Source organism: Carcharodon carcharias, chromosome 11 (genome assembly GCF_017639515.1).
Source record: "Carcharodon carcharias isolate sCarCar2 chromosome 11, sCarCar2.pri, whole genome shotgun sequence".
NCBI lineage: Eukaryota > Metazoa > Chordata > Chondrichthyes > Lamniformes > Lamnidae > Carcharodon > Carcharodon carcharias.
The window spans coordinates 7,440,843-7,512,931 of NC_054477.1; the positions used below are offsets into that span (position 1 = coordinate 7,440,843).

Genomic DNA, 72,089 nt, shown 5'->3' on the forward strand with positions numbered 1-72,089 from the left:
GCCTGATTGAGTGCAGCTCCCACAGCATTCAAGAAGCTTGACACCATCCAGGACAAAGCAGCCTGTTTGACTGGCACCACATCTGCAAACATTCACTCCCTCCACCACCAACACACAATAGCAGCAATGTGTGCAATCTACAAGATGCACTGCAGAAACTCACCAAGATTCCTTAGATAGCACCTTCCAAACCTACAAACTCTACCATCCAGAAGGACAAGGGCAGCTGATAGATGGGAACACCACTGCCTGGAAGTTCCTCTCCAGGTCACTCACCATCCTGACTTCATTGTTGTTGGGTCAAAATCCTGAAATCCCTCCCTAACAGCACTGTGCGTGTACCTACAGCACATGGACTACAGCGGTTCAAGTAGGCAGCTCACCACCACCTTCTCAAGGGCAACTAAGGATGGGCAACAAATGCTGGCCCAGTCAGCTAAACCCACATCCCAGGAATTAGGAAAAAAAAAGGCCAGACAGGCTGAGTGAGCCAGAAGCTTTGGAGCGATTGCTGTGTTCCCCCGCCTCCATTGAATGCAATATGTGGCCATCAAGGTGCCTGCGGGTCAGCCTGGTGCCTTCATCAACAGGAAGGGATTCCCTTCCATGAACGTGCAGATAGTGTGTGACCACAGGATGCATATTCTGCAAGTCTGTGCAAGGTACCCTGGCAGCTCCCGTGACGCTTACAAGCTGAGACACTCCAGGTGCTGAGGCTATTCAGTGCTCCAGCATGGCTGGATGGATGGCTGCTGGGTGACAAGGGCTATCCGTTGAAGAGGTGGGTCATGACACCTCTCTGCCACCCAAGAACAGAGGCAGAGCAGCTTTACAATATGAATTATGCCTCCATAAGGGCAGTGGTAGAGAGAACCATCGTCTTCTGAAGGTGCACTTCTGATGCCTGGACCGTTCAGAGGGTGCACTACAATACCCCTTGGAGTGGATGTCACTGATAGTGGTTACATGCTGCGCTCTCCACAATCTGGCACTGGCAAGGGGGGACCCACTGGAGGAAGAGGATCTTGACGCAGCTGCACAGGCCACAGATGTGAAGTCCAGTAGTAAGTATGACGAGGAGCACGGTGAGGAGAACATTGTGAGCGTGGATGCAGACCTTGGTAACCTCTAGGGAGGCAGGGACACCAGGCATGCCTTGATCCAACGACCCTTCAGCTAAGTTTTCGCCACATGTCAGGGCAGTCCCCTCTATCCTAGATGTCTGAAAGGACCCTTTCATTTGAACACAAAGAACACTCAGTGCCTGTACAATAAAGTTCAGAGTCACTTACGTCCAGCTTTACATACTGGCATTCCCTGCACCAATAAAATAAAAAGGTGAAGCAGGTCAGCCCATGATGACAAAAACAAAATTTATCTCATTTTGTCAATTCAAAACTATCTACATAAACTTCTCTGGTCTTCATTCCCAGACCAGTATAGATAAAGTAAACATAAATTAGCATAAAATCATCAAGAACTGTCCCTCTTGTGCTCATGGTGTCTTTAACTTATGTTTGCGAGTGCTATGTCTTGTTGCCCCCACCTCGCTGGCACCGGCATTGGAGACACCCTGCTGACTCTGCAGTCTTGTTGGCCTTGATTACCTTGGCGGTTGTCCTCTGGCCAGTGGAGCCTGTGCTGGGCCCACATGGGAGGGAGCAGCCAGTGCCACGGCTGGCCTCTCCCCAATCATCGCAGCTTCATCAGATGCGATGGTCACTGGCAGAGGTGTGGAGGAGCTGCTGCCATTATCCAGGGCACCCTGAGAGGAGCCTGCAGAAACGACAAGCAGCTTGTGCACCAACATGAGGTTGTTCTGGACTTCCCTGCTTACCACTGATGGACTAGCTGGGATACTGGGTGCCTCATCCAGCTCCCACACTGACACTGACCACCTGAGGTCAGTGCCTGTGTGAGAGCTTGCAGTTTGAGCTCAACCCCAAGAACCCCTGATTTTGTTTCTGGAGCTGCCTTTCCATGTGAGTCACCACTCTCTCAACGGAGGGGACAGTACGCTCGGCCATGAAGGTCAATGCAGTGCTAATGCTCTGCATGGACACCACCATAATGGAGACCATGGCACTCATACCCTCATGGATCTCCGCCAGATCCCCCTTCATACCTCACTCGGCATCCAGCATCTGCCGCCTAATGGACGACTCCAGAAGCTTATCATCAGCCTTTGACTGACCACCGTCCTGGTCTCCAGCAGTCCTCCGATTGCCAACGTCCTGGTCACTCTGCCTCTGCCTGCACTTCAAGCGAGTGTGAAGTGAATGTGCACATTCTAGCCGCCAATCTAATGCCCATCAAGATGCTGGTATCTGCACTGGTGCCTGCTTCAGAGAACGGCTGTAATGCAGGTACAACAGAAGCTTGGTGGTCCTCTGGCATCAGGGGTGGTCCTCTGGGGTCCAAAGAGCACACGCCTGCTGGCAAACCTAAAAGGTGAACAAGGACATGTCATTAGTCAAAGTCATCACACTGTCACTGGGCATGCCATGGACCCTGGTGAGACCATGGAGATCTGCATCATGGTGCCATCGTCTTTCAATGATCATTGGGGACTCCAGGTTTGAGGCTCACATCAGTGAAGAGACTTTACTAGAACGGTTGTACAAGCTGAAAGTCTCACCTCCGTGCACTGCACTCTTATCTTCATCTGGCACTCCCGCCTCTCCTTGTCCGGTTGAACGTGTCAGCTCAAGCTCCAGGGCATCTTGCTTGAACCGGCTGGGCAGCAGGAGGTTGGGCTGCTCTTCACCTGTACGTGCCCTCTCGACAAGAAACTTATAAATTGATTATGAAAACTGTCTTGTCTGGTTATGACTTGTCTTCTCCTGAAACAACAGAGGAGCATTAATTAGTCCACTCTCTACCTGCAGCGCCACTGCAGCCTGGCCAACCCCACCTGAGGAATAGCTTGCAGGGCACACCTGAGTCTTGGCCCTCGAACTGCAATGCACTAAGTTCAAGCAGCTAGGGCTCACCCCTTTAGCAAGCTCCAGTGTCACTGACAGTTGGCAGACTCTAGCTCCCTGAGATCTACGGCAGGATGGCACACTGACCCATGCTAACATGGTACTCACCCTTCCTGAGCGCAGCATGTCATTGAAGCGCTTTCGGCAATGCACCCATGTGTGCCGCACCACGTCAGCCGCACCATGTCATGGCTGCTCACCTTTGCAGCTACCTCCTCCCATGCTCTCTTGGTGAGGTGCAGTGGCCTCCTCTACCTCTCTTCCCTGGGGACAAGGGTGTCTTTCCTGGTAGCCACCTCCTCCAGGAGCATGGCGAGGCGCTCATCGGAAAAGAATGGGGCCGAGTGCCAACCAGACCTGCCCTCCTGCCTGCCTTGTCCAGCCACACTCAAGTCCATTCTGAAAGCTGAATCACGTCCTTCTGCAGCAGCCTTCCAGGGGCTGCCTGGGCCGTTTATAACCTGGCCGCCGGGCTGCCATTGGACCTGGTGACTAACAGACCCGTGTCCCTGCACGGCACTTCCCAGCCAGTGTGGAGCCGTGTTTCATGTTGGGGGTGCCTTAATTGGCCCGCCAGCATGAAATTGTGGTCGTGGCCTGATCGCGAGCAGCAGACCATTTCCTGACCATTTATGGGCCTGCCCACTGCACCCACCTAATGACCTCAACATCCTGCCCCTGGTATCTGTCCTTTTATCTTTTTTTCCAATTATTGTTATTCCACATCCAATCACTCGCTATCCATGTTTCAAGTCCAGGGCAAGCCTGTAATCTATGTTATGATTAGGATGGGAGGAATGCACAGTTGATCTAGCCCCACTACTTCACAGTTTGCAACATTAGTTTAAACGTTCAATTCACTCACAAAATGGCCAACTAATTACCTGCATTATTGTTACCCAGAATGAAAGAGACTTTAACAAGGCTTCTTTCAATAAACAAGAAACTTATAAATTGATTATGATAACTGTATTTTCGAATAGTGAGAGAAAGCTTCTCAACATACAGCATGGGATATGAAATTATATGTTATATACTCTTTCGAGATGTCCTAAGTCTCACTCACACACATCACCAATGCAGAGACACACGTCTCAGAGGGACCTAGCTTTAGAAAGCCTCAGGATCACAACCTGGTGAGCACATCACATTGTCTGATCCACAGCAGGCGGCGGCAGGGACTTCCCTGGTGTCCGGTACTCGGAGGAACCGCTGTAAGTCAGAGATTTGCTGAGTCCAAGTCAAATGTTCGGCCTCTGGACTCAGTTATGTCACAGTTACTCAAGCTGCAAAGGCAAGCTGGGGAACCTCAGGAAGGGATGTCTGCTGCATTCCTCAGATTACAAGGCATGATGGAGGAGTCCGTCCACCTTCACTCCCATGCTGGCTGCAGAATGAGCAGTGGCGTGACCAACAAGGTTTGGGAGGTGGTGACAGCGGTGGTCTTTGCCAACGCCTTCAAAAGAGGACAGCCACCCAATCTGGAAGAGGACAAATGATCTCTCTGTTCTGTCAGGGTAAGTCACTCTTCTCATCACTTTCAACTCATACACTCACAAACCCATCACATCCACAGGGCCTTCACTCACTGCTGGTTCAAGGGACATCACCATTCACTCTCATACTCACCATCATTGTCCTCATCCCGTCCATGGAAGTACTCAGCCCCCACACAGGCCAGGCATATCATCTGGCCGGGCAAGCATCCTATGTACACTTTCTCCATCTCTATTCATGCAGAATAAGTTGGCAAACAACAGGGAGAGGTTGCAGACCAGTGGAAGAATGCCTGAAACCAAGGTCTTCATGGATTTTGAAAACAGAGTCATCCAACTGGCTGGCAACAATCTGGATCGGTCCTGTGCTGCCGGTGAGGTCAGTGGTGCTCTATGAAGTGAGGGTCCAGCAGTGCAACATACATCAGACAACCATGCATGAGTAATGTGTCCTGTTTCACAAGCCATTGCCATGCACTAATTATCACCTCCTGTTTCTGCAGGCACATCTGGGAAACAGCCAACAGGGTCCATGACACAGGACCTCCAATCAAGCCCTGAAGAAACCCTCCTTGAAGTCTCATCACAGCACTCACCCACACTCTCCGCCAGCACAGAGACACACGTCTCAGAGGGACCTAGCTTCAGAATAGCCTCGGAATCATAATCTGGTGAGCACATCGCACTGTCTGATCCACAGCAGGAGGTGGCAGGGGGCTTCCCTGGTGTCCGGTACTTGGAGGACTGCTGGAGGCCAGAAATTTGCCGAGTCCGAGTCAGATGTTGAGCCTCTGGACTCAGTCATGTCACAGTTGCTTGAGCTGTAAAGGCAAGCTCGGGAACCTCAGAAAGGGATGTCTGCTGCACTCCTCAGATTGCAAGGCACAAGGGAGGAGTCCATCCACCTTCACTCTGAGGTGATGGCACTGGCATGCCAACGGACCAAGGCAAGACTGGTAGGACGGCGGCTGCCATGGAGACCTAGGTCTAGGACGTCACTCCTGCACTGCTGCGCAGACTCAACTCCATTGCTGATGCCAGAGTTGGCCTCCAACAGTGTGTACGTGAGAGGGGTGTGGGGCAGCTCGATCTCACTTCAGCTACCCCTTCTCCTCAAGGAGTCAGCTGGGGCCCTAGGGCACCCTTAGGGAGGAGGTTCAGCAGATGAACACTCCGGGGGCCATCCATCCAGGTGAGCGTCCGGCCCATCCGAATCCCCTCTTCCTGTGACGTCAGCAGCTCAAGCCAAGGAGGGTGCCACTGCCACACAGCAGGATTCCAAAAGCAGGCCAGGGTCCTTCAAGTCTTGGCTCTCCAGAGGACACACGCCAAGGTCATCACAGACAGGCCGTTGCAGTCAGCAGACTGCCTCCACCTCCGCTGTGGTAGTCTGGGAAGCACCAAGACATAGTGCAGGGTTAGAAAAGTTAAGAAGAATTCGTTGCACAGCCTGGGCACTGGTGTTAATCACTTGCACATACAGTTCACTTTTGTTGATAAGCTCCCAAGAATGTTTCCCTGCCTATGGCTCCTTATCCTGATGAGCAGTGTTCTTGTCACTCAGATGTGAAACTTTTCTACACAAGATAAAGGCAGGTGTCTCAGGGCCTCTTCCCTGTGTTTTGTGCAGCCTTCAGATCAAAGTGATGGTCTGACCTCACACTTCCTGGACACATTACTGATGCCTGCTCCTCAATGGTGCTTGTCATTGTTGCCAGAATGTAGTGGGCAGGCACCACAGAGTTCTCTCATTCTCTCTGTGTGCTCACAACACCTTTAAGGTGGGGGTGGCCCCCATCTCTTCAGCATTTATGACCAATGATGCTGTGCTCCTGAAGGGCTGAAGGTGAACAAAGGATCAGATGCTTCTAAAGTTTCATGGCTGCGTCTCTATGGCATGACCCTGATTGCAGAGTACAAGCAAGCTGCCCTTGGCCAGGCAGGAGACAGACATTCTCAGAGGCTACGTGAAGGTCTATGGAGTGTCCTCACTGCATGTCATCATCATCCTCCTGCAATCGAGCGACTATTAGGGCCTCCACTGCGTCTCCATGTCAGGAGCATTCTCACAGAGGGTATTCGCGCTGACATAAGCCAGACTGGGTCCAAATGTTCACAGATGCAATGTGAGGATGTACAGGGTTACCTCACTGCATGTTGTCATCAATCCACAAATCTAGCAGTTATGAGGGTCTCCCAAGTGCACCTGCCTTGTCTGGCCAGTGCAAGGGCTTCATCCCCGTTATCATCGCCTTCGAGGACCTCCTCGTCTGTGCTGGGGCCTCAACTTTTTACGATTTACATCAATGACCTAAATGAGGGGAATGAAGACATGGTAGCTAAATTTGCAGATGACACGAAGATAGGTAGGAAAGTATATGGTGAAGAGGACATGAGGAGGTTGCAGATGGGTTTGGCAAATGGAGTTTAATGTGAGAAAGTGTGAAGTTGTTCACTTTGACAGGAAGAACAAAAAAACAGAATATTACTTAAATGGAGAACGGCTGCATAATTCTGAGATGCAAAGAGATCTAGATGTTCTACTACTACTCATAAAATTTTAGCAGGCAGGTACAGCAAGTAATTAAGAAGGCTAATGGAATGCTGTTCTTTATTACGAGAGGGATTGAACATAAAAGAAAGGATCCAAACAGAAAATGCTGGAAAAACTCAGCAGGTCTGACAGCATCTGTGGAGAGAGAAGCAGAGTTAACGTTTCGGGTCCATATGACTCTTCTTCGGAATGGGTCATAAGGGTCATATGAACTCGAAACGTTGACTCGGTTTCTCCCTCCACAGATGCTGTCAGACCTGCTGAGATTTTCCAACATTTTCTGTTTTTGTTTCTGATTTCCAGCATCCGCAGTATTCTGCTTTTATAAAAGAAAGGATGTGATGCTTCAGTTCTACAGGGTATTGGTGAGACCACGCCTTGAATGGTATGTGCAGTTTAGGTCTCCTTATTTAAGGAAGGATTTAAATGCATTGGAGACAGTTCAGAGGAGGTTTACTAGATTGATACTTGGAATGAGTGGATTGTCTTATAAGGAAAGTGAGGGGTGATTTGATTGAAGTATACAAGATCCTGAACGGCCTTGACAAGGTGGACGTCAAAAGGGTGTTTCCTCCTGTGAATGAGTTCAGAACTTTTAGTTTTAAAATTAGGAGTCGTCCTTTTGGGACAGAGATGAGGAGAATTTTTTTCTCTCAGAGGGATGAGCAACTTTGGAACTCTGCCACAGAAGGCAGTGGAGGCGGGGTCAATTAATATTTTTAAGGCAGAGGCAGATAGATTCTTGTTTGGCAACGGAATCAAAGGTTATTGGGGGTAGATGGGAATGTGGAAATCGAAACACAAGAAGATCAGCCATGATCTTATTGCATGGCAGAGCAGGCTCGAGGGGCCGAATGGTTTACTCCTGTTCCTATTTCTTATGTTCTCAACCTCATCCCAGTCGGCGTCCTCCTCATCGGAGGAGACCTCCAGCTCCTCCTTAGCCAGCTCGTCTCCCCATTGCAGAGCCAGATTGTAAAGGGCGTAGCAGACAACAACAATGCGTGACACCCTCTGCAGACTGTATTGCAGGGCTCCATCAGACTGGTCCAGGAACCAGAACCTCATCTTCAGTATTCCGATGGTCTGCACCACCAAGTTGTGAGCTGCAGAATGAGGCTCATTATACCAATGGTCTGCTGCAGTCTAAGACCACCGCACGTGTGTCATCAATCTCAGCCTCTGCTTGATTCTGAGGAACCATCCCTGCAGCTTCTCTGGATCCTGGAAGACCTCAGGGATCTGTAACCAACTGAGGATGTAGGATTCGTGCACAAAACTGAGAAACCTGCAGGATGCATTTCTGGTGGTCCCATTATAGTTGCACATTCAGTGAGTGGAACCCCTTGCAGTTGATGCAGTTCACCCCGTGTTGTGATGGAGATCTGAGTGCCATGTGAGTGCAATCGATCGCACCCTGCACCTGGGCGAATCCAATCGCTCTTGCATCCTGGCTGTCCTGGTCCCAGGCAAAATGCACAAAGTTGTGTGCCCTCGCAAAGAAAGTATCCATGACCTCATGGATGCAATTGTGGGTGGAGCCTTGTGATATCCCACAGAGGTCACTTGTGGAGCCCTGAAAGAAGTCACTGGTGGACAAATTCTGCACTACGGTCACTTTCACGGCCACTGGCAGTGGATGCCCTCCATGTCCCCATGGCACCAAATCCTGCATTGCTGGCAGATGTGACTGACCAGTTCCCTAGACATGCGCAGTCTTTGGCCACACTGGTTCTTGGTCATCTGCAGAGAAGAATGGCAGCATCTACAGACCCTGGGTGTCGCTAGGCGCCAACAAGCGATGGCTCACTGTGACTCTTGGGCGGTGTGTGCGGAAGTCCCAGCCACCCCCTTCTTCCTGAGGTTGCTGCTCCTGCATCTGCGCAGCCAGGAACCTTAGTCGCTCTCTCCTCTGTCATCTTCACTCTCTGTAGGTCATCAGGCATACAGCTAGTTCACCAGGTTCCATGAACCTGATGTACTCCTCCTGCAGGGTGAAAGAGAGAGACACATGGTTAGCATGGGTGTACCAAGAACCTGTCCTGGTTAAGTGTGAACACCCCTTAACACTTCCCGGAAAGTGCTGGCTACCACTTGGAGAGCCAGAGATTAGTGCAGTGCATGGCTGCCCGAAGCCCACCACCTCTGCCCTAGTTCACCCGACCAATTGGCAGCAGCTTTGCCCATTGCACTGCATGTTGTGCTCTCAGCTCAGACGCAGGCATTCTCCTAACCTACGCTGCAAGGCTGCACTGTTAGCTAAGACCATGGGGGAGACTGGTCCAAACCGGGATGCTGAGATTGCAAGGGGCTGTGAATGCCTCCATCAGTGACCGCTCCATGGCCAGCTTTAGCGAGGCGGTTGTAGAACATGTGCAGTCGTCCAACTGTTCTGCAGTCCAATAAAATGCTCATAACTATGCAGTCTATGCCGGGGGGGTGGGGGATAGTGAAAAGCTTTGGAGCACTTGGTGGCACTTTGATGCCTCTGCATTGCTTGAGTGGGCAGATAAGCTAGAAGCCCAACTCCAATCATATCAATGTAGCTATACATGAACTGTCTTATTTGCAGAGGAATGGTCACTTTATATAGATTTCCCTAATGCATGGCCACTTCCCTCGCCCACCCTACCCCTCATCCCGAATGTTGTGCGTTATATTCAATGGTAAGGCAGCCCTTGCACCCCCCACAAGTTGCCTCAACCACAAGGCAGCTTTTGCCACCACCCCCCACAAGTTGCCTCAACGGCAGGGTTGCCCTTAACTACTCCCACCAAAGCCCCTCAAGCTTGAAGTCCAATAAGCAGCCCTGGTGAGCACTGCATATCTGTGTACTCACCTCTGAGTTCCCCTTAAAGTGCAGCTCGCCTTGTGCACACCCTTCATGTGCTATTGTGAAACAGGTCGGCGTGCATTCTTGCCAACATGGATGGACGATCCAGCAGGGAGGAGGGGGACAATTCTGGCCGGCTGGCCTAAAATGATAGGCAGATGCATTATAATGAGGTTCCCGACGTCCAATAGCTGGAAACACAGCCTGCCATTGGAGGGCTGAGCAGACAGTCACAAACTGGTCTCACGCTGTTGTGAAACTGATCGCTCCATATTGTCCGCTCATGCCACCAAACACACCCAATGCCAGCAGGCATGGAAAACCATGGCCACAGTCTTCCATGTATGTTTCTTTTCAGAGCTGTAAAAACCATGTGACCCCCCTCTGCACACAGTCCACGAGGGTCAAGAGGTTTCCAGCTTTTTTTCTTCAACTGCTTAATTACCCTTTCTTGTAAAAGCATGCTTTATCCAGGAATAGTAATGAGTCCTGCATTAACCGTTTAAGGGATGGTGGCCAGGATTTTCCAGCCCTCTCACGGGCGGCACCCACCGCTGGCGAGGGGGCACCCAAGCCAGAAGTCCATTGACTTGCAGCGGGACCAGAAGATCGCAGCAGCAGGCGGGTGCGGAAAATCCCGCCAAGTGTCTTTTAAAACACAGTCTTCCAGAATGTCCTTAGTCCTTGAAGATGAACCATTTTCTGTGATTAAAGTGTTCATTAAATGACAGTGACTTACATCAAAGGTGTTTCAATGGATGTAAGATGCTTTGGGACTTCCAGTGGTTGTGAAAGGTGCTGCATGAATGCAAGTATTTCTTTTCAGTCTGAACATTTTGCAATCATCATTGAACATCTCCACTTCTGAATTCATGATGGATGGGAAGTCATTGAACAAACAGCTGAAGGTGGTTGGGCCTAGGACACTACCCTGAGAGATTCCTTAAGTAATGTCCTGAGATTGAGATGATTGGCCTCCAAAAACCACAACCATCTTCCTTTATGATAGAGTTTTGCTCTGATTTGCACTGTTTTCAATTTTAATTGGGGCTCTTGATGCCATAATCTGTGATGTAACCTCACCTCTGGAATTCCCCAGCTATTCACAATATTTATCAATGATTTGGATGAGGGAAACAAATGTAATATTTCCAAGTTTGCTGATGCTGCAAAACTTGGTGGGAATGTGAGTGGTGAGGAGGGTGTTAAAAGGCTTCAAGGTGATTTAGGCAAGCTGAGTGAGTGGGCAAATACATAGCAGATGCAGTACAATGTGGATCAGTATGAAATTATCCACTTCAATTGAAAAAAACAGAATGGCAGAGTATTATTTGAATGGTGATAGATTGATGTACAAAGGGACCTAGGTATCCTTGTACACCAATCACTGAAAGCAAGCATGAAGGTGCAGCAAGCAGTTAAGAAGGCAAATGGTATGTTGGCCTTCATTGCAAGAGGACTTGAGCACAGGAGCAAGGATTTTTTACTGCAGCTATACAGGGCCTTGGTGAGACCACACCTGGGGCAGAATTTTACGACCGTGGGATTTTACATTCCCGCTATCATCAATGAGATTTATTACAGCCCACCGCATTTTACGGTCCCGTCCCCGCCGAAACAGGGCGTAAAATTCTGCCCATGGAGTATTATGTGCAGTTTTGATCGCCTTACCTAAGAAACTTGCCATAAAGAGAGTGGAGCGATTGCTCACTAGACTGATTCCTGGGACAGCAGGATTATCATATGAGAAGAAATTGGGCTGACTAGGCTTGTATTCACTAGAGTTTAGAAGAATGAGAGGGGGTCTCATTGAAACATATATAATTCTGAAAGGGATGGACAGACTGGATGCAGAGATGATGTTTCCTCTGGCTGGGGGGGTGGGGGTGGGGGGGGTCTAGAAAAACGGCTCACAATCTCAGGATATGGGTAGGTAATTTAGGACTGAGGTGAGGAGAAACTTATTCACTCAGAGGATGGTGAACTTTTGGAATTCTCTATCACAGAGGCTGTGGAGGCCAAGTCACTGAATATATTTAAGAAGGAAATAGATTTCTATACTCTAAAAGCATCAAGAGGTATGGGGAGGGAGTGGGAGTATGGCATTGAGATAGAGGATCAGCCATGGTCATATTGAATGGTAGAGCAGGCTTGAAGGGCTGAATGACCTACTCCTGCTTTTATTTTTTTGTTGTTTTTTTCATTCAGCTCATTATCCGTGCTGGAACCAAGGCTGTAATGCAGTCATGTGGTACTAGTGGAACTTAAAATGAGAATTAATGAACAGATAATTGGTGAGGAAATGCCACTTGATCGCACTGTCAATGACACCTCCTTTCATTCTGCTGATGACTGAGAGGAGATGATGGAACTGTAATTGACCACATTGGAATTGTCCTGCTCTTTGTGGACAGGACATGCCTAGCTAGGTTTCCACATTCTCGGATAGATTCTGTGATGCTGGGAGCATCAGGAGAATGTTGACATGGATCATGCATTCAGTACTTTTAGTTAAAGATGTGTGCAAATGTTCAACCTTGTCTCTCACAATCAAGTGCTGCGTTCCACTATCACAGAGTTTGTGAAGAAAATGGAAAGCCTCCTGAAGAGTCTGGAACATTCTGAAAGGTAAGTGTAAAGTATTTCAACATCTTCTGATGTCACTATTAGGTATTGTATTGTAATGTAGATGTGCAATGCTTCATAATGCAGTGTTTCATTATCAGGACCTGTTCTTTAAAGGTAAGTTGACCCTTACATTGACCAGCTTTGTGTACTTGTAAACAGTGCTTTTCCAATAAACAGAGTGCCAAAATGCAGTAAAAAAATGTGACAAAATCTCATGTCAGCCTGTGCTATCACCTTTTTTACTGTGATTTAAATGGCTCTGGCTGACAAAAAAAAGCCTTGTTTTGATAGTTTAAAAATCTAACCGTCTGCTCCCATATGTTGACTGACATGCAATCTAAATTGAAATTGAAATGAACACCTTCTGTTCTTTCCATCTTGGAGAGTAGTCTATGTTTTGGACAGATATGGCCATTCTCAAGGTTTGGCTTTCAAGTTTTAATGGGTTTTAATGCAGTCGGTGTTCCATTAATCTGAGAAAGAATGACAGTCTAAAGAAGTTGCAATAACAGATTGTCCCTTTGATGTGATTTTTAAAAAATCATTCATGGGATGTGGCTTCGCTGGCTGGGCCAGCATTTATTGCCCATCCCTAGTTGCCCTTGAGAAGGTGGTGGTGAGCTGCCTTCTTGAAGCAGTCCATGTGGTGTAGGGACACCCACAGTGCTGTTACGAAGGGAGTTCCAGGATTCTGACTCAGCAACAGTGAAGGAACGGCGATATATTTCCAAGTCAGGATAGTGAGTGACTTGGAGGGGAACTTCTAGGTGTGGAGGTCCCATCTGTCTGCTGCCCTTGTCCTTCTAGATGGTAAAGGTCGTGGGTTTGGAAGGTGTTGTTGAAGAAGCCTTGGTGAATTCCTGCAGCGCGTCTTGTAGATGGTACATATTGCTGCAAATGTGCATCGGTGGTGGAGGGAGTGAATGTTTGTGGATGTGGTGCCAATCAAGTGGGCTGCTTTGTCCTGGGTGGTGTCAAGCTTCTCGAATGTTGTGGGAGCTGCACTCATCCAGGCAAGTGGGGAGTATTCCATCACACTCCTGACTTGTGCCTTGTAGATGTTGGACAGGCTTTGGGGAGTCAGGAGGTAGGTTACTCATCACACGATTCCTAGCCTCTGACCTGCTCTTGTAGCCACAGTGTTTATGTGGCTAGTCTAGTTCAGTTCCTGGTCAATGGTAACCCTTAGGATGATAGTGGGGGATTTAATAATGGTAATGCCATTGAACATCAAGGGGCAATGGTTGGATTCTCTCTTGTTGGAGATGGTCAGTGCCTGACACTTGTGTGGTGCAAATGTTACTTGCCGCTCGTCAGCCCAAGCCTGGATATTGTCCAGGTCTTGCTGCATTTGGACATGGACTGCTTCAGTATCTGAGGAGTCACGAACGGTGTTGAACATTGTGCAATCATCAGCGAACATTCCCACTTCTGATCTTATGATGGAAGGAAGGTCATTGATGAAGCAGCTGAAGATGGTTGGGCCGAGGACACTTCCCTGAGGAAGTCCTGCAGTGATGGCCTGGAGCTGAGATGACTGAACTCCAACAACCACAACCATCTTCCTTTGTGCTAGGTATCACTCCAACCAGCGGAAGTTTTCCCCCTGATTCCCAGGATGCCACACTCTGTCAAATGTGGCCTTGATGTCAAGGGCAGTCACTCACCTCACCCCGGGAGTTCAGACCTTTTATCCATCTTTGAACCAAGGCTGTAATGAGGTCAGGAGCTGAGTGGTCCTGGCGGATCCCAAACCGGGCGTTAGTGAGTAGATTATTGCTAAGCAAGTGCCGCTTGATAGCACTGATGATGACCCCTTCCATTACTTTTCTGATGGTGGAAAGTAGACTGATAGGGTGGTAATTGGCTGGGTTGGATTTATCCTGCTTTATGTGTACAGGACATACCTGGGCAGTTTTCCACATAGCTGGGTAGATGCCAGTGTTGTAGCTGTACTGGAACAGCTTGGCTAGGGGCATGGCAAGTCCTGGAGCACAAGTCTTCAGTGCTATTGCCGGAATATTGTCAGGGCCTGTAGCGTTTACAGTATCTAGTGCCTTCAGCCATTTCCTGATATCATGTGGAGTGAATCAAATTGGCTGAAGACTAGTATTTGTGATGCTAGGGACCTTCGGAGGAGGCTGAGATGAATTATCCACTCTGCACTTCTGGCTGAAGATTGTAGCAAATGTTTCAGCCTTATCTTTTACACTGATGTGCTGGACTCCTCCATCATTGAGGATGGTCAGTGCCTGACACTTGTGTGGTGCAAATGTTACTTGCCGCTCGTCAGCCCAAGCCTGGATATTGTCCAGGTCTTGCTGCATTTGGACATGGACTGCTTCAGTATCTGAGGAGTCACAAACAGTGTTGAACATTGTGCAATCATCAGCGAACATTCCCACTTCTGATCTTATGATGGAAGGAAAGTCCTTGATGAAGCAGCTGAAGATGGTTGGGCCGAGGACACTTCCCTGAGGAAGTCCTGCAGTGATGGCCTGGAGCTGAGATGACTGAACTCCAACAACCACAACCATCTTCCTTTGTGCTAGGTATCACTCCAACCAGCGGAGAGTTTTCCCCGATTCCCATCGATTCCAGTTTTATTAGGGCTCCTTGATGCCACACTCTGTCAAATGTGGCCTTGATGTGAAGGGCAGTCACTCTCACCTCACCCTTATGAAGCCTCCTCCTCCAGTGAGTTGTTTAATTGTCCACCACCATTCATGACTGGATGTGGCAGGACTGCAGAGCTTAGATCTGATCCGTTGGTCGTGGGATCGCTTAGCCTTGTCTATCATTTGCTGCTTATGCTGTTTGGCAAGCAGTCCTGTGTTGTAGCCTCACCAGGTTGACTCCTCATTATTAGGGCTGCCTGTTGCTGCTCCTGGCATGTTCTCCTGCACCCTTCATTCAACCAGGGTTGATCCCCTGGCTTGATGGTAATGGTAGAATGGGGGATATGCCGGGCCATGAGGTTACAGATTGAGTTTGAGTACAATTCTGCTGCTGCTAATGGCCCACAGCGCCTCATGATTGCCCAGTCTTGAATTGCTAGATCTGTTCAAAATCAGAGCTGAAGAAGGGTTATAAAGACTCAAAACATTAACTATTTCTCTCTCCACAGATGCTGCTAGACCTGCTGAGCTTTTCCAGCATTTTCTGCTTTTGTTTCAGATTTCCAGCATCTGCAGTATTTTGTTCTTGCTTGAAAAAATCTGTCTAACTCAGCCTTGAATACAATCAATAACCTAGGCTCCACCACTCGCTCAAGAAGAGAATTCCAAACAGTAACAACAATGTGAAAAAGAATTCTGCTCATCTCAGACTTAAATAGGAGATTCCTTATTTTGAAACTGTCCCACCTAGTTCTAGATACTACCATGAGAGGAAAGATCCTCTCAGCATCTATGCTGTCAAGCCCCCTCAGAATCTCGTATCAATAAGATCACATCTCATTCTTCTAAGCTCCAATGAGTATAGGTTCCACCTGCTTAACATTTCCTCATAGAGAAACTCATCTCAGAAATCAGCCTAATGAACCTTCTCTGAACTGCTTCCAATGCAAGTATGAAAGCAATCAGACCAAAACTGTACACAGTACTTTAGATATGGTCTCACCAATGTCCTGTACAGTTGTAGCAAGACTTCTCTATGTTTATTCTCCATCCCCCTTAAAATAAAGGTCAACATTCTATTTCCATCCTAATTACTTGCATACCTGTATGCTGACTCTTTGTGATTTAGGTACAAGGACACCCAAATCTCTCTAAACTAAAGCATTCTGTAGTCTTTCTCTATTTAAATAATATCCTGCTTTTCTATTCTTCCTGCCAAAATGGGCAACCTCACATTTTTCTACAGTATATTCCTTCTGCCAAATACTTGCCCACTCATTTAACCTATTATATCCTTTTGAAGACTCTTTGTACGGTCCTCACAACTTGCTTTCCTGCCTATCATTGTATCATCAGCAAATTTGGCCACGATGTAGCTGGTATCTTCATAGAATCATTACAGCACAGAAAGCCATTCAGCTCATTGCATCCATGCTGGCTGTCCTAAGGAGCAACTCACGCGCTGCCACTCCCCCACCCCCTCCCCACAACCCTGCACATTCCTCCCTTTCAGATGTTTAGAAAATTTAGAATATGGAGAAAAAATTATGGCACAGAAGGAGACCCCTCTGCCGGTCATTCTTGCGATGGCTGGAAAACGAGCCATCCAGCCTTATGTCATTTTTCAACAATTGGTTCATTGCTCTGGAGGTTACGGGACTTTAGGTGCATATCCAGACACCTTTTAAGTAAGTTGAGAATTTCTGCCTCTACTACACTTCAGGCAGTGAATTCCGGACCCTACCACCCTCTGGGGAATAATATTTTTCTTCATCACCCCTCTAATCCTGACCTCTCTGCTAGGGAAAATTGGTCCTTCCCATCCACTCTTTCCAGGCTCCTCACAACCTTGGACATCTCAATCAAATCTCCCCTCAGCCCCCTCTGTTCCAAGGAATCCAATCTATCCAATCTTTCTTCATAGCTGTAATTTTCCAGTCCTGGCAACATCCTTGTAAATCTCTTCAATTACATCCTTTCTGTAATGAGGTGACCAAAACTGCATGAAATTCTCAAGTAGTGGCCTAATTACTGTTTTATATAGCTCCAGCACAACCTCCCTGCTCTTATATTCTATGCCTGAGCTAATAAAGGAAAGGATTCCATTTTCCTTCTTAACCACCTTATCTACCTGTCCTGTTGCCTTCAGGGATCTGCAAACATGCAGTCCAAGGTCCCTCACTTCCTCTACATCCCTCAGTGTGCTCCCATTTATTTTGTATTCCTTTGCCTTGTTTGGCCTCCCTGAATGTAACACTCCACATTTCTCTGGGTTAAATTCCATTTGCCATTTTTCTTACTATCTGACCTGTCCATTGATACCTTCCTGCAGCCTACAACTTCCCTCCTCATTATCAATCACGTGCCCAATTCTTGTGTTGTCTGCAAACTTCTGGATCCCCTACATTTAAGTCCAAATCATTAATATCTACCATAAAAAAGTAGGGGACCTAGTATGAGCCCTGCAGAACACCACTGGAAACAACCTTCCAGTCGCAAGAATACCTGTCAACCATTACCCTTTGTTTCCTGCTACTGAGCTAATTTTGTATCCAGCTTGCTACAATCCCCTAGATGCAATGGGCTTTTATTTTTTTTAAACTAGTCTGCCATGTAGGCCCTTGTCCAAAGCCTTGCTAAAGTCCATGTAGACCACATGAACTGCAATATCCTCAACAATCCTCCTTACTACCTCCTCAAAAAATTCAATCAAGTTAGTTAGACACGACCTTCCCTTGACAAATCCATGCTAACTGTCCTTGATTTCTCTGCGCCTTTCTAAGAGGCAGCTTATCTTGTCCTTCAGAATTGATTCCAATAATTTACCCACTACCGAGTTTATACTGACCGCCCTGTAATTATTCAGGCTATCTCTCGCTCCATTTTTAAACAAAGATACAATGTTAGCAGTCCTCCAATCCTCCAGCAGTACACCTACATCCAGTGAGGATTGGAAAATGACAGTTAGAGCATCCGGTATTTCCTCCCTGGCTTCTTTTAGCCTGAGGTACATTTCATTTGGCCCTGGTGATTTATCCATTTGCAAGGATGTTCAGCTCCTTAATACTTCCTCTCTCCCTATGTTGATCATATCCAATACTTCACACTCCTCCTCCTTAGCTACATTGTCTGCATCATCCCCATCTTTTGTGAAGACAAACACAAAGTATTCATAAAGAACCGCATCCTTCTCAAGGGCAATTAGGGATGGGCAATACATGCTGGCCTAGCCAGCTCCACCCACATCCCATTAATGAATAAAAAAACCCCACAAATTCTGCCTTTGCACAAAGGTAACCTTTCTGGTCTTTTATGGGCACTCTCTTTCCTTAGTTATCCTCTTACTCTTAACGCATTGATAAAACATATTCGGGTTCTCCTTGATTTTACTTGCCAATACTCATTCATGCCCTCTCTTTGCTTTCCTAATTTCCTTTCTGATTTCACCCCTCTATTTTTTATAATCCTCTTGGTTTTCTTTAGCATTGAGCTCTGTGTCTGATGCATGCTCCCCTTTTCTGCCTTATTTTACCCTGTATGCTCCTTGACATCCAAGGAATGTGGCCATTCCACCCTTTTTCTTTATTTACTCTGAACCCCATTGAATCTCCCCTTTGAATACCTCCCACTCTCTGACAATGACTTACCTCAAGTAATTGTTTCCAGTCCAATTTTTGCTAAGTCACTCCTCAGCTTAGTAAAATTGGCCTTATCTCAATTTTGAACTTTAACTCCTGTTCTATCTTTGTCTTTTTCCATAATTATATTAAAACTAACTGAATTATGATCACAACCACCAAAATGCTCTCCCACTGCCAGTCCTTCTACCTGCTAACCTCCATTTCCTTCATCCAAGTAATTAATATAGATTGTAAATATTTGAGGTCCCTTTGGCACTTTCCTGGTTATAGTTTGCCATCCTGAAAATGACTTATTTATCCAGACTCTCTGTTCCCTATTAGTTAGCCAGTCCTCTATCCATGCTAATAAACATCCTCAAAAACTTAAGCTGTTATCTTGTGTAGTAACCTTTTATCTGGCACCTTATCAAATGCCTCCTGGAAATTGAAATACACATCCATTGGTTCTCCTTTATCCACCTTGGTTGTTATATCCTCAAAGAACTCTAATACATTTTTTAAATATGATTTCCCTTTCATTAAACCATGTTGACACTATCCGATAGTATTATGATTTTCTAAATGTCCTGCTACTAACTCTATAATAATGGATTCTAGCATTTTGCCAATGACAGACATGAAGCTAACTCACATATAGTGTCCTGGTTTCTGTCTGCCTCCATTCTTGAACAGAGGTGTAACATTCACGTTTTTACAACTGCTGGGACCTTTACAGGGTCCAGGGAATTTTGCAAGGTTACAACCAATGCCTATACTATCTTTGAAGCCATTTATTTTAAGACCCTAGGATGCAGGCCATCAGGTCCAGGGTGTTTGTCAACCTTAAGTTTCATTAGTTTTCCCAATATGCTTTCTCTAGTGATAGTTTTAAGTTCCTCCTCCCTTTTGACTCTTGATTTTCTACTATTCATGGCATGCTTTTTGTGTCTTTTACTGTGAAGATGGATACAAAATATTTGTTTGAAGCCTCTGCCATTTCCTCATTACCCATTATTAATTCTCCAGTCTCACGCTTTAAAATTCATTCACAGGGTGTGGGCTTCGCTGGGTGGGCCAGCATTTATTGCCCATCCCTAGTTGCCCTTGAGAAGGTGGTGGTGAGCTGTCTACTTGAACCGCTGCAGTCCATGTGGTGTAGGTACACCCACAGTGCTGTTTGAAAGGGAGTTCCAGGATTTTGACCCAGCGACAGTGAAGGAACGGCAATATATTTCCAAGTCAGGATGGTGAGTGACTTGAGGGGGAACTTCCAGGTGGTGGTGTTCCCATCTATCTGCTGCCCTTGTCCTTCTAGGTGATAGCGGTCATGTGTTTGGAAGGTGCTAAGGAGCCTTGAATTCCTGCGATGCATCTTGTAGATGGTATACACTGCTGCTACTGTGCGTTGATGGTGGTGGGAGTGAATATTTGTGGATGTGGTGCCAATCAAGCAGACTGCTTTGTCCTGGATGGTGTCCGGCTTCTTCAGTGTTGTAGGAGCTGCACTCATCCAGGCAGGCAGGAAGTATTCCATCACATTCCTGACTTGTGCCTTGTAGATGGTGGGCAGGCTTTGGGGGGTCAGGAGGCGAGTTACTCATCACATGATTTCTAGCCTCTGACCTGCTCTTGTAGCCACAGTATTTATATGGCTAGCCCAGTTCAGTTTCTGGTCAATGGTAACCCCACATGATGTTAATAGGTGGGGATTCAGTGATGCTGAAGCCATTGAACATCAAGGGGCGATGGTTGGATTCTCTCTTGTTGGAGGAGGTTACTAATGCTCACTTTACTAATTTTTTCCTTTATACATACTTGTAAAAGCTTTTACTGTCTGTTTTTATATTTCTTCCTACTTTCCTCTCGTCCTCGAATTTTCTCCTTTAAAAAATCATCCTTTGCTATACCTCTCCCAATCTTCTGACTACCACTAATCTTTGCAGCATCATACACCTTTTCTTTCAATTTGATACCACCCTTAATTTTCTTAATTAGCCATGGATGGTTCATCTTTCTCATGGAGTCTTTCTTCCTCAATGGAATATATCTTTGTTGTGTTATGACCAAGATGGGAGAAGTGCACTGTCTGCCTCTAGTTCACTACTCCACAGGTCACAACATATGTTTAACTAATTTTGCCAGCCAGCTATGAGGCCACATATATAAAAACAAAAAACTGCGGATGCTGGAAATCCAAAACAAAAACAGAATTACCTGGAAAAACTCAGCAGGTCTGGCAGCATCGGCGGAGAAGAAAAGAGTTGACGTTTTGAGTCCTCATGACCCTTCAACAGAACGGTCATGAGGACTCAAAACGTCAACTCTTTTCTTCTCCGCCAATGCTGCCAGACCTGCTGAGTTTTTCCAGGTAATTCTGTTTTTGTATGTGGCCACATATGCTACTTTACCTTTGAATCTCAGAATGCCAATGTTTCTTCAGTAAACAACAAAATTATAAGTTTATTATAAAATCAGTCTTGTCAACTAGAAAAGCAAAGTTTATTAACCTGCAGTATGAAATATGAAAGTATAATAATTACTTTGTAAATACCCTAACTCACTCATTCACATGCACACACACATGCACATCAAAAAAGTAAAATAAAATAGGGGAATTCTGCCAAAAGGTTAAAAGTCAATGGTCAAAGGGGAAGTGACAGATGGTGCAGCCCTTGAAATGGCTTCCAGGTTATACAAGTTGGTTTCTCAGCACTGGTCAGGAAACAATCAATGACTCTTGCACTACTTTTTAGACTTCGAGAAAAACGTGACGACACTCAGTTTTGGCATGAAGAGCAACTTAGGAGTGGCTTCTATTCACTTCACTGGCTCTAGGCTGTGAAGAGCTGTGGTCTTCATTGTACAAGCAGTTGATGCTCCAAAGAAAAGCCAAAACCAGCTTTTTAACCGCAGATTTCCAGGCATGGTTTTTTGCAAAGCCATAAATCATCATCTGACCTTTTTCTTTATTCTTTCATGGGATGTGGACATCATTAGCAAGGCCATCCCTAATTGCCCTTGAACTGAGTGGCCTATGAGGCCCTTTCAGCGGGTAATAAAGAGTCAGCCATTACCGGTGACCAATAGCTTTCATTTCCAGATTTACTAGCTGAAAGCAAATTCTACCAGCTGCCAAGGTGGGAACTGAACCCATGTCCTCAGAGAATTAGCCTGGGTCTCTGGATTATTAGTCCAGTAACATTATCACTATGCACCATCTCCCCTTAAACAGCCCACCAGGGTCAAGAGTTTTCCAGCTTCTTTAAAAATGCTTCATTATCTTTCCTTGTAAATGCTGTCTTTTCCAGGAACAGCAGCAACCAGAGTCCTTGCATTAACTCTTTAAGGGACAGTGTCTTTTAAAAAACACAAATTCTTCCAGAATGTTCTTAGGTCTTGAAGATGAACCATTTTCTGTGATTAAAGTATTTATGACACTAGCTGCCTTGGAGAAATATAACACCATATTCATTTGCTTTTCATTATAGAGTGTTAAAAAAATCAACAAAAATACAAAAACACATCCGCACACTAATTAATTCATTTTCTGAACAAAACTAATACAGTTATTCTCTGTATCATTTTGGCTTTACACAATATGAAGCAAAGTTAAATTCTAGACAAAGCATCAACAATTACCTGCTTTTCCCCCACAACGTGGACAATCTTTAACTGATCAGGCTGTAATAATAAACTCCATCAAAATAGCCTGGCATTTCGGTTCTTAACTTTTTCCACAAAGGCTAAGGGGTTGTTACCAGTATATACAGTGTCTCCTATGGTGTAGATTAGCATGGATAGAGGATTGGCTAACGAATAGAAGACAAGAGTTGGGATAAGGTGCATTTTCAAGATGTCAACCTGTAACAAGTGGAGTACCACATGGATCAGTGCTGGGGCCACAATTATTTACAATATATATTAATGACTTGGATGAGGGAAGTGAATGTACTATCCACAAAAAATATTGGGAAGGCAAGTGGTGAGGATGACACAAAGAGTCTACAGAAGGATATAGGCAGGTTAAGTGTGTGGGCAAAAACTTGGCAAATGGAATATAAGGTGGGAAAATGTGAGGTTATGCACTTTAGCAGGAATAATAGAGGAGCTGAACATTATTTAAATGGAGAAAGACTGCAGAAAGCTGTGGCAGAGGGGGATTTGGGGGTCCTCATGCATGAATCCCAAAAAGCTAGCATATAAATTCAGCAGGTAATAGGGAATGCAAATAGAATGTTGGCCTTTATTTCAAAGGGAATTGAATATAAAAATAGGGAAGCCTTGCTAAAACTATACAAGGCACTAGTTAGACCACACCTAGAATACTGTGAACATTTTTGGTCCTCTTATCTGAGGAAAGATATACTGACAATGGAGGCAATCCAGAGAAAGTTCATTAGGTTGATGCTGGGTATGGAGGGATTTTCTTATGAGGAGAAGTTGAGTAGGTTGGACCTGTATTCATTGGCATTTAGAAGAATGAGAGGCAACCTTATTGAAACAAATAAGATTCTTAGGGGGCTTGACAGGGTGAATGCTGAGAGGCTGTTTCCCCTTGTAGGAGAGTCTAGGACCATAGGGCATAACCTCAGAGTAAAGGGTCGCCCATTTAAGACAGAGATGAAGAGGAATTTCTTCTCTCAGAGGGTGGTGAATCTGTGGAATTCTTTACTGCAGAGGGCTATAGAGGTTGGATCGTTAAGTATATTCAAGGTTGAGATAGATTTTTAATCAGTAAGGGAATCAAGGGCTATGGGGAAAAGGCAGGAAAGTGGAGGTGAGGATTATGAGATCAGCTATGATGTCATTGAATGGTGGAGCAGACCTGATGGGCCGAATGGCCTACCTCCACTCCCAAGTCTTATGGTCTTATGGCGGACACACATCAAAATTTTTAAGAGCCAACAGCAAGCCCACAGTTTCTTTTTCCACAGTGGAGTGTCTTTTTTTGGTATCGATTTAGCTTTTTGGAGAAGTATCCCATTGGCCTATATATGCCCTATTTGTCTTCTTGTAATAGGACTGCACCTAATCCCAGGTCACTAGCATCAATTGCTACTTTGAAAGATTTAGTGAAATTTGGAACAGTCAACACTGGTTCATTGATCAAAATAGCTTTTGGCCTTTCAAAAGATGCTTGGCACCCTCCCATCCTTGGCTTTCTTTTGTAGCAAGTCTGCTAACGGAGCAGCTATAGTGCTGAAATTTGGTACAAATTTGCGGTAAAACCCACACATTCCCAAAAACCTCATGACCTCATGCTTAGTTTTAGGGGCAGGGAATTCCACTAAGGCCTGCACTTTTGCTGTTCTTGGCTGCACTTGTCCTTGCCATACTATGTGCCTTAAGTATGTTACACGTGCATTTGCAAACTCACTTTTGGAAAGGTTTATTACCAAGTCAGCTCACTGTAGTTTTCTAAACAGGGCTTCTAGCTGTTCCAAGTGATCTTTCCAAATGTCAATATGTATCAGTACATCATCAAGATAAACCAAACAGTTAGGAACACTGGCCACCACTTGATCATTAGTCTCTGAAAAGTTGCTGGGCCATTTTTCAGCCCAAATGGCATCATTTGGCATTGGAAAAGATTATCTGGCATGACAAAGACCAATATTTCTTTAGCTCGGGGTGTGAAAGGAACCTCTCAATATCCCTTCAACAAATCTATTTTGGCAAGAAACATGGCACTGCCAACTCTGTCAATACAGTCTTCCAAGCAAGGAATTAGGTAGGAATTGACTTTTGTTACTGCGTTGACCTCTCTGTAGTCTGTATAGTATCTGTTCGAACCATCTGGTTTAGGCACTAACACAACTGGGGAACTCCAGCTGCTATGGCTGGGTTTAATTAGGTGAAATTTTCCAACACGTTTTCGATTTCTACTTTCACCTGAGCCTGATTCTCTGGACCTAAGCGTTAAGGATGCTGTTTACATCCACATCATGTGTGGCTAAGGCAGTACATCCTGGTTTATCACTACAGACTCCTTTAAATGCCTTGCTTGGTCTTCTTGTTGTTCTGCATCTAACAACGAAAGCATGGTGTCCAATCTCCCTAATAGTTTGGTACTAGCTAACCAGATAGGAGGTTCAATCTGAAAATTTCTAGGCTTCCACTGCCTCATCCTCACCATCTCCATCATCCTCGACTGTCCTTACTACCTGACATAGCTGTATTTGCTTATCCTCCTCCCGGCAGTGATATGGCTTCAACATATTGATGTGACAGAGCTAATTCTTTTTCCAGCGATCTGGGGTGTTAATCAAGTCATTAACTGTTCCAATCTTTTTGACTACTTTATACGGACTACTGAACCATGTTTTTAGTGGTTCACCCTGTAAAGGTGGTAACACATCATCCCCTGATTGAAAGTTTTGGGTCTTGGCCTGCTTGCCTGCCCTGCTTTAAGGTGTTCTTGAGCCATATTGCAGGCAATTGCGAGCCACTCCTTAAACCCAGATACTAATCTACCATGGAATGTTTCTCCCTCTGTTCTAAAAACTTTTCTTGGATTAGTTTCAGAGGAGTTCTCACCACATGCTCATAAACTAACTCAAAAGGACTAAAACCAGTAGGTTAATCAGGTGCATCACTAGTGGCAAACAGAAGAAATTCTAACCTCTTGTCCCAATCATGGGGATAGTCTTGACAGTATGCTCCAATCATCATTTTGAGGGTCTGATGATGTTGTTCTAAAGTCCCATGAGTTTTTGGGTGGTATGCTGAGGATTTTAACTGTTTTATCCCCAGACTACTCATAACTTCCAGAAAAAAGTTAGACATGAAATTCGAACCTTGATCCGGCTGCACCTCACTCGGTAATCCCCATTGCATAAAGAATTGGGATAATTTCTCTACCACTATCTTTGCAGAAATTTTTCTCAAGGGAATGGCATCTGGGAACCGAGTAGCCATGTTCAAAATAGTGAGTATGTATTGATGTTCCGCTTTTATTTTTGGTCAAGGTCCCACATAGTCTACCAATACCCTGCTAAATGGTTCTCCAAAAACTGATATGGGAATTAGAGGTGCTGGTTTGATCATAGGTTGCGCTTTCCCCACAATCTGGCATGTATGACACCTTTTTACAAAACTGTACCACATCTTGTGACGAAGACCTGATAAGTAAAAATGCCAACTTACAAGCACTTGGGTCTTTCGGATCCCTACATGTCCTGCCATAGGAATTTCATGAGCTGTCCTTAATAGTTCCTGTCGAAATTTGGGCAGTACCACTACCTAATGAGCCACTGTCCACTTTTCATCCACAAATTTATGAGAAGATCTCTTTTTCTTCATCAGAATCCCACTTTTAATATAGTACTATTCAAGGAATCCCTCTGCTTCAGCATCGAGTTCGGAAGATTGTTTTCTTTATTAATTCATGGGATGTGGGCTTCACTGGCTGGGTCAGCATTTATTGCCTAGCCCCAGTTGCCCTTGACAAGGTGGTGGTGAGCTCCCTTCTTGAACCGCTGCAGTCCATGTAGTGTAGGTACACCCACAGTGTTGTTAGGGAGAGGAGTTGACCAGGTGTGTAGATGAGGGTAGTGTAGTTGATGTAGTTTATATGGATTTCAGCAAAACCTTTGACAAGGTCCCACATGGGAGACTTATAAAGACGGCAAATGCACATGGGTAACAGGGTAATTTGATAAAGTGGATTCAAAATTGGCTTAGTTGTAGGAGACAGAGGGTGATGACAGAAGGATGCTTTAGTGACTGGAAGCCGGTGTCCAGTGGTGTACCACAGGGACCTGTGCTGGGTCCCATATTATTCGCCATGTATATAAATGACATAGATGACAATGTGGGGGGTAGGATTGGTAAGTTTGCAGATGGCATAAAGATTGGCCGGGTGGTTAACAGTGAGGTTGAGTGTCTTGGGCTACAGAAAGATATAGACGGGATGGTCAAATGGGCAGATTAGTGGCAGATGGAATTTAACCCTGAAAAGTGTGAGGTGATACACTTTGGAAGGAGTAATTTGACAAGGAAGTATTCAATGAACGGCATGACACTAGGAGGTTCTGAGGAACAAAGGGATCTAAGCGTGTGTGTCCATAGATCTCCAAAGGCGGAGGGGCATGTAGTGGGGTGGTGAAAAAGGCATATGGGACACTTGCTTTTATCAATTGAGGCATAGATTACAAAAGTAGGGAGGTCATTTTAGAGTTATATAGAACCTTGGTAAGGCCACAGCTGGAGTACTGTGTGCAGTTCTGGTTGCCACATTATAGGAAGGATGTGATTGCACTGGATGGGGTGCAGAGGAGATTCACCAGGATGTTGCCTGGGATGAAACATTTAAGTTATGAAGAGAGGTTGGATAGACTTGGGTTTTTTTCGTTGGAGCAGAGAAGACTGAGGGGGCGACCTGATCGAGGTGTACAGATTATGAGGTGCATGGAGAGGGTGGATAGGGAGCAGCTGTTCCCCTTAGTTGAAGGGTCAGTCATGAGGGGACACAAGTTCTAGGTGAGGGGCAAGAGATTTAGGGGGGATGTGAGGAAAAACTTTTTTACCCAGAGGGTGATGACGGTCTGGAATGCGCTGCCTGGGAGGGTGGAGGAGGCAGGTTGCCTCACATACTTTAAAAAGTACCTGGATGAGCACTCGGCACATCATAACATTCAAGGCTATGGGCCAAGTGCTGGTAAATGGGATTAAGTAGTTAGGTCAGGTATTTCTCACGTGTTGGTACTTGATGGGCCAAAGGGCCTCTTCTGCATTGTGTGATTCTTTGAGTTCCAGGATTTTGACTCAGCGACAGTGAAGGAACAGTGATATATTTCCAAGTCAGGATGGTTTGTGACTTGGAGGGGTACTTCCAGGTGGTGGAGTTCCCATCTACCTGTTGCCCTTGTCCTTCTAGATGAAAGTAGTCGTGTATTTGGAAGATGCTGTCAATGGAGCTTTGGTGAATTCCTGCAGTGCAACTTGTAGGTGGTATACATTGCTGCAATTGTGCTTCAGTGGTGGGGGGAGTGAATGTTTGTGGATGGGGTGCCAATCAAGTGGGCTGCTTTGTCCTGGATGCTGTCAAGCTTCTTGAGTGTTGTGGGAGCTGCACTCATCCAGGCAAGTGGGGAGTATTGCATCACACTCCTGACATATGCCTTGTAGATGGTTGACAAACTCTGGGGAGTCAGGTGGTAAGTTAATTGACACGTTATTCCTAGCCTCTGACCTGCTATTGTAGCCACAGTGTTTATATGGCTAGTCCAGTTAAGTTTCTAGTCAATGGTAACCCCTAGGATGTTGACAGTGGGGGATTCAGTGGTGATAATGCCATTGAACATCAAGGGGCAATGGTTGGATTCTGTCTTATTGGAGATGATCATGGCCCATTTGCCACTTGACAGCCCAAGCCTGGATATTATCCAGGTCTTGCTGCATTTGGACATCGACTGCTTCAGTATCTGAGGAGTCCTGAATGCTGCTGAACATTGTGCAATCATCAGCGAAAATTCCTACTTTTGACCTTATGATGGAAGGAAGGTCATTGATGAAGCAGATAAAGATGGTTGGACCAAGGACACTGCCCTGAGGAACTCTTGCAGTGATGTCCTGGAGCTGAGATGACTGACCTTCAACAACCACAACCAGCGGAGAGTTTTCCTCCTGATTCCCATTGGCTCCAGTTTTGTTTGGGCTCCTAGCTGCCACACTTGCTTTTGGTATACAGGACATATCTGGGCAATTTTATACATTGCTGAGTAGATGCCAGTGTTGTAGCTGTACTAGAACAGCTTGGCTAGGGGCGTGGCAAGTTCTGGAGCACAGTCTTCACTATTTTAGAACAGAGATGAGGAGAAACTTCTTTAGCCAGAGTGGTGAATCTATGGAATTTATTGCCACAGAAGGCTGTGGAGGCCAGGTCATTGAGTGTATTTAAGACCGAGATAGATAGGTTCTTGATTGGTAAGGAGATCAAAGGTTACGGGGAGAAGGCGAGAGAATGGTGTTGAGAAACTTATCAGCCATGATTGAATGGCGGAGCAGACTCGATGGGCCAAATGGCCTAATTTCTGTTTCTATGTCTTATGGTCTATTGTTGAAACATTGTCAGGGCCCATAGGCTTTACAGTATCCAGTTCCTTCAGCTGTTTCTTGATACCACGTGGAGTGAATCGAACTGGCTGAAGACTGGCATCTGAGATGCTGGAGACCTCCTGAAGAGGCCGAGATGGATCATTCACTCGGCACTTCGGGCTGACGATTGTAGAAAATGCTTCAGCCTTATCTTTTGCACTGATGTGCTGGGCTCCCCCATCATTGATGATGGGGATATTTGTGGGCCTCCTCCTCCAATGAGTTGTTTAATTGTCCACCACCATTCACGATTGGATGTGGCAGGACTGCAGAGCTTAGATCTGACTCATTGGTAGTGGGATCACTGAGCTCTGTCTACCACTTGCTGCTTATGCTGTTTGGTATGCAGTACTATAGCTTCACCAGGCTGATACCTCATTTTTAGGAGCAGTAACAGGCATGCCCTCCTGCACTCTTCATTGAACTAGGGTTGATCCCCTGGCTAGATGGTAACGGTAGAGTGGGGCATATGCTGGGCCATGAGGTTATAGATTGTGTTTAAGTACAATTCTGCTGCTGCTGATGGCCCACATCGCCTCATGGATGTCCAGACTTGAGTTGCTAGATTTAGCACGGTGGTAGTGCCACACAACACGATGGGGGATAGCCTCAAAGTAAGATGGGACTTTGTCTCCACGATAACTGTGCAGCGATCACTCCTACCGATACCGTCATGGACAGATGCATCTGCGGCAGGCAGGTTGGTGAGGATGAGGTCTTGTATGTTTTTCCCTCGTTGGTACCCTCACTATCTGCCACAGACCCAGTCTAGCTGCTATGCCCTTTAGGACTCAGCCAGCTCGGTCAGTAGTGGTACTACCGAGCCACTCTTCGTGATGGACGTCGAAGTCCCCTAACCAGAGTACATACTGCGCCCTTGCTGCCTTCAGTGCTTCCTCCAAGTAGTGTTCAACATGGAGGAGCACTGATTCATCAGCTGAGGGAGGGCAATACATGGTAATCAGCAGGGTTTCCTTGCCCATGTTTGACCTGATGCCATGAGACTTCATGGGGTCCAGAGTCGAGATAGGACTCCAAGGGCAACTACGTCCCGACTGTATACCACTGTGCCGCCACCTCTGCTGGGTCTGTCCTGACGGCGGAACAGGTCATACCCAGGGATGGTGATGGTGGTTTCTGCGACATTATTTGTAAGGTTTGATTCCGTGAGGATGACTGTGTCAGGCTGTTGCTTGATGAGTCTGTGAGACAGCTCTCCCAATTTTGGCAGCAGTTCCCATATGTTAGTAAGGAGGACTTTGCAGGATTGACAGGGCTAAGATTGTCGTTGTCGTTTCCGCCAGGTGGTCCGTCTGGTTTCATTCCTTTTTTTGGCTTTATCATGGTTTGATACAACTGAGTGGCTTGCCAGGCCATTTCAGAAGGCATTTAAGAGTCAACCACATTGCTGTGGGTCTGGAGTCACATGTAGGTCAAACCAGGTAAGAACGGCAGATTTTTTTCCCGAAAGGACCTTAGCAGCTATGTCCTTTAGGACTCGGCCAGCTCGGTCAGTAGTGGTGCTACCAAGCCACTCTTGGTGATGGACATTGAAGACCCCCACCCAGAATATATTCTGCACCCTTGCCACCCTCACTGCTTCCTCCAAATGGTGTTCAACATAAAGGAGTACTGATTTGTCAGCTGAGGGAGTGAGGTATGTAGTAATCAGCAGGATGTTTCCTTGCCCATGGGGTCCAGAGTCGATGTTGAGGACTCCCAGGGCAACCCTCTCCTGACTGTATACCACTGTGCCGCTACCTCTGCTGGGTCTGTCCTACTAGTGGGACAAAATATACCCAGGGATGGTGATGGTCGTATCTGGGTCATTATACCATTTTCCTTAACTTAGGATCGGCTTGCTGAGCCTCATTCAGAGAAGACTTACTTAACATTTCTTTCATATTATCCAAATCCCCAAAGAAAGTTTCAGGTAGTCAATTCTAGCTTTGACGGTGAAACTTGTTTAGTCATTGCCTGGGTTGCTACAAAAGGAAAAATTCCTGGAACCTTTTCCTGCAATTGCTCTGAGTCCTTGATTTCACTCGGTCTTTATGTAACTACTGGAGAAACTACTACTTTCGCTCCAGCCAGATCATTCCCAAGGAGTAAGTAAACTCTGTCTACAGGCAGACTATGAACAACTCCTACTGTTACCAGTCAGACATTAGGCGAAATTCCAAGTGTACTCAATACAAAGGTACGGGTATATACACCCTGCCAATACCATTCACCAAAACCGTAGCATTTAGTGAACTTTGTGGTAGAACATTTTTCCCAGCAAAAGAGTTTGGTAACCCCTGTATCCATAAGTATATCAATAGATTTACCTGCTTCACTTCAGGGATAAGGAGTTGCTTTTTCTTTTGACCAGAATTCCCTGTAGCTTTCAAAGAAACATAAAAAATAGGAGTAGGTTATTTGGCCCTTCAAGCCTCCTCCGCCATTCAGTATGATCACAGCTGAACCTCTATCTCAACGCCGTATTCCTGTGCTCTCCCCATACCCCTTGATGCCTTTAGAGTCCAGAGATCCAGCTATTTCCTTCTTAAATATATTCAGTGACTTGGCCTCCACAGCCTTCTGTGATAGAGAATTCCATAGGATCACCACCCTATGAGTGAAGAGGTCTCTCCTCATCTCAGTCCACAATGGTCTACCTTGTATCCTGAGACTTGTTCTAGGCAAACCTTGTTCCAGACATCCACAGAGGACACATCATCCCTGCATCCAGCCTGTCCAGCCCTGTCAGAATTTTATATGTTTCAATGAGATCTCCTCTCATTCTTCTAAACTCCAGTGAATATAGGCCTAGTTGGCCCAATCTCTCCTCATACGACAATCCTGCCATCCCACGAATTAGTCTAGTGAACCATCGCTGCATTCCCTCTATGGCAAATGTATCTGTTCTTAGGTAAGGAGGTAAAAAGTGCACACAATACTCTAGGTGTGGTCTCAGCAAGGCTCTGGACAGCTGCAGTAAGACATGCTTGCTCCTGTACTCAAGTCTTCTTGCAATGAAGGCCAAATGCTTACTGCACCTGCATGCTTGCTTTCAGCGATTGGTGTACAAGGGCCCCCGGATTCCTTTGTATATCAGCATTTCCCGATCTATCACCATTTAAGTAATACTCTGCTATTCTATTTTACCTATCAAAATGGATAACTTCACACTTATTCATGTTATACTGCATTTGCCATGTATTTGCCCACTCACTCAACTTGTCTAAATCCCTTGAAGCCTAGTAATACCTTCCTCATTGCTCATGTTCCTACCAAGTTTAATGTCATCAGCAAACTTGGAAATATTACATTTGGTTCCCTCATTCAAATCATTGATATATATTGTGAATAGCTGGGGCCTAAGCACTATCCCATTAGTCACCGCATGCCATTCTGAAAAAGACCCATTTATTCCTACTCTCTGTCTCCTGTCTGCTATCCAATTCTAAATCCATTCCAATATATTACTCCCCATCCCATGTGCTTTAATTCTACACACTAATCTCTTATATGGGACTTTATCAAATGCTTTCTGAAAATCCAAATATAGCCCATCCACTGGTTCTCCCTTATCTATTCTGCTAGTTATGTCCTCAAAACCCCAATAGGCTTGTCAAACATGATTTCCCTTTCAAAATTCCATGTTTACTTTGTCTAATCCCGTTGATATTTTCTGAGTGTCCTGTTATGACATCCTTTATGGACTCTAGGATTTTCCATACTATTGATGTTAGGCTAACTGGTCTATAATTCTTTGTTTCCTCCCTCCCTCCATTTTTGAATAGTGGGGTTACATTTGCCGCCCTCCAATCTGCTGGGACTGTTCCAGAATTTTGGAAGATGCTCACCTCCCCCACACTCACAGCAGTGTTTGTGCTTGGCTTTACAGCTGCAGTCAGAGCTACAGTTTGATCTGTAGTACCCTTGATCTGGACACTTTCCTCTGCATCAATCTTGTGTACCCCAATAAGTTCCATAGGTTTACCTCGTAACTTCCATAATTCACAAGAAAGTGCCCTACCTTGTCGTGATGGGAACACGGAAGCCTTTGGACATCATTCCCACCCTCAGAATGTTCCTTTCTGGTCTCCGGAAGGGTCCCAGTACATTCCCAGTTGCCCCTTTTTGTCCCTGGCTACTTGCTATTCCATCACTCTCCCACCTTCTATCTTCCTCAGGTCTGCGGAGATGACGAAGAAAAGGTTTGGGCTTGTGGACAAACATTAGCCAGCTCAGCTGCCTGTCTAGCTGTTGAAGCCTTCTGGTTCTCTACATGAGCTCTTACTAATGAAGGGAGTGATTTTTCAAATTCCTCCAGGAGAATGACCTTCTGTTCCCATATCCAACCATCAAAATTAGTTTGCTTTACCCGCTCAAATTCTATAGGTCTACTCAGGCTGTTTCCGGAGATTCTGAAATTTCTGCCTGTAAGCTCCAGGGACTAACTCACAAGCAGCAAGAATAGCCTTTTTTGCCACCTCATAATCTGTAGAAGTCTCTTCAGAAAGCAAAGCATAAATTTCATGAGCTCCACCAGTCAATCTCCTTTGCATAAACAATGTCCAGTTTTCTTTCTGCTGTTCCATATGCTTAGCTATCTTTTCAAAAGAAATGAAAAATGCCTCTATGTCCCTTCCCTCAAACTTCGGGAGAGCTTGCTTAAATTTAAGCAGCTCCCCACTGGGTCTTAGGTTAGAGTCAATATCTTCCCCAACATTTCTTCTCGAGTCAAGACCTGCCTGTTGCTTTAGTTCTAGCAGTTTAAGCTGGCGTTACATTTCTTTGTCCCTTTCTTTTTCTCTTCCTCTTTCTCTCTCCTGCCTTTCTGATTGTTCCCTTTGAAATGCTCTTTCTTTTTCCTCTCTGTCTCTTTCTTTTTCCTTTGCCCGAAATTCTAGTTCCAACCCAATTGAATCTGTGCCCATGTAAACCTGTCTCCTTCCGATTCTACAGCTTCCTCTGGTTTTTTCACTTCCTTATTCAGTTTTTAGGCCAATCTGTAACTCGTCCACCACACTCACCAATTATGCAATGGTTAATATCATTAAAGAATCATAATTTACCCCAGCTGCTTCAAAAACTCACTTGTTCCAAGTGGTCATTCCACCAAAATAAATAGAAGGAATCTGTTTTACTTTTCTTTTTACCCTTTCCCAATTATTATTCCACTTACAATTACATGCTTTCATCTTAGGTTATATCCCACGATTCCCAAATTATATGTTATGATCGAGGTAGTAGGAGTGCAGGGTCTCTTGTTCCACTTCTCCACAGGTCAGAATATATATTTTAGTGAGTTCTTCGGCTAGCCATATGATCAAATATGTGCTTTACCTGTAGATCTCAGAATGACCTCTCAATGCCAGGTTTCTCCAAAAAGCGACAAAATTATTAGTTTCTTATAAAACCAGTCTTTGTCAAATAGAAAGGTAAAACCTAATAACAAACAGTATGACATATGAAATTATAATAATTATTCTTTCTAAATACCCTAACTCCACACACACACACACACACACACCACACACACATTCTCATTGACAAATTTTGACAAAAGGTTAAATTTCAATAGTTCAAAGGGACAGGATAGATGGCAGAGTCCTTGAAATGGCATCCGGGTTATATGACAAAAGCAAAATACTACGGATGCTGGAAATCCGAAACAAAAACAAAAATAGAAATAGCTGGAAAAACTCAGCAGGTTTGGCAGCATCTGCGGAGAGGAACACAGCTGATGTTTCGGGTCCATATGAATCTTCATCAGAACTTAAGAAATAGAGAAATGAGGTGAAATATAAGCTGGTAGAGGGGGCTGAGACAGGTAGAGCTGGATAGAGGGCCAGTGATAGGTGGAGGCAAAAAAAAATTGCCAAAGATGTCATAGACAAAAGAACAAAGGGGTGTTGATGACGGTGATATTATCTTAGGAATGTGCTAATGGGGACAGTAAGGGTAGCAAGCAGGACAACAAAGTAGCAGATGGCCCTGATTGGGGTGGGGTGGGGGGAAGGGATCGAAATGGGCTAAAAGGTGGAGATAAAACAATAGATCCGATTAATTTAAAAATAGGTGGGAAAAGGAAAATGTATTTTTTAAAAATTATAAATTATTGGAAAAAGGTTGATCGGACAGGAGGTGGGGATGGAGGAGAGAGTTCATGATCTGAAGTTGTTGAACTCAATATTAAGTCCGCAAAGCTGTAAAGTGCCTAGTCGGAAGATGAGGTGCTGTTCCTCCAGTTTGCGTTGAGCTTCACTAGAACATTGCAGCAGACCAAGGACAGACATGTGGGCATGAGAGCAGAGTGGCGTGTTGAAATGGCAAGCGACAGGGAGGTCTGGGTCATGCTTGCGGACAGACCGAAGGTGTTCCACAAAGCGGTCACCCAGTCCGTGTTTGGTCTCTCCAATGTAGAGAAGATCGCATTGGGAACAGCGAATGCAGTAGACTAAATTGAGGGAAGTGCAAGTGAAGTGCTGCTTCACTTGAAAGGAGTGTTTGGGCCCTTGGACGGTGAGGAGGGGGCATGTAAAGGGGCAGGTGTTGCACCTTCTGCGCTTGCATGTGAAGGTACCGTCGGAGGGGGTTGAGATGTAGGGGGCCATGTCCTGGAGGGAACGATCCCTGCGGAAAGCCGCCATGGGTGGGGGTGGGGGGTATGATGTGTTTGGTGGTGGCATCATGTTGGAGTTGGCAGAAATGGCGGAGGATGATTCTTTGAATGCGGAGGCTGGTGGGGTGATAAGTGAGAACAAGGGGGACCCTATCATGGTTCTGAGTGGGAGAGGAAGGTGTAAGGGCGGATGCGCGGGAGATGGGCCGGACACAGTTGAGGGCCCTGTCAACCACCGTGGGTGGAAAACCTCAGTTAAGGAAGAAGGAAGACATGTCAGAGGAACTGTTTTTGAAAGTAGCATCATCAGAACAGATGCAACGGAGGCGAAGGAACTGAGAGAATGGGATGGAGTCCTTACAGGAAACGGGGTGTGAGGAGCTGTAGTCGAGGTAGCTGTGGGAGTCGGTAGGCTTGTAATGAATATTGGTGGACAGTCTATCACCGGAAATTGAGACAGAGAGATCAATGAAGGGAAAGGGAAGTGTCAGTGACGGACCATGTGAAAATGAGGGAGGGGTGGAGATTGGAAGCAAAGTTAATACATTTTTCCAGTTCCAGACGAGAGCACGAAGCGGCACCAAAGCAGTCATCGATGTACTGGAGAAAGAGTTGTGGGAGGGGGCCTGAGTAGCACCGGAACAAGGTATGTTCCACATACCCCATTAAGAGACAGGCATCTTTATGTCTCTTGCCCCATTTTTCAGGTGCACTTCCTTCCAGGAAAGCTCGCAGACACTCAAATCAGCATGTAAAGCACATTAGGAGCAGCTTCTATCCACTTCCAGCTTTGTACTGGCTCTGGACTACAAAGATCTATGGTCTTCTTTACAGAGTTAGTTGATCCTTCTTTTCGTCCAAAGGATAACCAAAACCAGTTTTCTAAATACAGGCCAAGATTTTCCACTCTCGTTCAAGGTGGGCATGATCAGAGAATCTCACGAGACGACCCTAGTCACATTTCCCAATGACATAAAACAAGGACACAATTGTCCCTCTCTCTGTCAATGGCAAGCTGCGTTTCCATTGTCAAACATCGGGAACTTAATTGTAACTAATTTGCATATAATTATTGTGGCCACAGGACAGAATCATCCCCCAACATCAAATTTAAAATCTACGTCGGCGTAATTTCATGACGGTGTGATTTACAACTGCCTTTAAAAGGCATGAACCTGACGACCTCAACTTCGAGCAGAGCTCAGAGGTGAGCGCACACAACTTTGCGCAGCACTTGCAATGATCCCAGTGGCTCTGCGGGTTTAGGGGGGTGGCACAGGCAAGTCTCCACAGCAGTTTCTTTGTGCCTGACTTGTGGTGCTGGGGCAAGGGCAACACTGCAAAGGGGGAAGGGTGAGAAGACAATCTCGGGACAAGAGTGACAGTGCAATGGGGGAAGGTGGAAGGATACAACCTCAGGCAAGGGCAACAGTGCAGGAGGTCATGGCGGCACTGACTGAAGTTTGAGCAAATACACATGCGATGGCGGGGGGGAGTAAACGGCTGGGCTAATGGCAAAACATATAAAAGATGAGCACTCCACCGCAGCTGACAGCGTTTAACTTGAGCTCAATTGGCATGCTTGGACTCAGCCTTGTCAAGCAACTGTGCCCATTCAAGCAGCACTAATTCCTCACATTGCCAATGATTGCTCCTCTGCTGTCAACCCCTCAGGTGCACATTTCAAATTCGAATGAGTCCTTGGGTGTTGCAGAACCATTCCGTGACTGGGCAAGCCTGAGGATCCTGTTGGGAAAGGTGACCATCGAATGCTGAAAGAAGGGTGCTCCTAGTCCCTTGCATAATGTTTCAGTTCGTATTGAAAAGTCACCTTCATGGTACAAGCAAACCGCAAAGCCTTCGAGTCCAGTTTAGGAAAATGCCTGCACCTGAGATGAGAGTTCAGGATGCAGTCGAGTGGCCAAAGCTGCCGCCACTAGCTCATGTGGTGTGGATTGGTGCTGGGCATGGGCATGGTGAGCCATCATGCGCACTAAACACTGGTGGCCTGGAGTCTTCAGCATACGTTAAGGGGACTTCAAAGGCAGTCACAGCTGATGACTTGACCATGAGCGGTCCTTCGGAAATAATTGCTAACCCTTGCATCTCATTGATACTGCAGTGAGGAGGCTATCAGGAACATGGAGGTGATTATAGGCAGGAGAAAGGAGAAGAATGTGACGGAAGCTTCTAGCTCATCAAAGGGAAGAGCAGAACCCTGAAGACCAAGAGGTGGCACGGCCTGCTCCACACACAGAGGATGTGCCCCACAGAGTGATCGTTCATAGGCACATAGAACCAGAGTCCACAGATGGCGCATGTGCTACCTGCAGATGAGCGAGGACCAGTGTTGTCGACACCTGCGCATGTCAAGGGAACTGGGTCACACACATATGCCTTCTGCAGCATTTGGCACCATGGGGGCTCAAAGAGAATCCACTGCCACTGGCAGTTGGTTAGTCGTGCTTAGTTTCTACGGCATTGGCTCCTTCCAGGGCTGCACTGGGGGCCTTTGCAGGATCTCACAAGCCTCCACCCACAAGTGGATCCAGGAGGTCACAGGTGCTCTTTTTGCCAAGGCACGCAATTTTGATCAGGCAAGCCAGGAAGCAAGAGCCCTGGGATTTGCTCAGGTTTCTGAATTCCCACAGATACAGGGTGCCATCGACTGCATCCGCATGGTTCTTAAATCTCCCTGGCAACAAGCAGTCCAGTATATGAACCTCAAAGGCTTCCACTCTCTCAGCTGGTCTGTGACCATAAAAAGCAGATCATGCAGGTGTGTGCAGGATACCCCGGAAGCGTCCACGATGCGCACATTCCCAGCAGATCTCAGATCCCTGACATCTTCCAGGGACCACACAGGATGCAGGGTTGGCTTCTTGGGAAGAAGGGCTACCTATAAAGGACGTGGTTGATGACACCTGTACAATGGCCTCAGACTCTTGGTGAGCTCATGCTGCTACCTAGAGTTTGGTTGCGCACACCACTGGCATCCTGAAAATGAGGTTCTGGTGCCTGAGCAGATCTCGTGGAGCACTGCAGTACACTCCCCAGAGAGTGTGGCGCGTCACTTTGGCTTGCTGCTCACTTCACAACCTGGCAATGTAAAGTGGGCAGGATCTGGATGATGAAGAGCTGCAAGAGCTGCACACCTTTGATGAGCAGCAAGTCGAAGGGGATGAGGGTGCTGAGATCCTAGAAGGCAAGTGTGCAGGCTATGAAGCCATTGCACTGGCCAGGCGAGGCAGGCGTAGTCGCGAGGCCTTCATTGCCGCAAGATTCCAGGAGGATGATGACAAGATACAGTGAGGACACTCCTGAGATCTTCACATTGCATCTGGGAATGTCTGACACCTGTCTGGCTGAGGGCAGCACGCATACGCTCTCTGAAGAGATTATTATCAAAACGCTGCTGAGAAAAAGCTGCCCCATGGACTCTAAGACAACTTAATCCTTTGGCAGGTTTCATCACCTGTTCCCTTCAGCACCACACCACCACATTTCAGGAATGGCGTTGAGATGGGCAGGGGGAGGGGGTGGGGGGCAGCCCCACCTCAAAGGTGCTGAGAGCACACAGATGCTTGGGTATGAGTTTCTAACAGCAAACACAGGCCACATGGAGGTACATGCATCTCTAATCTGGACAGTGACTTTGAATCCGGACAATCACTGTGCTACAAGGTTACACCCTGCACAGAGAGGCCCTGGACTGCGACAATAACCTTCGCTTTGTGCAAGAAACAAGGATCTGATTGACACGAACACAGCTCAACATAACAAGGAGCCATAGACTAAGAGACATTCTTGAGAATGTGTTTACAATGGTCAACATTAAGTACAAGCCATTAACACCTGTGCCCATGTTGTGCATCTAAATCTTCTTGATGGCTTGGCCTAAATAGCCAAGTGGTTATGGTACTGGGTTTGTAACCCCAAGATCAAGAGTTCAAATCTCACAATGGCAAACCATGAAACAATGTAAATCTTCTTGATCTTTCTAACCATGCCGCTACATCTTGGTGCTCTCCTGAAATCCACAGCAGAGGTGGAGGTAGCCTGCTGACAACTACACCCTGTAGTCTGTGATGACTTTGGGTATTCTCTGGATGGCCAATCCCCGGAGGGCCCCAGCCTGTTTTCAGGGTCCTGCAGTGTGGCAGTGGCACCCTCCTCAGCCTGCAGAGCTGCTGGGGTCACAGGAGGAGGGGATTCGGATGGGCTGAACACTCTCGGAGTCACCTGGGTGGATGGCACCAAGGTGTGCACTTGTCCCTATGGTTGCCTGGGGGCCCCTGGCTGACTCCTTGAGAGGAAGGGACAGCTGAAGTGAGCTAGAGATGCCCCACCCCTTTTCATGTTGACAATGATGGATGCCTGCAAGTGCCTCCGTAATGGAGTGCAGCTCCTGCAGCAGTGCAGGCCCCATGTACTGCACAAAGGTCATCATGGCAGCCGCCATCCTACCATTGTTGACCTTGGTGCATTGGCATGCTGGCGCTATAACCTCTGACTGAAGACGTTGCACTTCTCCATTGTGCCTTTCAATCTGAGAAGTGCAGCGGACATCCCATCCTGATGTTTCCGAGTTTGCCTTTGCAGCTTCAGCAACTGCGACATAACTGAGTCCAGAAGCTCCTCATCTGACTTGGACTCAGCAGATTTCTGGCCTCCAGCTGTCCTCTAAGTGCTGGAAACCTGGGAAATCCCTGCCACCGCCTGTTGTGGATCAGACGGTGTGATATGCTCACCAGAATCTGAACCTGAGGCTACTCCTGAACTACGGCCACAGAGGTGTGGAATAAGGAAGCTCACTCACAGCATGGTTGTCCGATGGATATTGCACTGCTGGATCTTCACTTGGTTGAGAACTACCAAACTCACCGTCAGCACAAGAATGGTCCAGATCGTCATTGGCCAGCTGGATGGCTCTATTTTCAAAGTGTGTGAGAACCTTGATGTCGGGCATTCCTACACCAGTCTGACCTCTCCCTTTGTTGTGTGCCAGCTTGTCCTGCATGGGTACAGATGGACAAACTGTAAGCAGGATGCCTGCTGGGCCAGATGAGGACGATGGCATGTGTGGGTGGTGTCATGGGCAGGATGAAGACATAATTCACAGGGCAGATGAAGGTATGTGTGAGAGAGTGAATGGCGATGTCTCTTGAACAGACAGCAAGTGAGATCCCTGTGGATGTGTGATGGGTTTGTGAGTGTGAGATTAGAGTGATGAGAAGAGTGACTTACCCTGGTAGAACAGAGGAGATCATTCATCCTTTTTCGGAATTGGGTGGCTGTCCTCTTTTGCAGGGCAGTGGCACATGACCACTGCTGTCACTGCCTCCCATGCTGGATTGACAATGCTTGCTGGTCTTCGCCCAGAGTGGCGGTAGAGAATTTTGTGGCAGGCCTCAACTGCATCCAGTAGGCGCTCAAGGGAGGTGTTGCTAAATTTGGGGATTGCTTCCTACCTTTGGCAGCCATGACTCTCCTGCAGCTTTTGATCCCTTGGAGAGCGCTAGCTCTGTGCAGGGCCACCCTTGAAATATGGTGCCCGGATTACTGAAGGCCTGAGGTCATGGCGGGGCAGGCGAATCAAAGGCCGCCCCATCAGTGATCCAACATGAAACCTGTGCCTCTGCATTTTTTAAACAAAGTGCTGCACAATACAACAGAAAAAGCCATTGTCATTGACGGGTCAAGTGCCGCTTTCCTCGCTTGATATCAGACTTTGCGAATTCTGATTAAGGGTCACATGGTCAGAACAGCCAACCAGCACTGAGCATGGGGAAGTCTAGAGTGTGTATTGCTTGAGGCCTGCAGCCTTGCTGGAGGCCTGCAGCTAACCCAGGAGCTCTGTAAATAAAGTTTGTTGTTCAACTAAAGGAGCCTCTAGGTAGTACATCTGGCGACGAGAATAAATGATCCTGGCTCTGCTTCTCACCGTACAACTGTATCTTGTTTTAAAGAAGGAAAAAATTACTCATCAGGATGCCTCTCTTTGGGAGAATCAGCCAATTTGACTCCTCCACAGAGGGCTGAACTCAATACATCAGGAGCCTTGGGTTTTATTTCCAGGTCAACAAAATACAGGAGGACGCAAAGCGCAAAGCAATTCGCTTGAGAACTGTGGGAGCAAAACCTATAACCTTATTCGCAGTCTCACAGCTCCAAGCGTGCCAGACTCCAAATTGTTCAGTGAGCTTGTAGATTTAGTGAAGTGTCATTTTCAGCTCAAACCATTAGTCATTATGCAAAGATGTAAATTTAATATGAGGATGAGGACCCCTGGTGAATCAATCTCGACTTATATTGCCAAGTTGAAGCAATTGTCAGAGCATTGTGATTTTGGAGTGACCTTGACCGACAGGGAGATGGTGGCATAGTGGTATTGTCACTATACTGGTTTCCCAAAGGCCCAAGGTAATGCTCCAGGGTCCCGTGTTCAAAGCCCACCACAGCAATAAAAAAAATCTGGAATTAAAAGTTTGATGACGACCATGAAACCATTGTCATAAAAGTCCATCTAGTTCACTAGTCTTCCATCCTATATGTGAATGCAGACCCACAGCAATGTGGTTGACTCTTAAATGCCCCCTGAACAAGGACAATTAGGGATGGGCAATAAATGCTGACCTAGCCAGGATCCTAGCCCACACCCCATGAACGAATAAATATAAATGCTACAGAACCGGTTAGCTTGTTGCATGCGCAACAATGCCATTGATTGCTGGCATAAGTTGATGTAAATTTTAAATGAGCAATGGAGATAGTGCTGGTCATGGAAAGTGCTGAAAAAGATTCGCAGAAACCTGCAGCCACCTGCAGCTCTGTGGCAGCAAAACCACAGAAGCAGCTGCAAAGCAGGAATCATTCCCAATTACCCAGAAATCAAAAACGTTTACCGGACGCAATCAGGCAATGATCCTGAAGTTGAAATGTTACTGACATGGGGATAACCACACTCCTGAAACATGTAGATTTAAGGAGACCAAGTGCTATTACTGTTGCAAAAGATTCTGATAAAGCAGTGCAGAGCTAAGTCCAAGCTGCCAAGAAACCAGCCAGCAAAGATGTTATAAGTACATAATGTGAAAGAGCCTGTGTAAGGAATGTATATTTTTATTTCTGTTGGACTGTTATAAAGAACATATCTTTTTATTTTCTGTTGGAATGTCGATTAAAATTACAATGGCTGCAGTTTGAAAGACATGTCCACTGAAACAGGATGAGAGATATATACAATTTTGCAGTCGTAACCAGATTGTGTCATGAAAGACAGGATGGTGCCGGAAAGGAGTCCTGGACCAAAGGAGCTGCCTGGCAAAGTTTTAATTGGCTCTTGACCAGGTTTTGTGTGAGACCAGTGCAGCAGAATAGCTCCTAGCCTGAAAGGAACAAGACCTGGAACCTCTTTCCCCTGTGTGTGGAAGATTCCAGTAATTACACACTAATAGCTACCTGGCTTTTTCTCTTCATATCTTTATAACCTGCTCTCTCTCTCTCTGAAACCTCCTGTCAAGAGGCAAAGGGGAAAATCACTGTTAGAGATATTGAAAGGCAAGGGCTCAGCCCGTGAACTAAATACTGAAAGCGCTGGAAGTCAACTTTGAGTCATTAAGAAAAACTGAAAGGAATTTGGAAGACACCGATCAAAGTCAAACTACTGAATCCTGTACTCTGGAATTGGTGCTATTGAACTGTTTTATCCCACCCTTAAAATCCATGTTTTTGTGTGTCTTTTATGTGTATGTATAGGGATTTAAGATGAGTTAGAGTTTAGGTTATAGAGTTAGAAATTAGCAGTTTATATTTCTTTCCTTTGCCACTGGTTAACCACAGTTTGTTCAATATACAGTTATTGAGTTATTAAGTTTACAAACCTGGTGCTCATATTCTGTTAATCTAAATTAAACTGTTAGGTAGAATTGGGGCAATCTGGTGGTTTGTTCAAACTTTTCACATTTGTTGTGGCTCAGGGAACAGTGGGGCTTCATATTATAGTGCACTATCCCCAGTGAGTTGTGACACCTGAAATAACTAATTCGGACATTCGCTCTCTTCTTAATCTTAAAGCAGTCAAGGCAAATCGTGTTATTGTTACACCCCATGTAAACGGGAATTCTCTGGTTATGGAGGTGGATATAGGGGCATCAGCCACGGTAATGAGTGAGCACACATTTCAGTACCTGAGAGAAGGAACCCAGCCCTTAAGCCTGGAAAGAAGTTTTATCCAGTTGAAGACTTAACACAGGAGAAGCCATAAAAGTAAAAGGCACCGCAATGCTACCTGTGAGCTATGGGCAGCAGTCAGCCCAGCTCCCAGTAATAATAGTGATTGGGGAAGGTCCAAACCTTCTGGACTGTGATTGGCCAAAAGAAATAAAGTTAAATTGGTCTGAGATTTTTCAAGTGCGGGCAGGAGGGCTGCCAGAATTGTTTAAAAGAAAGGTCAGTGTCTTTCACAACGAATTAGGAAAAATCAAAGGCTTGCAAGTTGATCCAGAGGCAACTCCCCAGCTTTTTAAGGCAAGACTGGTACTATATGGCTTAAGAGAAAAAGTGGATGCTGAGTTAAACAGGTTGGAGGAACTAGGTATCATACAGCCAGTTCAATTTTCGGAATGGGCAGCACCTATCGTCCCCATACTGAAACCAAATAAGCCTGTCCACGTTTACCGCGTTTATGAGCTAACAGTTAATCGGGCCACCAAGTTGGATAAATATCCAATTCCAAGTGAAGACTTGTATGCCAAGCTGATAGGAGGTCAATCCTACGTTAAGTTGAAGGTAAGCATGCAAGTGCAGCAGTCGATAAAAAAGGCAAATGGTATGTTGGCCTTCATAGCCAGAGGATTCGAGTACAGGAACAGGGATGTCTTGCTGCAATTGTACAGGGCCTTGGTGAGACTACACCTGGAATATTGTGTGCAGTTTTGGTCTCCTTATCCGAGGAAGGATGTACTTGCTATAGAGGGAGTGCAGCAAAGGTTTACCCGACTGATTCCTGGGATGGCGGGACTGACATATGAGGAGAGGTTGAGTCAATTAGGATTATATTCGTGGAGTTCAGAAGAATGAGGGGGGATCTCATAGAAACCTATAAAATTCTAACAGGGCTAGACAGGGTAGATGCAGGAAGGATGTTCCCAATGGTGGGGGAGTCCAGGACCAGGGGTCACAGTCTGAGGATATGGGGTAGACCATTTAGGACTGAGATGAGCAGAAATTTCTTCACCCAGAGAGTGGTGAGCCTGTGGAATTCATTACCGCAGAAAGTAGTTGAGACCAAAACATTGTATGTTTTCAAGAAGGAGTTAGATATAGCTCTTGGGGCGAAAGGCATCAAAGGATAAGGAGAGAAAGCGGGAGCAGGCTAATGAGTTGGATGATCAGCCATGATCATAATGAATTATGGAGCAGGCTCAAAGGGCTGAATGGCCTACTCCTGCTTCTAGTTTCTATGAGTTGGATATAAGTCACACGTACTATCAACCCGAGTTAGATAACACATCTCAGGGGTTTGTCACAATAAAGACACAAAGGCCTATTCCAGTGTATGCGCCGACCTTTTGGCATGTGCAATATTTCAAAGGATGATGGAGAGTTTGTTACAACCATTGGTTGTAGTATACCTTGACAATGTCCTCATATCTGGATCAACAAAGGCCGAGCATTTAGCAAATTTAAAGGAGGTATTAAAAAGATTTTTGGAAGCTGGAGCCCACCTACAAAAGGAGAAATGCACTTTCCAAGCCACCGTGGTTACCTATCTGAGGCACCATGTAGACACACAAGGATTACACCCCGTAAGAAAAGGTTAAGGTGATAAAGGAGGCTCCTTCCTCCACAAACATCACCAAACTCAAATCATTTTAAGGATGGTAAAGTACTATGGGTGATTTTTATCGATTGTACTGGCCCCCTTGCATATATTGCTGAAGAAGCACCATCGTTAGTCCTGGAAGGTTCCACAGGAGGCAGCCTTCAACAGAGTAAAACAACCGCTGTACTCCTCACCCTTGTTAGTGCAACCATTTAAATTGACCTGTGATGCCTCTTCATATGGTGTTGGTACAGTATTGTCCCATGAAATGGATGATGGCTCTTTGAGGCCAATAGGTTACATATCAAGAACCCTCTCAATGGCTGAAAGAGGTTGTGCGCAGATTGGGAAGGACTGTCAAATAGTCTTTGGAGTTAAAAATTTCCACCAGTACTTACATGGAAAGCATTTTACTGTCGTCTTTGATCATAAACTGCTTTCGGGTCTTTTCAGAGAAGACAAGGCTATCCTGCCGATAGCCTCAGCAAGAATTCAGCAATGGGTATTATTTCGGTCCACCTACGAACAGACTTTCAAGCACTGACCTGGGATACACCTAGCCAACGCGGAAGCCCTTAGCCACCTACCGTTGCTAGAAAGCATCTCACGTACTCCTGTATCCCAAGAAATCATCCTTGCATTGAATTTTTTTAGACACATCGCCAGTCTGCACGAAGCAGATCAGGAACTGGACCAATCAAGATTCCCCTTCAATTCTAAGTTAGAGGCCAGATATGTACAGGGTGGTTAAATGAGCCAGTCTCCGAGGGAATGAAACAATTTTTTACTCGCAAATAAGAATTGAGTTGTCAGGATGGCACCATACCCTGGGGAGCAAGGGTAGTTGTTCCTGTAACAGGCAGGGAACTGCTCCTAACTGAATTACACAGCACTTATCCTGGCACTTCTAAAATGAAAATGCTTGCCAAGAATTACATGTGTGGTCTGGTATACATGCAGATATCGAGAAGTTAGTGAAACACTATCAACAGTGCCAACTGCAACAAAAGTTGCCAGCCACAGCCCCACTATGCACTTGGGAATGGCCTTGCTGACCACGGATGCAGATCCATATTTACTATGTAGGTCCATTCCTAGGCACAATGTTTTTGCTTATAATCACCGCACACTCAAAATGGATGGAGGTTTTTGAGGTGAGATCACCTACATCGATTGCTACAGGTTACGTCAATGCTTTTTGACTCATGGATTTCCCAGTCATTATATCAGACAACGGAGCCATATTTACAAGTGCTGAGTTTCAGAACTTCACCAATCTAAACGGCATTCAACACATCCGAACTGCACCTTACTGCACAGCATCAAACGGACTAGCTTAGAGGGCTGAAAGCAAAATTTCAAGTCAGGAATAAAAAAAATTGAAGCAAGAACCTTCGAAACCAAGATCTCACGCTTCCTTCTTAGCTACCACACGACTTTACATGCACGGGAGTTCCACCAGTAGAACTGCTTATGAAGCGTCACCTGAAAATGAGACTGAGCCTCGTTTTTTCAAATTTGCCAGGGAGGGTAGAGAACAATCAAGGTAATCAGAAAAAAATCCACAATTTTTTTTTTTACTCATTCACAGGATGTCACTGGCTAGGCCAGCATTTATTGTCCATCCCTAGTTACCCTTGTTCAGAGGGCAGTTAAGAGTCAACCATATTGCTGTGGATCTGTAGGCCAGACCAGGTAAGGGCAGATTTCCTTCCCTAAAGGACATTAGTGAACCAGATGGGTTTTTACGACAATCGGCAATGGTTTTCTGGTTATCATCAGTCTCTTAATTCCACATTTTTATTGAATTCTAATTCCACCAACTACCATGGTGCAATTTGGAATACTAGTCCAGTGACAATACCACTATGCCACCTCCTCCCCCACAGTAGAGCCTGGGAATTTATAGTAGATGAAGCCGTATATGTAAGAAACTTTGGTAGCAGTCCAAGTTGGATCTGAGGAATTATTGTCTGTTAGACCAGGCCCCTTTTATTCCAAGTAGATGTGGAAGGCCGGATCGTTCGTAAACACGTAGGTCACCTGAGGAGTAGGGACACGTTTCCACAGTCAGTATTACCAAGGAATGTTATATAACCTGTAGGCACCAAAGCACCTAATTGACCTGTTATAGACATAATTGATGTCTCCATTGAATCATATACTGATGAAACGCCTGTGCCAAATGAGGTACCTGTTATTGTAGTTCCTATTAGTCTCGACCCTATAGGGGGGGTTACATTAGCGATTTTCCAGTTCTCTGGGACCCTTCCTGACTCGAGTGATTCCTGAACGATCACCACTAACGCCTCCACTATCTCTTCAGCTATCTCCTTCAGTTTATGGCAGCTTTGAGAGTTTTGAAATAATCTCCCTTAAATACCTGCTATTGCTTCTCTACCACCTTCCCTTTTAACCCATTTACCTAGTCCAGTTCTGACGATGGTGTCTTCATACTCTTTTAATTGCCTTTCATTTAAGTTTAAGACACAAGTTATGGACCCATATCTCTTACACTCAAAGCGAATGTGAAATTCTATTATGTTATGATCACTCTTGCCTAGAGGATCCTTTTAATATGAGGTCTTTGATTAATTCTGTCTTATTACACATTACCAGGTCCAAAATACCCTGTTCCCTGAATGGAATCTGAGGATAGTGCATAATGGGTGAGTGGCTATTAAGGATACATGGGAGGCAAGGGGGCAATAGAAAGCATGAGTGATCTGAGGGGAAATGGAGAATAAATGGGGGCAGAGAAGTGACATGGATGAATTGAGGGGGCATGGAGGATATGTGGGGAATATAGAGGTAGCTTAGGTGATTGGCGGGGGTATGAAGGATACATGGGAGGCATAGAACTGGCACAGGGATCTGATGTGGCATGGGGGTGGGTGGGGGAAGAGTAGGAACAGGAGTTGGATAGAATCTGTAACATAAAGGACATTACAGAAGCTTTTAAAAATGATGTAAATAGTTTAAGAAGTCATTTAACATTGTTATTAAAGAAGTTGATATTATACCTGGGGGAGGTATAGTATAATGGGTTAATAATTATAGTAATGGATTGTGTATCATGATGCAATTGTGCCACTGCAGTCATGTGCCAGAGTCTTGGTAGAGCAGATGGAACAGTCTGTACTCAAGAAAGATGTACTTAACTTCTAGCCTATCACATACACAGTGTTAATAAAGTAGTTTTGAAGTAACCTACCTGAGTCAGGAGTATTACTCCTGAGTAGAGAAAAACCCTCCCAGTAAAGATCAAGCCAAAAGATAACCCTCAAAGCACATAGCACCTCATGGATACCCATGTCTGACCTGCTAGATTTGTTCTGAATCTATCACATGGTGGTAATGCCACATAACAAAATGGGCTGGGGAAAGTCTTCAGTGTAAAGACGGGACTTCATCTCCACAAAGACTACGTGGTGGTCACTAATACCAATATTGTCAGAGTTAGATGCATCTGCCCCAGGTAGATTAGTGAGGACAGGTCAAGTTAAACCTTTCCCATTTGTTGGTTCTCTCATCACCTGCCAAAAGCCCAGTCTGGAAGAAATGTCTGTCAAAACTTGGCCAGCTCAGTCAGTGTTGGCATTAATGAACCAATGTTGGCAATGAACATTAGAGTCCCCAATCCAGAATATATTCCGTTCCCTTGCTATCCTCAGTTCTTGTTCTACATAGAGCAGTACTAATTCATCAGCTGAGAGAGTTCAGTAGGTGTTAATCAGCAGGAGATTTCCTTGCCCTTTTGACCTGATGCCATGAGACTTCATAGGGTCCGGAGTCAATGTTGAGGATTCCCAGGGTCACTCCATTAATGCTGTCACCTCTTCTGGTGGGTCTGCCATGTCAGTGAAACAGGACATAACCAGTGGAGGACTGAAAGGTATGATTCTGTAAATTATGACTAATTCAGGCTATTGCTTGACTTTTGTGTGGGGCAATTCTCCCAAATTTGCACAAGTTCCCACATGTTAGCAAGGAGGACTTTGTAGAGCTGAGTGGGCTGGGTGTGCTCATGTTTTTTTTTCCAATGCCTGCGTTGATGCAGGTGATCCTTCAGGCTTTATTTATATGGGCTTATTCATAGTGGCTTGATGAAACTGAGCAGCTTGTCGGACTGTTTCAGGGCGTAGTTAAGAGTTAACTACGCAGAGCGGGGTCTAGAGTCACATGGTACCCAGAACAGAACAAGAACAGCATTTCTCCTTCCCTAAAAGACATTCGTGAACAAAATGTGCCTTTGCAACCATCCAGTAGTTTTACGTTCACCGTTGTTGAGCACTGCTTTTCACTCTAGATTTACTTAATTAGCAGCGTTTAAATTCCCTTGGTTGCCGCGGTGAGACTTGAACGCGTACCTCAGCAGCATTCGTCCAGTCCTCTGGGTTACTGGCCCAGTGACACGATGCCACGATGCCACCGCGCCCGTCACGGGCCACACTCAGCAAGTCGCCATGACGGAAATAAAAGCGAGCTGTTTTGGCACACACTTACATCGGGACATCGGTTGCTATTACTGCTCCGCCCCACACCTTAGCTTGACCCGCGGGTGTCGACAGTGACTGCGAGCCAACGGCTCAGCGAAGCCCGGCCTTGGATAAAATCCCGAGGACCAACGGAAATGTTGCGTCCCGACCACCGACACAGGGGTTGCAGTCCGCACCCTCGCCCTGGAGGGACGTTTCTCGTCAACACTTTGCTGCCTCTGGCGTCTCGCCTTCATTCCCCAAGTACTCGGGAACGGCCGGTTTGTTTATTTATTTATTTATTTATTTTTTTTTTGCGCCTGCACTACCCCATTTTTCATCATTTTAAACATTTCTATCGATCGTCCCCGGGATGTGAACTGAGTGTGCAAAGAAGGGCCAAGTCCAAACACAGGGCACAAAACCAGAACGGGCCTGAGGCCGAGTTACTCACCGAGCTGGATAAGAACGCACTTCCTAAACTCCTGATCTGTGACACCCCCGAAACCATCTTTTCTTTCTGCTCCAAGGCCGGGATCCCCGAAGGCCCTGACCAATCTAGATCTGTAAATGCCACCCCACCCCCGACAAGGTCCAGGTGACCGACGATGGCAGCAGACTCGCTGGTGGGGGTGGGAGGTGGGGGGTATTCAGAGTAATTAATGTCCGCCTTTGTTGTCACGATCCAGGTGATCGGTGAGGAGGAAGCTGGCGGTCACCACCTCTTACATCCGTGCTCGCTTTCAGTCACAAACTTCTCAGCCCCAGCCCCAGCCCCAGCCCCAGCACTCGACGGCGACCGCCATCAGCTCCCAGCGCCCTTCTTTCTCCCTTGGGCCTTTCGAGCACGTTCCCATCGCCACGCCCACCGTCTCGCATCCCCTCCAACCAGAGCTTCACTTCCTTCCCGCGCTCTCCGGCTGCCGTTGGGCTTTGAACGATCAGTCGCTCGCGCGCTCGGCCACCCGCCACCCAATCAGTTGGCCTCCTCGTCGCCGGCCGCTCGCGCCGCAGCCGTTGGGCTTTGAAAACTCAGCCCCGCCCCGCACCCACCGGTCAGCTCGCGCGCCCGCTGCCCGTCCAATCAGAGTTCGAGTCTTTTTCCCGCGCGCGGTCCGGCGCGAAGGTTGACCCAAGAACTGAGCAGAAGATATAAAAAAACAAAAGGCTGTTGAATGGAGGGAGTGGAAAGGAGAAGGCAACAAGAGCAGGCTTCGTGTCTGCGACCGAACCTGGGGAAAAACTCACATTGAGGGACACCAAATCCAACAGAAATAACGTGTAGACGCTAAGAACATACCAAATAAGAGCAGGAGGAGATCATACACCCAACTCTAAACTGCTCCGCCATTCCATATGGATCATAGCTGATGTTGGGCTTCAACTTCACTTTGCCACAGAATTATTAGGGTGCAGAAGAAAGGCCATTCCTATGCACCCAGGTCCCTCTGCTCCTGCGCTCCCTCCGGAGTCGTACTCTTTATTTGACACCGTCTCTCGTCGTACTTCCTACCAAAATGAATCACTTCACATTCGTCTGCAATGAACTTCATCCGTCAGCCATCTGCCCACTTGTCTACCAACACAGCACTCCGGACCTGAACGTGTCGATAAACATGTCTATCCACAAAGCTTCCAACCTCTTGGCTGTGCTGCCCTGACACCAGCTGCTGCTCAAGCTGGGAAACCCAGAGCTGGTGCTGCTGCAGCTGACAACACTTGCTGCAGATACGGTTACCAAGTTTAACCAATTTATTTGCAGTTCTTTGAGGAAGTAACATGTGCTGTGTTAAAGGGAAATTGGCAGATGTACTGTGCTTAGACTTCCAGAAGCCATTTGATAAAGCGCCACATCAAAGGTTGTTGCAAAATATAAAAGCTCACGGTGTAGGGGGTAAGATGTTGGCATGGATAGAAGCTTGACACCATCCAGGACAAAGCAGCCCCACCTGATTGGCACCACATCCACAAACATTCACCCCCTCCACCACCGACGCCCAGTAGCAGCAGCGTGTAGCATCTACAAGATGCACTGCAGGCATTCACTAAGGTTCCTTAGCACCTTCCAAACCCACAACCACAACCATCTAGAAGGACAAGACAAGAGCAGCTGATAAATGGGAACACTACCACTTGGAAATTCCCCTCCAAGCCATTCACCATCCTGACTTGGAAATATATTGCCATTCCTTCACTGTTGCTGGGTCAAAATCTTGGAATCACCCCCCCCCCCCCCCCAACGACCACTAACAGCACTGTGGGTGTACCTACACCACATGGACTGCAGCAGTTCAAGAAGGCAGCTCACCCCCACCTTCTCAAGGGCAACTAGGGATGGGCAATAAATGCTGGCCTAGTCAGCGACACCCACATCCCATGAATGAACAAAAAAAAGAATGGCTGGCACAAAGATAGGTAGGAAAGTAAGTTGTGAAGAAGACAAAAGGAGGCTACAAAAATATATAGATGGGTTAAGTGAGTGGGCAAAGATCTGGCAAATGGAGTATAATGTGGGAAAATGTGAAATTGTCCATTTGGGAAGAACAAATAAAAGGAGCATATTATCTAAATGGCCAGAGATTGCAGAGTTTTGAAATGCAGAGGGATCTGGATGTCTTATTGCATGAATCACAAAAGGCTTGTATGTAGGTACAACAAGTAATTAGGAAAACTAGTAGAATGTTATCATTTATTGCGAGGGGAATTGAATACAGAAGTAGGGAGGTTATGCTTCAGTTGTACAGGACACTAGTGAGACCACATTTAGAGTGCTGTGTACAGTATTAGTCTCCTTATTTAAGAAAGGATGTAAATCTGTTGGAAGCAGTTCAGAGAAGGTTTACTAGACTAATACCTGGAATGGGAAGATTGTGTCATGAAGCAAGGTTGGACAGGTTAGGCTTGTATCAGCTGGAGTTTAGAAGAGCAAGAGGTGGCTTGATTGAAACCTATAAGACCCTGAGAGGTCTTGACAGGGTGGATGTGGAGAGGATGTTTTCTCTTGTAGGAGAATCTCGAACTAGGGGGTCACTGTTTAAAAATAAAGGGTCACCCATTTAAAACAGATGCAGTGAATTTTTTTCTCTCCGAGGATCGTGAGTCTTTAGAACTCTCTTCCTGAAAAGTGGTGGAAGCAGAGTCTTATTCAAGGCAGAGGTGGATGGATTCTTGGTAAACAAGGGGTAGATGGGATGCCATGATCTTATTAAATGGTGGAGCAGGCTTGAGATGCCAAATGGCCTACTTCTGCTCCTTGTTTGTATGTACAGGAAACCTTCCGACATTCCCACATGGAACAGGATGTGCGCTCCATGGGTTGGAACTGTACTGCCATTCCACTATCAAGTATATAATAGAACTTATTATATAAAATTATTAAAGAGCCACCAGCTTCTTCTCTTGTCCTCAGTTAAATATAGGGTGATTAACTGAATGCTTTATTTAACATTATTAAAAATAATTCAGTTTTAATTTCCCAGCTCCTTAGACTAACTCCTTATCTTTGCAGAAAGGGAAACAAAGCTATAATAATTACCAGCCAATCAATTTTCAGCCCTCCTGTACTGCAAGTTTGATTTTCTTTCTCTCTCTCACTTCAAGAATCCAGACCTGTTACACGTTCCTGGGTCTGCTTCACAGTGATCCTGACTTTCACACTGCTCCCGGTCTGCTTCACAGTGATGCTGACCTGCTTGACATTCCTCCCGGTCTGCTTCACAGTGATGCTGACCTGCTTGACATTCCTCCCGGTCTGCTTCACAGTGATGCTGACCTGCTTGACATTCCTCCCGGTCTGCTTCACAGTGATGCTGACCTGCTTGACATTCCCCCTCGTCTGCTTCACAGTCATGCTGACCTGCTTGACATTCCTCCTGGTCTGCTTCACAGTGATGCTGACCTGCTTGACATTCCCCCTCGTCTGCTTCACAGTCATGCTGACCTGCTTCACATTCCTCCTGGTTTGCTTCATAGTGATCCTAACCTGTTTCACATTCCTCCGGTCTGCTTCACAGTGATCCTGACTTTCACACTGCTCCCGGTCTGCTTCACAGTGATGCTGACCTGCTTGACATTCCTCCCGGTCTGCTTCACAGTGATGCTGACCTGCTTGACATTCCTCCCGGTCTGCTTCACAGTGATGCTGACCTGCTTGACATTCCTCCCGGTCTGCTTCACAGTGATGCTGACCTGCTTGACATTCCCCCTCGTCTGCTTCACAGTCATGCTGACCTGCTTGACATTCCTCCTGGTCTGCTTCACAGTGATGCTGACCTGCTTGACATTCCCCCTCGTCTGCTTCACAGTCATGCTGACCTGCTTGACATTCCTCCTGGTCTGCTTCACAGTGATGTTGACCTGCTTGACATTCCCCCTCGTCTGCTTCACAGTCATGCTGACCTGCTTCACATTCCTCCTGGTTTGCTTCATAGTGATCCTAACCTGTTTCACATTCCTCCGGTCTGCTTCACAATGATCCTGACCGACTTGATACTCCTCCTAGTCTGGATATTTCTTCCTTTGCCTCCCTTCCATTATTAAGTGGCCTGTAGACCACGTCGATCAATGATTGATCCTTTATTATCTTTCATTTCTATCCATATCCATTTTAGTCTTGCTCCCAATTCTTAACAGCTTCTGCTAATTTACACAGAACTTGCGTTAATCCTGGGACCTTTCTGGTCGATATTCTTGTATGCATTTCGACAGGGTTGGAATTTTATAAGACTGGTCGCGTCTCAACTGGTACAAACTCTGCTGGCTTTCCTTTTCCGTTCAGCAGACCCGCTGTTTCTCCCGTAGACAGAGCGATGCTATTCCACCTGCAACATTCAAGTCGCATAGCTTGCCTACCATTGAGATACAAATATTTGAGGATGGCGTTTGGCTAAACCACGATTAGAATCTTCTGAATCGGAGTCTGATTCCAATTCTTCGTTGGAGAAAGTCGATATTTCAGATGTCCCGCTGCAAGCAAAGACATCGTGGTCTGCAATACCAAAGTACACGTCAAAATACAGTTCTCGCAACTAGCAAAGACTTCTTTGGCTCTAATCCGGACTAAGATTGCATTACTGGTAGTCAGGGACAATTCCAAACCATCAGTCACAGAGTCTCCCCGGATGGCATCATCAGTCACAAACTCTGTCTCTGTACAGCCGTTACCCCTCCATCTCAGACATCATCAGCTTTGAGCTCTTCAGCTGCATTACAACTGACCACGGACTCTGTATCTTTAATAACGTCAAGCATGAATTCTTCATCCCAACCAACATCCATCACAGATTCTTCATCTCTATAACATCGCCTTCGGATTCTCCCTCTGCAATACCATTGCTTGTCCATTCTATATCCCACACAGGCAGGAAGCACTGAGACAGAAACAATACTGAACACAGAGGAAAGTAAACAGCAAACAGGCAGAAGGGAAATAAAACAGGAAATACATGCAAGGCAACGAAAATAGTAGGTACATGGAGAATGAGCGGGATACAAGGCTTGTAGAGAGTAACCGGGATATAGGTGTATGGATGTGAAGCACAAAACAGATACCTGGAGGGTTAGCAGGAAATAGAGTCACACACGGTAACGCCTGATGAGGCTTAATCAAAAGAAATGCCCGTTCAAGCTCTTCTGAGGAAGAAACAGAGAGAAACAGCCTCCATTGCTGGCAAACTGCTGTTGCGAAGTGGAATGGAAGCAGCAATCGGGACTTCTGTTCCCAAACTGGAGCTGGATAACATTTGTAACTCTATTTCTTAGATGCTGGTGACCTCCTCTAACTCAGACTGTGAAGATACCTCAACCAATTTCTTCTCCAATTAGCTATTGGGACGTATTAACACTGTTTTGATTGGCATTTTATGTAGTTTCAGCTGATTGCTGCAGTACAGCAGGATTTTCTGCTTCTAGGAAGATTCCATAAATGACAATAAAGTGAAGTTCGACAATAAGGCGCAATCTGACAGACAGAAATGATGATGTCCTCTTCTGCTGAACCCCCATCCTCCTGCCATCACTCACCTCTGATTGGCTGGCAGATCTCAGGAGGTAGGATCTCACCTCTGATTGGCTGACAGATCTCAGGAGGTAGGGTCTCACTTCTGGTTGGCTGACAGATTCCAGGGTGCAGGGGTGGGGTGGGGGGGGGGGCGGGGGGTGTCGGTGGGGAGGGGTTTCTCACAAGTGGCCCTTGATCCCAGGTGGGTTGGGGAAAGTTTGCCGCTGGCTAGTTAAGTGACTGAGTGGTACTTAATTCAATGGACCTTCTAGAAATGAGGTGACTAAAAAAGACCCAATGAAAAGGTTATATTGCCTTTTAAATCCAGAGACGTACCTGGATGTATTAAATACTTGGCAGGTAGTGCAGGAGGCCCCTGGGGTCCCGCTCACAAATTGGTTTTCTGTTTTGGATGACAGTGAAGGCGTATAGTCAGAGGAGTATAGTCAGAGCTAAGTTTGTGGCACCAGGAGCGGTTCGGCTGTGCAGTAAGGGAGGGAGAAGAAAGGAAGAACAATAGCGATAGAGGATTCATTAGTCAAGGGAACAGACAGGTGTTTCTGCAGCCATAGATGTGACTCTAGGATGGGATGTTGTCTCTCCGGTGCCGGGGTCAAGGATGTCACAGAGCAGCTGCAGGACATTCTTCTGGGGGAGGGTGAACAGCCAGAGGTTGTGGTCACATTGGGACCAATGGCTTAGGTAGAAGGGGAATGTGGTCCTACAGACAGAATTTAGGGAGCTAGGTAGAAAATTAGCAAGCAGGACCTTTAATGTAGTGATCTCTGGATTACTCCCAGTGCCACGTACCAGTGAGTACAGAAATAGGAGGATAAGGCAGATGAATGTGTGGCTGGAAAGATGGTGCAGGAGGGAGGGCTTTAGATTCTTGGGACACTGGGACTGGCTCTGGGGGAGATGGCACCTGTACAAGCCGGACGGGTTGCACTTGAACAGAGCTGGGGCTGAGTTCCTTGCTAATGCTGTTGGGAGGGCTTTAAACTAACTCATCAGGGGTAGGGGAACCAAGAGAAAATATTAGAGAGGAATACCAGGGCACACAAAATACTGGGAGAGACAGGTAGCACTATATAGAGAATAGTAAGTTAATAGGTGGAGTCGGATAAGGAAGAAAGTCATGAAGTCTAAATCAGGGTTACAGTGCATGTATGTGAATGCACGGAGTATAGTGAATAAGATTGGGGAGTTACAGGTGCAGATTGCCATGCCGATAATAGAGACCTGGCTCAAGGAAGGGCAGAACTGGGTTTTAAATAGTCCTGGGTACAAGGTGTTCAGAAAAGATAAGGAAAGGAGGGTTGGTGGTATTGGTTAAGGAGAACATTGCAGTGCTGGAGAGAGAGTTTGTCCCAGAGGGTCAAGGACAGAATCAATTTGGCTAGAGCTAAGGAACATAAAGGGTGCAATTACATTGCTTGGTGTAGCCTATAGGCCACCAACTAGTGGGAAGAATGTAGAGGAACAAATCTGCAGGGAAATTACAGAGATGCAAATATTATAGAGTAGTTATAATGGGCGGCTTTAATTACTCAAATGTAAACTGGGACAGTGGTAGTGTAAAGGGTGGAGAGAGGCAAGCGTTCCTAGATTGTGTTCAGGAGAATTTCCCACAACAGTATGTTTCCAGTCCAACATGAAAGGATGCACTGTTGGACCTGGTTTTTGGAAATGAGGTGGGCCATGTGGATCACATGTCAGTGGGGGAACATTTAGGAGACAGAGATCATTGTATCATAAGGTTTAGGATGATGTTAGAAAAGTACAGTGGGCAATCCAGAGTAAGAATCATTAACTGCGGGGAGAGTCGACTTCCATGGGGCAAGAATGGAGCTGGGCTGGATAACCGGGAACCAACATAAAGGTGAATCTCAAAGTTTTCTATAGGCATATAAATAGTAAAAGGAGGAGTAGGGCTGATTAGGGACCAAAACGGGGATTTACATATGGACGACGGGGCCATGGCTGAGATATTAAATGACTACTTTGCTTCCATCTTTACCAAGGAAGCAGATGCTACCCAGGCCACCATGACAGATGAGGAAACTATGTCACTAGAAAGGTTCAAAATTGACAAGGAGGAAGTGTTGGATAAACAGTCGGTACTTAAAGTTGACAAGGCACCAGGACTGGATGAGATGCATCCAAGGATATTGAAGAAAGTGAGAGTAGAAATTGCAGGGGCACTGGTCATAATCTTTCAGTCTTCCCTAGACTCACAGGAGGTTCCAGAGTACTGGAGAATTGCAAACGTTACACCCTTGTTCAAAAAAGGTTGTTAGGATAAACCCAGCAATTACAGACCAGTCAGGTTAATGTCGGTGGTGGGGAAGCTTCCAGAAACAATCATTCAGGATAGAATTAATAGTCACATGGAAAATATGGGTTGATAAGGAAGAGACAGCATGGATTTCTAAAGGGGAAATCATGTTTAACTAACTTGCTGGAGTTTTTGGAAGATGTAACAGAGGTTTGATGAGGGTAATGCTGTTGATGTGGTGTACATGGACTTTGAACGGACATTTGATACAGTGCCACACAACCGACTTGAGAAAAGTTATTGCTCATGGAATAAAAGGCAAAATAGCAATGTGGATAAGGAATTGTCTGAGTAATAGGTAACACAATAATGGTCAATGGATATTTTTTGAGCAGGAGGAAGGTTTGTAACAGAGTTCCCCAGGGGTTGGTATTGGGTCTCATGCTTTTCCTGATATATATTAATAATCTAGACGCTGGTTGCAGGGGACAATTTCAAAGTTTGCGGATGATATAAAACTTGGAAACATTGTGACCTGTGAGGAGGACAGTGTAGAATTTCAAAAGGACATAGACAAGTTGGCGGAGTGAGCAGATAGGTGGTAGATGAAGTTCAATGTAGAGAAATGTGAGGTGATTCATTTTGGTAGGAAGAACATGGCAAGCCAATATAAAATAAGGGGTACAATTCTTAAGGGGGTGCAGGAGCAAAAAGACCTGGATGTATACACGCATAGATCATGGAGAAAATTCTGAAGGAGAGAATCAATCTCCACTCGGAGAGGCAAGGTTTGATCAGCGATAGAAAGCATGGTTTTGTCAGAGGGAGGTCATGCCTAACAAATTTGATTGAATTTTTTGAGATGACCAGGTGTGTAGATGAGGGTAGTGCAGTTGATGTAGTTTATATGGATTTCAGCAAAGCCTTTGACAAAGTCCCACATGGGAGACTTATAAAGAAGGCAAATGCACATGGGATACAGGGTAATTTGATAAGGTGGATTCAAAATTAGTTGTAGGAGACGGAGGGTGATGACAGAAGGATGGTCAAATGGGCAGATAAGTGACAGATGGAATTTAACCCTGAAAAGTGTTAGGTGATACACTTTGGATGGAGTAATTTGACAAGGAAGTATTCAATGAACAGCATGACACTAGGAAGTTCTGAGGAACAAAGGGACCTTGGCGTGTGTGTCCATAGATCTCTGAAGGTGGAGGGGCATATTAGTGGGGTGGTGAAAAATGCATATGGGACACTCACCTTATCAATCGAGGCATAGATTACAAAAGTAGGGAGGTCATGTTGGAGTTGTATAGAACCTTGGTGAGGCCACAGCTGGAGTACTCTGTGCAGTTCTGATCGCCACATTATAGGAAGGATGTGATTGCACTGGAGGGGGTGCAGAGATTCACCAGGATGTTGCTGGGATGAAACATTTAAGTTATGAAGAGAGGTTGGAATGACTTGGGTTGTTTTCGTTGGAGCAGAGAAGACTGTTGGGCGACCTGATTGAGGTGTACAAGATTATGAGGGGCATGGACACGGTGGATAGGGAACAGCTGTTCCCCTTAGTTGAAGAGTCAGTCACAAGAGGACATAAGTTCAAGGTGAGGGGCAGGAGGTTTAGGGGGGATGTGACGAAAAACATTTTTACCCAGAGGGTGATGACGGTCTGGAACGCACTGCCTGGGAGGGTGGTGGAGGTGGGTTGCCTCACATCCTTTAAGAAGTACCTGGGTGAGCACTTGGCACGTCATAACATTCAAGGCTATGGACCAAGTGCTGGTAAATGGGATTAGGTAGGTAGGTCAGGTGTTTCTTACATGTCGGAGCAAACACGAAGGGCCGAAGAGCCCCTTCTGCATTGTGTGATTCTGTGATTTGAAGGTGGCAGGACAGGTGGAGAGAGCAGTTAATAAAGCATACAGTACCCTGGCTTTATTAATAGTGGCACAGAGTACAAGAGCAAGGAGGTTATGCTGAACCTGTATAGGACACTCATCAGACCTCAGCTGGAGTATTGTGTACAGTTCTGGGCACCACACTATAGGAAGATTGTGAACACATTGAAGAGAGTGCAGAAGAGGTTTACAAGATTGGTACCAAGGATGAGAAACTTTAGCTTTGGAGAAGTTGGGACTGTTCTCCTTGGAGAGAAGAAGGCTAAGAGGAGATTTGATAGAGATGTTCAAAATCATGAGGGGCCTGGACAGAGTAGATAGGGAGAAACTGCTCCAACTCATAAAAGGATTGAGAATGAAAAGGCACAGATTTGAAGTGATTTGCAAAAGAAGCAAATGTGATGTGAGAAAAAACTTTTTCACACAGCGAGTGGTTCAGGTCTGGATTGCACTGCCTGGAAGTGTGGTGGAGGCAGGTTCAATTAAGACATTCAAGAGGGCATTGGATGATTGTTTCTATTCAAATAATGTGCAAAGGTACGTGGAAAAGGCAGGAACATGGCACTAAGACATAATGCTCATTTGGAGACCCAGTGCAGACACAATGGGCCGAATGGCCTCCTACACTGTAATAATTCTGTGAAATCAGCTCATTCACACTTGCTGAAGGTGAGACCCCCATTGCCTCCATGAAACACGTTGTTTATTATTAAAATGATCCATGTGCCTCATTCAGCAGAAAAGGGCAGGTGTTCGGCAGAAAGGGGAATGGGGAAGGGGCAATCGGCAGAAAGGGGTGTGAGGGAGTGAGGGTCAGCAGGAGGGGGTATGGGGGAGGGTGGTTGGTAGAAAGGGGAGTGCTGTCACTAGAAAGAGGGGTTCGAAAGAAAGGGCAGGTGGTCTTAACAGTCCCCTTTCCTTTCCCAATCCCAGGTCCCTTGGAATCTCTCCGGCTACAGGTAAGGAATGAAAAAGGCGCAATAACATTGATTGGTGTAGTATATTGACCATAAACTAGTGGAAGGGATGTAGGGCCTGAATAGGGGTTAATTACTATTTGAAGCTTAACTAGCAGTGAGTCAAGTCAGCTCTATTTAAGAAAGGAACTAACTAGTGTGCTTGCATAGGAACAGGAGAGTGAGCACATCCTGAGTGGGGCACAGCCAGAGTGGGTATTCGGAATTTGGTGCAAAGGGGACAAGGTTACTTTTGCATTTTTTCCTTGCTATCCAACTTCTTAAATCTTCAGAGTGTGCTGCAGCAGGAGAGGCTACAAGGGAAAGGAATCACTGGTAAGTAGTGGGTAAGGTATTTAATCGCTTGTAATTTAAGGTCTTTTTGTGTAGTATACAGTTTGTATACTCTACAGTAATGAGGATCAGGAAAGAAGGGCCCTGGAGTAATTGACTTAAAAGGTTTAATTTAAAGGGATAAATCATGGCAGGAGAGCTCAAAGCCGTGGTGTGCTCTTCGTATGCCATGTGGGAAGCTGGGGACATTTCCAGTGCCCGGGACCAGCATGTGTGCAGGAAGTGTGCCCAGCTGCAGCTCCTGGAAGCTCGGGTTTCAGAGCTGGAACAGCAGCTGGGGACACTGTGGAGCATCTGTGAGTCTGAGAGCATCATGGATAGCACATTTAGAGAAGTGGTCACACTGCAGATGAAGGGACTTGAGGAAGGAAGGGAATGGATGACCACCAGGCAGTCCAAGAGAAACAGGCAGGTAGTTCAGGAGCCCCCTGGGGTCCCACTCGCAAATCAGTATTCCATTTTGGAGGCTGATGAGGGTTCTGGTTCCTCCAGGGAGTGCAGACAGAGCCATGCTTCTGGCACCACAAGCAGCCTGTCTGTACGGGAGGGGAGGAAGGGAGGAAGAGCAATAGTAATAGAGGATTCTATAGTCAGGGGAACAGATAGGCGCTACTGTGGCCGTTAACGTGACTCCAGGATGGCATGTTGCCTCCCTGGTGCCAGGGTCCGGAATGTCACTGAACGGCTGCAGGGCATCCTGAAGGGGGAGGGTGATAAGCCAGAGGTCATGGTCTATGTTGGGACCAATGACATAGGTAGAAAGAGGGATGAGGTCTTGCATCAAGAATTCAGGGCGTTAGGCAGTTGACTAAAAAGCAAGACCTCTCGGGATTACTCCCAGTGCCACATGCTAACGAGCTCAGAAATAGGAGAATAGCACAGATGAATACGTGGCTTAAGAGTTGGTGCAGGAGGGAGGGTTTTAGATTCCTGGATCACTGGGACCATTTCTGGGGAAGGTGGGACCTGTACAAGTGGGACGGTCTATATCTGAACCAGAATGGGACTAACATCCTTGCAGGCGGGTTTGCTAGTGCTGTTGCGAGGAGTTTAAACTAATTTGGCAGAGGGAGGGGACACAGAACGTTAGCAGAATAGGGACACATCATAATACAGTAAAACAATCAAGTCAGAGGGAGTACAGCTGCAATAAGCTTCAAGGGAGTAGGCAAGGCTGGATGGCCTCTACTTTAATGCCAGGAGTATTACAGGTAAAACGGATGAGTTAAGGGTGAGGATTCACACGTGGAATTCTGATATAGTAGCCATCACTGAGACGTGGTTGAGGGAGGGGCAGGATTGGCAGCTCAACATTCCGGGATATAGAATCTTCAGGCGAGACAGGGGAGGGGGTAAAAGAGGAGGAGGCATTGTATTATTAGTTAAGGAGTCAGTTACTGCAGTAAGGAGAGATGATATCTTGGAGGGGGCATCGAATAAAGCTTTGTGGGTAGAGCTTAGGAATAAAAAAGGGGCAACCACATTATTAGGTGTTTATTATAGACCCACAGATAGTCAGTGGGAAATTGAGGAGCAAATATGTGCACAATTTGTAGCTGAGTGTAAAAACAATATCAATAGGGTAATTATATTACGTGATTTCAACTTTCCCAACATTAGTTGGGATAGACATAGTGTTAAGGGCTTAGATGGAGTGGATTTCTTGAAATGTGTACAGGAGAACTTTTTAGGTCAATATGTAGAGGGTCCAACAAGGGATGGCGCATTGCTGGACCTAATTCTGGGGAATGAAGCCAGACAGGTGGCTGAGGTGGTGGTGGGTGAGCATTTTAGCGACAGCGACCACAACGTGGTACAGTTTAAGCTTGTTCTGGACAAAGAAATTGACAAGTTGCAAAAAAATGTTTTGGTTTGGGGGAGAGTGGATTTTAGTAAAATAAGGCAGGATCTGGCCAAGGTAGACTGGGAACAGCTACTTGTGGGGAAATCTACAGAGGAATAGTGGGGGGTGTTCAAAAAGGAAATGGGGAGGGTACAGGCTCAACATGTTCCCTGTAGGGTGATAGGAAGAAGTAACAAGCCCAGAGAACCATGGATGATGAGAGATATTCAGGTTACAATGAGAAGGAAAAGAAAGGCTTTTAGCAGGTACAAGGGAAGCAAATCAGCAGAGACATTAGTGGAGTACAGACAGTGCAGGATGGAGCTTAAGAAAGCAATTAGGAGAGCAAAGAGGGGATATGAGAAAGCTCTGGCTGGTAAAAGTAGGGACAATCCCAAAATATTCTTTAAGTATATGAATGGGAAGAGGATGACCAGGGAAAGAGTAGGGTCCATAAGGGACCAAGGGGGCAATCTATGGGTGGAGCCAGAGGACATCGGTAGAGTGTTGAATGAATACTTCACGTCTGTCTTCACCCAAGAGAATGAGGATGAAGGTATCGAACTCGGGGAGAGAGACTGCGAGGTTCTTGAGCAAATTGATATAGGGAGTGACAAGGTATTGGAGGTGTTGGCAGACTTAAAAGTGGACAAATCACCTGGTCCGGATGATTTTTGTCCCAGAATGCTGAGGGAAGCAAGGGAGGAGGTCACAGGGGCTCTGACCTGAATTTTTAATTCCTCTCTGGCCACGGGGGAGGTGCCAAAGGTCTGGAGTACAGCTAATGTGGTTCCGCTATTTAAGAAGGGTTGTATAGATAAGCCAGGGAACTACAGGCCAGTGAGTCTCACATCAGTGGTAGGGAAACTACTGGAGAAATTTCTGAAGGAGAGAATCCATCTCCCCTTGGAGAGGCAAGGTTTGATCAGGGATAGTCAGCATGGCTTTGTCAGAGAGAGGTCATACCTAACAAATTTGATTGAATTTCTTGAGGAGGTGACCAGGTGTGTAGATGAGGATAGTGCAGTTGATGTAGTTTATATGGATTTCAGCAAAGCCTTTGACAAGGTCCTACATGGGAGACTTATAAAGAAGGCAAAGTCACATGGGATACAGGGTTATTTGATAAGGTGGATTCAAATTGGCTTAGTTGTAGGAGACAGAGGGTGATGACAGAAGGATGCTTCAGTGACTGGAAGCCAGTGTCCAGAGGTGTACCACAGGGATCTGTGCTGAGTCTCCTACTATTTGTCATTTATATAAACGACATAGATGACAATGTGGGGTTAGGATTAGTAAGTTTGTGGATGACACAACGATTGGCCAGGTGGTTAACAGTGAGGTTGGGTGTCTTGGGCTACAGGAAGCTATAGACGGGATGGTCAAATGGGCAGATAAGTGGCAAAAGGAATTTAACCCTGAAAAGTGTGAGGTGATACACTTTGGAAGGAGTAATTTGACAAGGAAGTATTTAATGAACGGCATGACACTAGGAAGTTCTGAGGAACAAAGGGACCTTGGCGTGTGTGTCCATAGACCTCTGAAGGCGGAAGGGCATGTAGTGGGGTGTTGAAAAAGGCATATGGGACACTTGCCTTTATTAATCGAGACATAGATTACAAAAGTAGGAAGGTCATGCTGGAGTTGTATAGAACTTTGTTGAGGCCACAGCTAGAGTACTGTGTGTAGTTCTGGTTGCCACATTATAGGAATGATGTGATTGCATTGGAGGGGGTGCAGAGGAGATTCACCAGGATGTTGCCTGGGATGAAACATTTAAGTTATGAAGAAAGGTTGGATAGACTTGGGTTGTTTTCGTTGGAGCAGAGAAGACTGAGGGGAGACCTGATTGAGGTGTACAAGATTATGAGGGGCATGGACACGGTGGATAGGGAGCAGCTGTTCCCCTTAGTTGAAGGGTCAGTCACAAGGGGGCATAAGTTCAAGGTGGGGGGCAGGAGGTTTAGGGGGGATGTGAGGAAAAACTTTTTTACCCAGAGGGTGGTGACGGTCTGGAATGCGCTGCCTGGGAGGGTGGTGGAGGCGGGTTGCCTCACATCCTTTAAAAAGTACCTGGATGAGCACTTGGCACGTCATAACATTCAAGGCTATGGGCCAAGTGCTGGTAAATGGGCTTAGGTAGGTAAGTCAGGTGTTTCTCAAGTGTCAGTGCAGACTCGATGGGCCAAAGGGCCTCTTCTGTACTGTGATTCTGAACTTGCAAAGAAATTACAGACAGGTGCAATAATTATAGAGTAATCATAATGGGGGACTTCAATTATCCAAATATTGACTGGGATAGGAATAGTGCAAAGGGACAAGAGGGGCGAAAGTTCCTGGAATCTGTTCAAGATAATTTTCTGCAGCAGTATGTTTCCAGTCCAATGAGAGGGCAGGCACTGATGGTCCTGGTTCTGGTGAATGAGTTGGATTAAGTGAATCAAATATTAATGGGAAAGCATTTAGGGGACAGTGACCATTGTATCATAAGGTTTAGGCTGGCGATGGAAAAGGGCAAGGAACAATCCAGAGCAGTGAGAGTTAATTGGGAGAAAGCCAACTTTGATGGGATGAGAATGCATCTGAGTTGAGTGAGTTGGAATCAAATGTTGGCAGAAAAGACGGTGGCTGAACAATGGGCTACCTTCAAAGAAAAAGTATTGCAGGAAATGTCAAGGTATATTCCCTTGAAAGGGAAAGGTAGGACAAATAAATCCAGAGCGCCCTGGATGACAAGAGAGATAGAGGTGAAGATGAAAAGGAAGAAGCACACACACAACAGATGTCAGGTAAAAATACAATGGAGAATCAGGCTGAATATAGAAGGACCAAAGGGGAAGTGAAGAAACCAGTAAGAAAAGCAAGGAGAGAGCATGAAAATAGACTGGCAGCTCATATAAAAGGGAACCCCAAGGTCTTCTGTAAGCATATAAATAATAAAAGTGTGGTAAAAGAAAGAGTAGAGCCGATTAGGGATAAAAAAGGAACTTGCACATGGAGGCTGGAAAAATAGCGGAGATGTTGAACGAGTTCTTTGTATCTGTCTTTACAAAGGAAGAATATGCTACCCAGACCAAGGTGAGAGAGGAGGTAACTGGTACACTAGAAGAACTTACAAATGAGAGGAAAGAGGTGTTTGAAAGGCTATCTTTACTTAAAATAAATAAAGTACCAGGACCGGAAGAAGTGCATCTGAGGGAAGTGAGAGTGGAAACTGCAGAGGCACTAGTGATTATCTTCCACTCGGTTTCATTCCTTTTTTGAGGCTTTGTAGCAGTTTAATGGGCCATTTCAGAGGGCATTTTAAGAGTCAACCACATTGTTGTGGGTCTGGAGTCACATGCAGTTAAGTACAACAGATTTCCTTTCCTAATTTCAGTGAACCAGATGGGTTTTTACAACAATCAACAATGGTTTTATGGTGATCATTATTAATTCCAGAATTTTTATTGAATTCAAATTCTACCATCCATAGCAGGATGTGAACCTAGGCTCCCACAGCATTAGTCTGAGTCTCTGGATTACTAGTCCAGTGACAATACCACTGTGCCATCGCCTCCCCTAATGGGAACAGCTTTTCTTTGCCTACGTTATGAAACCTATCATAATCTTGTACACCTCTATCAAATCTCCCCTCGATCATCTTTGATCCAAGGAGAACAACCCCAGCTTCTCCAACTGAACCTTGTAATGAAAATCCTCCATTTCTAAAATTATTCTGGTGAATCTCCTCTGCACCCTCTCAGGATCGTCACATCCTTCTGAAAGTGTGGTGACCAGAACGGCACACAATATCAGAGCTTTATAAAGATTTAGCAAAATGTACTCTATAGGCATAATGTTCTTGTTGGTGCGTGGGGGTGGGCCTCACATGCTAATGCATAAGATGACGCACGGTGATATCGGGCATGTAACCCAACGTCACTGCGCGCCATTGCGATGTTTCGGTGGGAGGCCGCGTGATGATCTCCGATGCATGCTCGCCATTAATTAACGGGCCACTTAAGGCCCTTGAGCCAGTAATTGACGCTGACCTTTCGGGGCTCGTGTGATCTTCAGGTAGTTGCACAGGCGCAACGGGCAGGTGGATAGGCCAGATTTTTATAAACCTCATCCACAGGTGGGATAAGAGGGGTGAGTGGGGTCCCCAGTGATCTTTGGCAGACATTTAATGTTTAAACTTACTGCTACTTGCCTGTGCGAGCAGGAATACTTCAAATCTCTTCACAGCTGCTTGGACAGGAATAACAGGCTTCAGGGCAGGACTTTGGAGTAAATATCATTTTTGGAGCCTTGCTGGTTTCAGGAAGCCTTCCCTTATCCTGGGAATGGGAGTTGTGCTCTCCACTGGAGACACCTCCTCTGAGGAGGAAGGAAGGGCCAGAAGGGGGAGGAGGCCAGGAGTCCACATTCAGCCTCCAGGGGAGCCACCTTTGGGAAGGAGAGGCACAGGCACAAGGGGTGCAGGGCCAACAGGAAGCACAAGGCAGAAAGGGCCACAGAAGATGCCACTATCCTGCTGCCAGGGTTTACAAGTGGCGAAGCAGCTACCTCAATATGACTGAGAGGCAGTGTCAAAGGAGGCTCCGTCTCTCAAGGGAGACAGTAACCTCCATTTGTCAGACGATAGGCCCTGAGATCTGTGCCAACTGTGTGGGTGGGCACCCCATGCCAGTGGCATTGAAGGTCATGGCTGCCTTGAGCTTCTATGCCTCTGGCTGTTTCCAGCAGTTGGTGTGTGATCTTTGTGCAGTCTCCCAATCAGCTGTCCACACTTGTGTCAAGCAAGGTGACAGGTGCTCTGTTCAGGCGTGCATTGACCTTCATCCACTACCACTGGGACTAGGCCAGCCAGACAGAGCGAGCCAGAGGCTTTGCGGCCATTGCTGGCTTCCCCCGTGTCCAGGGTACTATAGACTGTACACATGTGGCCATCAAGGCACCAGCAGGTGAGCCCGGTGCCTTCATCAACAGGAAGGGCTTCCACTCCATGAACGTGCAGATAGTGTGTGATCACAGGATGCTGATTCTACAAGTCTGTGCAAGGTACTCAGGCAGCTCCCACGACGCCTACATCCTCAGACACTCCCAGGTGCCGGGGCTCTTCAGTGCTCCAGCCCGGCTGGATGGATGGCTGCTGGGTGACAAGGGCTATCCCCTCAGAAGAAGCTCATGACGCCTCTCCACCATCCAAGAACAGAAGCTGAGCAGCGGTACAATAGGAGCCACAGCTCCACAAGGGCTGTGGTGGAGAGAACCATCGGTCTTCTCAAGATGCAATTCTGATGCCTGGACTGTTCAGGGGGCCACACTCCAGTACCCCCCAGGTCATGTGTCACTGATATTGGTTGCATGCTGCGATCTCCACAATCTTGTGCTGGAAAGGGGGGGACCCAGTGGATGATGAAGATGTAGACACAGATGCTCTGGCTGCACACGATGAGTCCAGCAGTGAGTCCGAGGATGAGCAGGCACAGGGAAATACTGAGCGGGTAGACACTGACCCAGGCATCCTCCAGGGAGGCAGGGACACCCGGGAGGCTTTAATCCAATGAACCTTCAGCTAGAACACCACATATGGACCTTCAACACACACCAGGGCTGCAGACTCCATACTCGATACCTGAGAGCAACATCTGCCTGGTTAGGAACATTAACTATGTGCCTTGTCAATAAAGTTCAATGGCAAACAACTCACTTATAATATCATGGGTTCCTGTCCACCTGCAGAATTAAGGAATCACCCTGAGGCATGTTCACATATGAAGCATTTAATGAATTCACAAAATAAACAAAGAAACTTAATTCAAAGATGTTCAGCATCACACCAAATTATAATCAACTAATAGCTGGGGAACATAAAACCACCAGTGAGAATCCCATGGTGCCTAAGGTGCCTTATGTTTCCATTTCCGGGTGCTACGTCTTGTTGCTGCCCCCTCGCTGGGAGTGGTACCTGAGCCAGCTGCTGACTCTGCTGTCCTGTTGGCCTCGATGACCTTGGCGGTCGTTCTCTGTCCCGTGGAGCCAGTGCTGGTCCCGTCTGGGAGGGAGCTGCCAGTTCCACAGCTGGCATCTCCCCAGTCACTGCAGCCTCATCAGATCCCATGGTCACTGGCAAAGAGGTGGAGGAGCTGCTACCCTCATCTGGAGCGCCCTGAGAGGTACCCGCAGAGACGACAGGCAGCTGCTGCGCCGACATGAGGTTGCTTCGGACCTCCCTGCTCACTGTGGATGGATGGGCACTGAGCTGGGAAACTTGGTGCCCAATCCATCTCCAGCAGAGGTCAATGCCGATGTGAGGGCTTGCAGATTTGAGCACAACCCCAGGAAGCCCTGATTGTTCTCCTGGAGGAGCCTCTCCACAAGATTCGCTACTCTGTCCGTGGAGGAAGCATTGTGCTTGGCCATGAGGCTCATAGCATCGGTGATACTCCGCATGGACTCATCCAGCACTGAGACCATGTCACGTATTGCCTCATGTATCTCTGCCAGATCCTCCCGCAGACTTCCAGTGTCTGCTGTCTCAGGGACGACTCCAGAGGCACATCATCAGCCACCGACTAAGCATGTGCCTGGTTCCCTGCAGTCCTCCGACAGCCGGCGCCGTGCGTACTCTCTGTATCCACCTGCACCTCAAGTGAGTGTGAAGTGCCCTCACCGCTGTGCCCTGGGACACTAGTCAATGATCTAATTTCCACCAAGGTGTCAGTATCTGTGCTGGTGCCTGCCTGGCAGAGATGGTGTGACGCTGGTGCTTCTAATTCTTCTGGGCCCTCACGTGTTGGAGGCGGCCCCTCAACCTCCTCCTCCTGGCCCTGCTCCAGTGACACTGAAAGGAAAAACAAGGACATTTAATTAGTTCAAGTCGAGACAATGTCAATGTGCATGCCTGTGCCCAGATCAACATGTGCTCATCCTTCCATAATCAATGGGAAACCCATGTTGGAAGCTTAAATCACTAAACAGTCAACAGTGGAATGGCTGCTGGGACACACATGGTGACCTCAATGCACGGCAATCTTACCTCCCCCAGGGAACCTGGGCACATGGCACCTCTCCAGCTCCATCGTCTCCTGCTCGTATCTGGTTATTATGGCCAACTGGGTCTGGTCTCCACCGGTCCGCATCTGCTCTGCGTTATTGTGTGTGATCTTCTCCTGAAAAGGAGAGAGGAACGTTGACTGGTCCACCCTGTACCTGGATTGCCATTGCAGCCCTGCCACCCCCACCTGAGTGAAACATTGCAGGGCTCCAGTGAATTGTGACCCTGCAGCTGCCACTCACTCATACCAATCAATGCAGTAACTACACTCAGAGTTGGGGGGTGGTGGGGGCTGGGCAGGGGAGGGGGAAGCCTACCTGCTTTGTTACGTGACCTTAGCCAACATGGCACTCGCCCCTCCCCAGCGCAAGAGGTCGTTGAAACACTTGCGGCACTGAACCCAGGTGCGTCGCACCACGTCACGGGAACTCACTATCTCCGCCACCTCCTCCCAGGCACGGTTGGTCCTGTGGGGGAGCCTCCTCCTCCCCTCCCTGGGAACGAGGATCTCACACTGTGCTGCCACCTCCTCGAGGAGGGCAGAAAGGCACTCGTCGGAAAAGCAAGGGGCACAGCGAAGCTGTCCTGCTCACCAGCAGCGCTCTGGGGAGCCGTTCTGCTGGCCACGGTTCACAGCCTTTGCAAGGCTGCAGGAGCGCTCTTTAAACAGGCCACTGGGTCACCATTGGACGTGGTGGTCATTGCAGCCCCGCCGCTCGGGTCACCATTGGATGCGGTGGTCATTGCAGCCCCGCCGCTCGGGTCACCGTTGGACGCGGTGGTCATTGTAGCCCCGCCGCTCGGGTCACCGTTGGACGCGGTGGTCATTGCAGCCCCGCCGCTCGGGTCACCGTTGGACGCGGTGGTCATTGCAGCCCCGCCGCTCGGGTCACCGTTGGACGCGGTGGTCATTGCAGCCCTGCCGCTCGGGTCACCATTGGACGCGGTGGTCATTGCAGCCCCGCTGCCTCGGGAGCAGCGTTTCACGATGGGCAGGCCTTAATTGGTCCGCCCATGTAAAATGGCGGTGCAGGGCCAATTGCGGATGGCGATCGGTTCCGTGCCCACCTGAGCCCGCTCCCAACGGGGAGAGAATTATCCCCTGTGACTGAGCATCCACAGCCTGGGATACACAATTCCAAAGGTTCACCACTCTCTGAGTGAAGAAAACTCTCCTTAGTTCTGGTGTAAATGACCAATTCTTATTCTGAAATTGTGATTCTGTGTTCGGGATCCCCAGCCGGAGAGGAGGGAGAACATTTTCTCAGCATTTATCCTGTTAAGTCCCTGAAGAATTTTATATATTTCTATTAGATCACCGCTCATTCTTCCAGGGAATATAGGCCTAGTCTACTCAATCTCTGCCCATCGAACAATCTCCTCATCCCAGGAACTAGTCTAGTGAAACAAAAGTAAATCGTGTATTTGCTGGAAATCTGCAAAAACTCACTAAGCAGCATCTATGGAGAGAGAAACAGAGTTAATATTTCAGGTCAAAGACCCTTTACCAGAACTAGAAAAAGTTAGAGATAAGAATTTTAAGCCAATAGTGGTTTGGTAGTTCAGAGCTTGGCCAAAGTTTATGTCTCATTGGGGGGGCGTGCGTGCAACCCGAACGCGCGATGACATCAGGTGAGCGTCCTGACATCATCGCGCACTTGCACGATATTTCAGTCGGCGGACGCACGCAGGAGTCAGCAGTGTGCCTGCCGACAATTAAGTGGCCTATTGAGGCCCTTCATCAATGACTTGAGTAGAAATTTTCACTGCCCGTTTGGTTGGTGAGCACGTGACAAGGCCAAGTGGCCTTTGCATTTTTGGCGAAACCTCATCTCCGGGATGAGATTTCGACCACAGATTTTAAAAAGTAGTCACTTTTTACACTCCTATTTAACATGTCCATGCTCACGTGACAGAGTCACATGAGGGGCATATTTTCATGATTTTAAATATCTTTATTTTT

The 72,089-nt window shown here is 46.5% G+C and overlaps 1 long non-coding RNA gene across 1 annotated transcript; it reads right to left on the bottom strand.

The window, feature by feature from the left end:
* Positions 1-2,241: 2,241 nt before the first annotated feature.
* On the bottom strand, positions 2,242-53,379 carry LOC121284273. Its single transcript, XR_005944459.1, has 3 exons — positions 53,287-53,379; positions 2,639-2,843; positions 2,242-2,444 (listed from the first exon to the last, which is right to left on the bottom strand). It is a non-coding gene; the product is annotated as an uncharacterized LOC121284273 (long non-coding RNA).
* Between the last annotated feature and the right edge of the window lie 18,710 nt (positions 53,380-72,089).